The following is a 55,938-nucleotide window of genomic DNA, read 5'->3' on the forward strand; positions in this document are numbered from 1 at the left end:
AGAGGGTCCCAGGAGGGGAGCAGGGGGCTGGAACGTGAGGAGGACCCTGGCATGGCTCATCCCCTCACCCCCCCTTCCCGCTGCCTCCCTCCAACACAGCCCTGGGCTCCTGGGGGGTCACCTACCCCGAGGCCCTGCAGGGCGTCAGGGGCTCCTGCGTGGTGGTTCCCTGCACCCTGAGCTACCCCAGCAACGTGGCGGCCGGCGACGGCATCGTGGCCATCTGGTACAAGGATTACGACACCCAGAAGGTGCTGGTGTACCACTCGGCGGCCCAGGAGGTGGATGCTCGCTTCAGGGGCCGTGCCCAGCTCCTGGGGGACCCCGCCACCCACAACTGCACCCTGCTGCTGCGGGGGGTGACGCCGGAGGACAGCGGGCCCTACAGGTTCCGCTTCGAGATCGTCAACGGCGACCGGTGGTCGGCGGCGCGGGATGTGATGCTGAGCGTTTCGGGTGGGTATGGCGGTGAGGCGCCCCGGTCCTGCCAGCCCCCTGCCTGCTCGCCCCACGCTGACATCCCACCCTCTGCTCTCCATCCCCAGATGCCCTCGAGCACCCGAGCACTGCCACCAGCGAGGAGCAAACCGAGGGGCAAACGTCCACCTTGGAGTGCTCCACACCCTACGTCTGCCCGCCGGGCGACGTCGCCCTGCGCTGGGAGGGCTACAACCCCCAGGTCTCCACTCTGTCTGGACGGGTCCAGCTGGATACAAGCGGGGTCGGCCAGCACCTGACCCTCACCACCTCCTTCTCCTGGAAGGACCACTCCAAAAAGCTGCTCTGCGAAGTTTCTTATGGCTCCAGGAAGGCGACCGGGGAGGTCGTCCTGCGGGTGAGACGTACGTGGGACGGTTCTGCACAGGGGGTGGCTCAGCAGGGCAGGGGGACGGGCTTCTGTCACAGCCATGCCACTCAGGTCCCCCTCCTGCCACCCCTCCTGCCACCTGTCGTGCCTCCCTCCTGCTGTCCTTTGCAAAAAGCCAGAGCAGATTTTCCTTCTGCTTCTCCCTCCCTCTGCTCTTCCCCCATGGCTCTCCGCGGCCAGGGCCAGCGCTGGTCCCATAAACGCTGCTGAGTTGCCAGCTCCAGCTCCGTGGCACGTCCTGGCACCCACCGCTGCGCCCACCCCTCTCTGCTGCTGGTGTGGCAGCTTTGTCCCCTTTCCCAGCTCTCCTCTGAGAAAAGTCGCCGTCCCTGTGCCAGGGCCAGCTCCTGTGCTTGGGGGAGACATTTGCTCCTTCCTCCACGCCAAACCCTCACGAATAAACAGCAGGACGGGTTGCGGCAGCATCCCGCGGGTCCTGCCCAGCCTCACCGCTGTCTGTCTGTCCTCCCCACAGACGCCCCTAAGGACACCCAGGTGTCGGTCAACCCCTCCACGCAGAACATCCGCATGGGTGACACGGTGTCCCTCACCTGCGAGGTGAGCAGCAGCTACCCCCCCGTCTCAGCGTACCACTGGTACAAGGACGGGGTGGTCATGGGCAGCGAGCAGATCCTGACCCTCCGGGGTGTTCGCCGGGAGGACTACGGGCAGTACCACTGCAAAGCCGAGAACGCTGTCGGGGCTGGTGTGGCACCTGCCGTGACACTCTACGTCTTCTGTAAGTTCCAGGGGAGCTTGCCTGAGGCTGGGGTGTCGCTGGAGGAGGAGTGGGGCCGTGGGAGCAGGATGGAGTTTATCCAGTGAGTCTGGACCAGGGTAGGCAGGGGCTGGCACTCAGGTGGCCGGTACCAGCTGGAGGTCCAGGAGCTGGAGAATCCATGATGGAGGACTGTGATGCCTCCATCGCGACACGCCTGCATCCTTCATCCTTCACGGTGCAGGGCTGTGGTGAGCCCCAAAGACAGGACAGGGAGGGATTTCCAGCCAAGCCGGGGGAGTGGAACAGGCTGCAAGGCTTCGCTGTCTCTGCTGGGAAGGAGCTTGCCAGAGCTCATGGGGATTCGGAGCCAGGGTGGTCTGTGGGGAAGGGCAGCCATGGTCCCCCATCAGATCCTGCGGTAGGGACAAGCCCCAGACGGCCGCATCACCCAGGAGCCTGGCCATATTGCAGCCCCACAGGGAGCATCTCCCCCCAGCTTGGAGCAGGTGGGGCCAGTCTGCCCCCCCCAGAGCCCCCCGTGCAGACCGTGAGGGGCGAAGGACACTGCTGCAGCCGCCATGAGTTTTGCCCCTGGGGCTTTGCATTAAAGCCAGAACTTGGACCCCAGCTGGCAAGGTGTTGGTGGCAGGGAACAAACCCAAACGCTTCCCACCTCCATCATCATCCCCGGGGGGCAAAGGGGGTCCTGCCTGTCCCCAGACTCTGTCCTGTGCCGCGGGGGCAGGGGGTTGGTGGAGGAGGTCGGCTCTCCAGCCTCTGAGGCCATCCTGAATGTGCTCCCGTCTCCGTCAGCTGCAGAGATCTCGGTGAGCCCCGCAGCTGAGGTGCAGGAGGGGACGGCCACCACCTTGTCCTGCGACGTCCCTGGCAGGGAGGGCCAGGACCTCAACTACACCTGGTACAAGAACAATGCCTGGCTCAAGGAGGGCACGGTGCACACCCTGCTTTTCCACCGCGTAGCCGCCAGCGACGCCGGCTACTACTCCTGCAAGGTGATGAACGACCGGGGCAGCGACACGTCCCAGGCCATCAGCCTGAGCGTCACATGTGAGTGCCCACGGCTCCTGTCAGGGGGTGGGGGTTCCCCCCACCAGATGAGGGTCCCTTTGTGCCAGGGGCTGCGCAAACCTCCCTGAGTCGTAACAAAGTCTCTGCCCAAACACCTTGGGTCCAGTTAAAAGTGGGGTTTTTCAGCCCTCCTGGGTAGAAATTGCTGTAAATGCAATCATTTCTGGTCATGAGCCATGTTTGAAGGTACCATTAATTGGTATTTACTGCTGCAGGGACCTGTCCCTTCACTGCAGCATCTCCCGCTCCTCCACTAATCACTTGCACACCATAAACTGCGGGGAGGTTACTAACCGAGGAGCCAGCTATGATAATAACAGCCCAGGAGCTTTTGCAAGTCAGGGGAAAAATAAAACAGCCCTGGGTTTGGCTTTGACATTTCTGCGAGTAAATATAACCCGCTTACGTAAAGGGGAAAGCCGCTCAGAGGAGCAGCTGGGGGGAGGCTGGGGGTGGACGTGCCCCACGTGCCCCATGTTCAGGTGGTGGCCACACTGCTGGGACCTCCCGAGCTGCAGCATCCTCTCCTCTCTTGCAGACCCCCCCCGGAATCCCACCGTCACCCTCTTTCAGGAGACACAGGGGGGCAGGCTGGCCATCATCCGCTGCGCTGTGGACAGCCACCCCCCGGCCACCATCGCCCTTTACCGTGACGGCACCTTGGTGGCGGCCAGCGGGTCGCAGGCAGCCCCCCACCAGCGGCTGGGTGTCACCACCTCCCGCAATGCCCTGCGGCTGGAGATCCGCGACGTGGGGCCACAGGACAGCGGGTCGTACCGCTGCGTGGCCACCAATGCCTACGGCAACGCCAGTGCCACCAAGCCCTTCGTTGCCCGCGGTGAGTCCTGGTGCGAGGGGGCTGCCAGGCTCCTGGCCATGGGTTTGGGTACCGATGAACCCCCCCAGGGCTGTTTCTGCAGGGCTGGGGAGGGGTGTGTACAGCCCTGAGAACTGGCGGGACTTGTGTGGCATCAGGGGACATCGGTGTCTTGGGGACCATGTGGTGGCGGTGCCCTCCCAGCAGCCCTTCCCCACCTCGGGGAGGTCAAAGCTGCTTCAGAGCTGGAGGCGCTTCTGAGTATTGCTTTTCAAAATGCTGCAAAATCTGTAGTAAAGTTTGTCCAAACTCTTCCCTGTCCCCGCAAGCCCCCAGTGGTGCACGGCATCTGAGCACGCAGTGAGGACCAGCTCGTCCTGCTCCATCCCCTAACCCTCTGTACCCAGCCTCGATGGTCTGGGGTGACAGAGGTGGCAGCCATGGGAAAGGAGGGGAGAAAAGCTCCCCAAAACCATGTCCAGGACGAGCCTCCCTTAGGATGTCAAAAGAAACCAAAATGGACCTCAGGGTGCCGTTCCAGAGAAAATAAACCTGAGTTTGGGTGCCACAGTGGTTAGCTGGGGTCCATTTCAAGTTGGCCAAGATGCCTCCAGCCCAGCCGGTCACCCACCAGTGGGCAGAGGGGACCGAGCCTGTCCTGGGAGCAGTTCACTGGGCTGAATGCAGATGCTCGGAGAGAGCAGGTGAAGGCTCAGGAAAGGTCTTGCTTGTCTCTGTTGGTGGCAGAGAGCCAGGGCGAACGGCTTGAGTGGACACATCCAGTGTCCCCAGGGAACATGACCCACCAAAGATGCAGCAAGCGATGCCACGGGCTCCTTCGAGGGAGGGGGCTGCTCAGGTCCTGCCTTAGAGGGAGCTTTAGCCGGACGGAGCCAGGGGAAGGGCGAAGGTTTGCGGCAGGGGTTTCCCTTCCCTCCCTGACAGGGCTCCCATCCCTCCTCCAGCTACGGAGATCCTGATCCAGCCCTCGGCGGAGGTGTGGGAAGGGGCAGCCGTCACCCTGACCTGCCTGGGGGCTCGGGGCGCGGCGGCGGAGGAGACCCTCTACACCTGGTACAGGAACAGCAGGTGGCTGCGGGAGAGCTCGGCCCCGACGCTGCGCTTCCCCTCCATCCGCGGCGAGGACGCGGGCGCTTTCCAGTGCAGGGTCCGGAGCAGCAACGGCAGCGACAAGTCAGCAGCCGTCCCGCTCCGTGTGCTCTGTAAGTGCTGCCGGGGGGTCACCTTCCCCCCGTAATGGCCGGGCTAGACAATGGGGTCCCGGGTCTGGGGTGGGTGGCCCTGCTGGGAAGCCCCTCTGCTGTTCCCACTCCGAGATTTCCCCCATTACCCCTGAACACAGCCAAGGAGCTCTTCGGCAGAAACGTGGAGAGGGAGGAAAATTCCCTTTTGCAGGTAAGTCTGTGAGTTTGGGGAGGAGAAATTCAGAGAATCCCAAAATGCCCAAGGATCAAAGAGTTTTAAAATGTCCCGTGAAATGAAATTCAATTTCTCAGAACAATAAATGATCCCTGTGGAAAAAAACATAAAAAATCACCTGTTAGGATTTTGCCTTCCAAATATTTTCTGTGCTGTAAAATAAAAATCTTCTGTGATACCAAACCAGGAAAAATACCATTAGGAATTTTCGGTCAAAATGCTATTTTTCCATAGTTGTGGTAGGAAATGTGCACCACAACCGGACCCCAGGTGCCTGAACCACTGGGGTCTCTGTGGATCTGCTCCAGGGTTTGGGATAGGGCTGGGCACCTGCACTCGGAACCTAAGCTCAATCCAGGTGACAACAGAGGTGCTATCAGAGGTGCCTGGGGCATGCAGAGAGCCAGCAGATGTGGGACCCTGGGGTATGGCAGCTGGAGGGTTGTGGGATGCTCAGGTGGCTCTGGAAAGCAGCAATCCCTCAGGTTCTTGGGGTTCTCCCAACCTCAGGAATCCATAGTATTCTCATGAGAGGTGTTTTAACTCCGCAGTCCCACCGAGGCGACCGGTGATGAGCTCCTTCCTGGAGACCCACAGCGGGCACCTGGGCATCATCCAGTGCACCGTTGAGAGTGACCCAGAGGCCAACCTGACCCTATGGAGAGGAGGAGAAGTGATAGCCTGCACACGGGGCTGCCCCACAGCCCCCAACCCCAGGGTCCGCGCCACCTTGTCCTACAACAGCCTGAAGGTGGAGATCCAGGATGTGGTGCTGGAGGACGAGGGGACCTACGTGTGCTGGGCTGGGAACCCGCAGGGCAATGCCAGCGCGGCCATGGACTTCAGGGCTGAGAGTGAGTGTGGTGGAAGGTTGGTGGGCGGCATACAGCCAGATGCTACACAAGTCCGCAGCGTCTGGGAAAATCCTGGGAGAGGGGAGGCTGGGAAGGGAATGCCAGGGAAGGGGACAGGCTCAGGAGATCAAGGGCGATGGTGGCAGAAGGGCAGAACGAGCAGAAGTAGGCCACGTGCCCATGAAAACCAGGCTATCAAACAGCATCTGTCTCAAAAGAGCTGCCAAGCACAAGTTGCCTGGTGCTAGGGTGGAGTGTGAGTGGGGTTGAAGTGGGGGCTGCTACAGGAAGGGGGGGTGCTGGCCCCTCCAGCCCCTCCTGGTGGGTTTGGAGGGTCCCCCGATGGCTAGAGTGAGGGCTCCAGCTCCTGGTGGGGATTCGCTGCTGACCCCTGCCCATACAGGACAAGGGATGCTGAGCAAAACGCTGCTGAGGGGGTTCCCTTGGGCCCACTCCTTGCCGGCACATCATCCCTTGGCTGGTGGAGCCCTGGGTGGCCAGTACCCCATTGCTGGGCTCCCATGGGTGCTGCTCCAGCTCGGAGATGTCCCCGTTGCAGTGTTGCAGGGTTAGCCAGCATTTGCCTTTTCCTGGAATAGCCACAAAGTCACTTGCCAGCTGGCCGGCCCTGGGAGGCGTTGTTCACCCTAACGCTGCCGAGGCGGTGCTGGTCATCCTGGCTGAGCTCGTGATGGACCATGTTTGTCCCCTGCCTCTGCCCCTGCCCGCAGCTGCCAGCATCGCAGTCTCTCCATCCTCCCACGTGCTGGAAGGTCATGCCGCCAACCTGACCTGCCGGCTGAGCAGCGACTCCCTGGCTCTGCCCAACTTCACCTGGTACCGGAACGGCCGGTGGCTCGCCGAGGGCTCGGCCGCCTCCCTGGTGTTTCGGCAAGTGGCCAGCACGGATGCGGGTCTCTACCACTGCAGAGCCACCACCGACGGCAGCAGCCGGAGCTCCCCCGCCGTCTCCCTAGATGTGCTGTGTACGTACGGGCTGCAGGGGGACGCTGGGTTTGTTATTATATCAGGGTTTGTGGCTTATGCCCGTGCAAGCGTGCCCAGCCCTGCTCACATTGCAGCTGTGCCCGGGGTCTGGGCAGAGCTGATGTGGGTGGGTGCACGTGTGGCATCTTTGAGTATGTTATATATGTCCCGGGGCTTCCTCCTGTGGGCGTCCGTCCTTCTGTGCCACCACCTGCAGCCCCTTTACTTTCCTACCGAGCAAGCACGCCCTTAACAGCTGCACGGGCACGTGTGCGTGTGGCCCCGCAGGGGTAAAGCCTGTCTATGTTTGAGGGACGCTGCGTGGTGTAGCACGCCCCGGAGAGCCCATGGGGGTGGCTGCTGCGGGTGGGGACACTGTGGTCACCCTGGGGATGGTGTGGTTCCCCCGGGTCTGGCAGAGATCTTCCCTTCCCCTTTCCCTTCCCCTTCCCAGTCCCCCCCAGGTCCAGCAGAGATCTCCCTTTCCCTTTCCCTTTCCCTTTCCCTTTCCCTTTCCCTTTCCCTTTCCCTTTCCCTTTCCCTTTCCCTTTCCCTTTCCCTTTCCCTTTCCCTTTCCCTTTCCCTTTCCCTTTCCCTTTCCCTTTCCCTTTCCCTTTCCCTTCCCCTTCCCCTTCCCCTTCCCCTTCCCCTTCCCCTTCCCCCTTCCCTTCCCTTCCCTTCCCTTCCCTTCCCTTCCCTTCCCTTCCCTTCCCTTCCCTTCCCTTCCCTTCCCTTCCCTTCCCTTCCCTTCCCTTCCCTTCCCTTCCCCTCCCTTCCCTTCCCCTTCCCCTTCCCAAAGGTGATGCAGCTTTTCCCTGTCTTTCTGGGATGCTGGGAGGAGGCTGCAGCTTTCCAGGAGGTCTCATGCTGGGGAGCGGTGGCTGCTCCACCGCCGTTCTCTGCCCTGCACAGATCCCCCAAGGGATCCCGACCTGACGGCATTCCTGGAGACGGAGAGAGGCCGCCTGGCCATCTTCCAGTGCTCGGTGGTGAGCAACCCTCCCGCCCGGCTGGCCCTGCACCTGGGCGAGGAGCTGGTGGCCGCCAGCGATGCGGGGAGCAGCCCCAGCCCGCGGGTCGCTGCCTCGGCCACCCCCAACACCCTCCGGGTGGAGATCCGGGAGGTGACGCCGGCGGACGAGGGCAGCTACCGCTGCACTGCCACCAACGCGCACGGCACCGCGTCCCGCCACCTGTACTTCCGCGTGCAGAGTGAGTACCGCGTGCCAGATGGCTTGTGCCCCGTTGGTGGGGTGGTGACGCTGGGGGGGACTCAGACTGAGAGATCCGAATGGGTCTCCATGGAGGTGTCCACATGGGAGCCCATGTCTGCGCTTCCACCCAGTGCTGCTGGATCCCACAAGGGCCCTGGCTGCTGCTCCGGAGGTGTCAGCTCCCATCATCCCCCCCCCGCACCAGGCACCTGTATTCACACACCTCAGCCTCAGCCCTGGGCACCACAAGTGACAGAGTTGGGGGGGCTGTCAGCTGATGGGGACAAGGACCAACACGTTTTCTGAAAAATCGAAGTCTAGTGCCAACCCCAGGGCTGCGAGGGTCTGCGACCCCCCCCCCACTCAGAACAAGACCTGTGGTGCACGCTATGGAAGTGATGAGCGTTTTGTTTCTGTCCCATGTTGTGTCGGGGCTCCTCAGGGACCGGCAGTGCCGAGCTCTGCTGCGGTGCCCTCTGAGCTGGCGGCATCCTATCTCCAGCTGCCCGAGTCCTCGTCTCACCGTCCACGGAGGTGCGGGAGGGAGACAATGTCTCCCTGACATGCCAAGTGGTGGGAGAGCCGCAGGACGACACCGTCTACTCCTGGTACAAGAACAGCGAACGGCTCCAGGAGAGCCCCGACGACTTCCTCGCGTTGCCCCACATCGCCAGCGCCGCCGCCGGCTCCTACCACTGCCGAGCCCACGGCCCCTCGGGGACCAGCGTCTCCCCGGCCGTCGCCCTGCGCATCTCCTGTGAGTGGGATCCTCCTGGGAACTGAGGTGGAGGGGGAGCGGGTTGCTGGGGGTGGGATGGTGCCGGGAGCAGGATGGTGCCAGGGATGGGATGGTGCTGGGGGCGGGATGGGGATGGTGCTGGGGGTGGATTGGGGATGGGATGGTGCTGGGGCTGGAATGGTGCCAAGAGCGGAGTGGTGCTGCGTGTGGGACGGTGCCAGGGACGGGATGCTGAGCAAGGCCATTTGGCCACGCAGGGCTATGGCTGGCACATAGCGGGCGCCTTGCACAGCCCTCGCTGCTGGCACTGTCCCCAAACGCTGCATGTCCCACGCACAGGACTTGAACTAGAGCTCTGCACACTTTGTAATAAACCGTCCTCCGCCCTTAGAAAATGCCGAAGTGTTAAAAGTAGAAAGTTTATGGGAGCATATCTCCTTGATAAACTCCTAGTCTGAATAAAACCCTTTCAAGCAGAACTTTCCGATGAGAAGTGGTGGGGCCACTGCATGTCTCAGCTGCCTGCCATGTTGCCTAAAAATGGGGAAAAAAAATGGAATAACAAATATTTTGGTTCAGTTAAAACAACGTGTTTCAATCAACCTGAAATTACCCAAATTTTTCAAGACTTCAGTGTTGTCTGTCTGTGACAGAGGGGAAAATTCTGGGGAGAGAAAGTCTGGCTTACGCTTTTGCTGCAAGCGTGGGCTGCTGCTGCCCCGGTGCTGGCTGAGAGGTGCCAGGACCCACCGCAAACACCTCAGGGGGTACGAGGAGCTTGGGGAGGGCGATGCCACCCAGGGCCAGGGGAAGACAGGAGACCTCCTGGGCCAGAGCTGGGGCCCGGCAGCCCACCATCGGGGGGGTCTGGGTGCAGACTCAGGGTTTGCTCACCCTCCGTGTAACGTCTGGGCAGATCCTCCGCGGGCGCCGGTGCTGACCTCCTTCCTGGAGACCCCCGAGGGGCAGCGGGGCGTCCTGCAGTGCGTGGTTGACAGCAACCCACGGGCAGAGCTGTCACTTTTCAAGGACCAGGCGTTGGTGGCCTCCACGGCGCTGCCCCAGCCCACCGCCCCACCGCGGCTCAGCGTCGCCTTGGCCTTCAACACGCTGCGGGTCAGCATCCACCCCGTGCTGCTGGAGGACGAGGGGGAGTACCTGTGCTCCGCCAGCAACGCCTATGGCAACGCCAGCGCCACGGTGAACTTCACTGCTGGCAGTGAGTGTGTCCAGGGACGGGCAGGGTGCAGGCAGGGGATGGAGGTGGGATGGAGCTGTGTGGGCAGCGGGGGGACGGATGGAGGCAGGGGGTTATGGTGAGGAGGTGATGGTAAGCGCTACTGGAGGATGCTCATGGGGAAGGGAGGGGAGAGAAGCTGAAGCAGGATGGACGGCACAGAAACAGAGAAGAAACGGAGGAAGGTGCGTGTTTACGGGGACGGAGGGCTACGCCAGAAGCATTCCCAGAGAGCTGCATGTATCCCCCCGCACAGGGTGAAGGAACTGCAACTCCTCTCAGAGGTGATGCAAAGGGCTGGCTTTGCCTTATCTATCCATGACACCATCCTGGCTGTGCCTGTAGAGCTGGCATCACCCTGGGCTGTCCTGCCAGAGGGGTTGGCAGGGAGGGGGCTGTGGCATCTTCATCACTTCTTATCTGGAATGATGGGAAAAGAGCCCCAAGCTGAAGTCCTGGATGGGACCAGCTCTCCCACCAAGCGTCCCACCACCCTCCTGCTCGGGCGCCCTTCCGTCCCCTCCTGCCCACCTCACTCTCCCCGACCATCACCGCCCTCCCCTTCCACCGCAGCTGCCAGGGTCTGGATCTCCCCCTCCCCGGACATCCGGGAGGGCAACGCCGTCAACCTGACGTGTGCGGTGGAGACTGGCAGCCGGGAAGTGCTGAGCTACACCTGGTACAAGAACAAGGTCTGGTTCCGCAGCGGCTCGTCCCCGGCCCTCATCTTCCCCAGCGTCGCTGCCGCCGACGCCGCCTCCTACCACTGCACGGTGCAGACCCCGGCACGGACCCGCAGCTCTGCCCCCACCACACTCAATGTCCTCTGTGAGTCCCTGCGGGCAGGGGGCTTCACGCCGCAGGGGGGAGGTCCCCAGCGCCCACCCAAGGCAGGGACCCAGCCACGCTGTAGGGAGGTCCCTGGGGTGTCACTTGTCCCTTGGCCTCAGGTGGGAACCCTCTTGGGGGCACGGTCTGTGGGGTGTTAGGGGTAGCGGGGCCCTGCCTTAGTTTTGGGGAGCTTGTTAAAAATTAGCCTTTGTCCAAGGTGACAAATAAGCTGAGCTTTATACCCCACAATCCTGTGTCAGACCCCCGGCGAGCAGACCTGGCCAAACAGCCCCTACGTCGTCCGCAGAAGATTTCAGGGAAGCTTCTCCAAGCGCCCCAAGTTTGTCCTTGTGCTTTGCACCAAAACTGAAACAGAAAAATCTTCGGCTTTCAGGAAACATTGCGGGATTATTTTTTTTATTTTTTTTCCTGATTTGGAAAATGAAAACCAGACGTTGTTTAAAAAAAGACATGCAAAAAAAAATGTAGTCGCAAGTCAGAATGTAAGGGGTTTTTTTTCCTTTTTATTAGAAAAAGACGGCTTTAACTCATAAATCTGCTGTGAGGAGTGAGTGTAGAGGAGCACTCCTGGAAACGTCCTCCAGAGAGCCTGAGACCCTGGCAACAAATCTGTTGCTTCTCTCCCTCCTCCTGATTTCGGATGGGGAATGCTGGATGGATGCTGCTAAAAATATCTTGGCATTATGGGCCTTAGTTGCACCCACAGTTGTGCTGCCTTTGCCCAGGCCGCGCTGCTGAGGTTTTAGGCTCGCTGATGTGCAAAGGGTGTTTTTTGTCAAGGTTGGGTCCGAGCGGAGCACTGAGCTGGGACGGGCCGCGTGCCGTGCCATGCTCCCACACCTGGCCGGCATGGCTGGAGCTGCAGGTTAGAAATGAGCTCAGCAAATGACCCTGTGTCATGTTTTGGGTGTCGGTTTGGTTCGAGCGGATGGCGGATGCTGAGGGACGAGGCAGCGCTGCCTGAGCAGGTCCTGTGTTTCAGGCAGTGGAGCCTGGCAGCAGAGCGTGGCTGCCCCAGCTCACAGCCCAGTGGAGACCGTAGGAGCAGCCATCCCAACCTGAGCATCGCGGGCTGGGGATGCTCCGACTCTCCGAGATGCTTCTGATCCTACAGTCTACCTCTTCCCCCCTCCCTGCTTTCCTTCCCGCAGATCCCCCCAGGAACCTGCAGATGAAGGCCTTTGTGGAGAGTGGCGAGGGGATGGCGGTCATCCTCCTCTGCACCGTGGAGAGCAACCCCCCGTCCGAGATCACCCTGCTCAAGGAGGGGCAGCCGGTGGCCTCCAGCCTCCCGGTGGGAGGTGACCACCCCAGGCAGAGCAGCCGCATCTCCCCGGCTCCCAACACGCTGAGGCTGGAGCTCCGGGAGGCCTCCGAGGAGGACGAGGGCGAGTACGAGTGCTGGGCACACAGCCTCCTCGGCAGCACCCAAGCGTCCCTGCCCCTCCGTGTGCAGTGTGAGTCCGGCTTCCCCGCAGGATGGGGGGATGAAGGGCTTCTGGCTGGGGACCCCCAGAAGGGTTGGTGTGGGCATGGAGGGGTACGGCCCAAATAATTTGGGAAGCAGAGCATTGCGGGGGGGGTCAGGAACAGTGTGGGGCTGGTGGAAGGGCAGGGAGGTGCTGCTGCCCGCTTGGGTGGGCACCCACCCCACGCACGCGCGCACCCCGCTAAAGCGGGACGGGGGCTTCGGAGCTGGGAAAAGCTTTTCCCAGCCTCAGCCGAGGAGGGCAAACTTTGGGCCGGTGAGGGCCATCTTGGCTTCCCTCTCCCCAGCCGTCCGGGTGGTGGTGCGACCCTCTGCCGAGGTGGCCGAGGGGACCGAGGTGACGCTGACCTGCCGGGACGCGGGTGCCCGCCCGGGCACCCTCTACACCTGGTACAAGAACGGGCGGTGGCTGGCGGAGGGGCCGGACGCCTCCCTCGCCCTCCCCGCTGCCCGCCGCACGGATGCGGGAGCCTACGCCTGCCGGGCGGGGAGGGGGCTGCGCGGCCGCCGGGCCCCCCCCGCCGCCCTGCGGGTGCTCTGTGAGTGAGGGGCGGCTGCGTTTTGGGGGGGGGGTGGGGTTGGGTGGGCGTAGGGGGTGTGAAGAGGGGGCGGACACCGTGTCCTGCCGGCAAAGGGGGCCCGGGGGAGCCCGGGTGGGATGTCGTTGTCGCGACGCTGCTGTTGGGAGGACGGTCTATGTCGCCACCTGGCGATATCCCGCGACAGCCCGTGGCCTGTTCCCAGGTGGGGTCTGGGTGGGGGTGGGGGGTCCCAGATGTTCCTCGGCCTCGCATCGCGCCCCTTCCCCCCCCGCTTCAGCCAGCAGCAAACTTGTCACCCCCCAAAAACCCACCGGCTGGTTCCCTGCCACCAGAGCTGTTTTAGGAGGCAGGCTGGCGGGGAAACCCTGTCCTTACTGTTGCAGATGCACCCCAGGAGCCTTCCTTCATCTCCCTGGTGGAGCCCCGGGGGGGGCGGCAGGCCGTCCTGCTCTGCACCGTCGACAGCTTCCCACCCTCCGACATCGCCCTGCACCGGGGTCCCGGCCGCGCACCCCTGGCCTCCACATGGGGCCCGTCCGACCCACGCTTCACCGTCCAGGTGGCCCCCAACTCCCTGCGGGTGGAGATAGGGGGGCTGGAGCTGCGGGACGCGGGGCTCTACGTCTGCTCGGCCAACAACAGCTACGGCACCGCGTCCTCGTCCCTGCACCTGGACGTGGGAGGTGAGGGCAGCCCCGAGCCATGGCCAGGGTGAGCCCCGTGTCGGGGTTCCGGGGGGCCCTCCCGTGGGAGCATGGGTTTCGGGAGACTTTCAGGGGGTTTGGAGCTGGTGTTGTCCTGTGCAAACCCAAGCCCTGCACCCCCCTGACTCTTCGGCCTCCCTCCTCCTCCTCAGGGGTTGCAATCATGGTTGAGCCCTCTCCAGAAGTCCCCGAAGGCACCACAGCCACCATGACCTGCTCGGCCATCCCTTGGGTGGGGGAAGAGGCCAACTACACATGGTACAAGAACAACCGGTGGCTGCAGGAGGGACCGGACGGCTCCATCATCCTTGCCCGTGTCTCCAGCGCTGACACCGGCTCCTACCGCTGCCGGGCGAGCGGGACGAGGGGCAGCACCGCCTCGGCCACCCTCAGCTTCAACGTGCTCTGTGAGTGTCCCCCAGCCCCGCGGGGACAGGATGGGGCACAGAGCCCCCCAACATGCTGGGTGCATCCAGCCCAGCATCACACACATCCTGTCCTCATGGTCCTGCTGCAGCGAGGGGGCCTTCCTCCTCCTCTTCCTCCTCTCCCTGCCCTGCTCCTCTCCCTTTGGACCCAGGGAAGAGGATGTTGGGGTTTTGTCTAGCAGTGGCTGCAGGTACCCCTTGAAAGTCAGATTTGGAGCCAATATGCTCCGAGACAGAGGGGGGGGCTCCAGCTGGTGGGGGGAAGGGAAGGGCTGGAGAGGCTGGGAAACCTCCAGCTGCAGGCTGGGTGGGCTGGAGCTGATCCAGACTGGAGGAGGGATGCATTAAGCAGCCCTTGGTGAGCATTTGGGCCAGTGTGGGAGGGGGTCCCACGCCATGGCCCACCGCCAGCCCCATCTCCCCCACGCAGACCCCCCCCGGGACGTGTCCGTCAGCACCTTCCTGGAGAACCGCAGCGGGCGAGTGGGCATCGTGCTGTGCACGGCCGACAGCCACCCGGCTTCCACCATCGCCCTGTACCGCCGTGGCCAGCTCCTGGCCTCCAGCCTGGCCCCAGCCGCCACACCGGGAGTCCGCGTCTCCCCCTCCTACAACACCCTCCGGTTGGAGCTGGGGGCTGTGGGGCCGGAGGACTCGGGGGAGTACACCTGTGTGGCCGGCAACCCCCTGGGCAACGCCACAGCCGGTGCCTACTTTGACGCGCACAGTGAGTGGGGCTGCCCCCATCCTGCCCCCCCCCCACCCCGGGGTGCTGTGCTGGGGACACTGGGGGCTCTGCAGGGAAGGGGGAATTGTGCCAGAAAGGTGATTTCAGAGCAGTGGGGATGACCGGCAGAAGTGGGTTGAATCAGCCACGAACCTTTAGGTGGATGGGAAAAGAGAGAGGGTTTTACTGTGAGAATGGGGCATTTCCTTTCAAGGGGATTTTCTCCCGAAGCATCCCAGGTCGGGTTTTATGAAAGGGCTGAAAAAGCCCACAGAAACGGAAAATAGAGTTGAGTGCTGCAGAACGATCAAAAAAGTGAGGAGGAATTGGCTTGGGTTCAGCGAACGGCAAAACACGATGCTGCTGCTTGTCGCTGTGCTGGGTGACACCCCCTGCCCTGCCCGTCCCTGGGTGCCGGCAGGGCACAGGACACCATCCAGCCTGGGGTGACACACAGAAATGTGTCAGCCTGCCCCCCCGGCTTTGCTGGCACCGGCAGGGATCTGCCCTGTCTCCCCTCTTCCCATAGCTCTCACCCACCTCCTGGCCTTCACCATCCTGGCCGGGCTGCTCATGGCCGTGGTCTGCGTGGCCGCCCTGGCCCTCCTGGCTGTGAAGCTGTGGCCCAGGTAATGTCCCCAGCTGGGACGGGGAAGGGAGGGACAGGGACCCCGGGCTGAGCCGGCATGGGTGGCAGCTCCCTATCCTCCTGTTCAGGATGAGAAAATTTTGGGACTGGTCCAGTGCTGAGGACACCTTCGAGCTGAGGAGCAAACAGGAGCAGGCGCAGGTAGGGAGCTTTGAGGACCCCCTCGCCCAGACCTCCTGGGGGATCGCCATGGGGGGGGCCGTGGGGTGTGCTGTGCTGCAGAGCATCTCAGTGCTGCCCTGGCGTGGGGCTGTGGGATGTGGGTCTGGGCTCACACGCTGGCCAGGACCTGGCCCAGGCAGGCTGCTACATGCTGCCACCGCAGCCTTGGCTTGTCATTGCTGGAGGCGGCGAAAGGGCAGGAGGGGCAGAGCCTCATGAGGACCAGAGTTACCCCTTGCAGGCTTGTCCCAGGGGGAGCTTTACAGAGCACGTGGGTGCTGACCCCTCTGGGAGATGCTCTGGGTGCTTCCCTGGCCCTGCGGGCTCCACCATGGGTGGGGTTTCCTCAACTAGCCCCCAACCTTTTCCAGGTGGATGGAGCTTCTTAAGCCGATGGCTCTTTGGCCCAAGAGCAACTGTAGGAGCTGGTGCTGGAAGTGCACAGCCCCATCCTGGCTGGATCCAGGCAGCCCACTCCGTCACTCCCCATCCCCAGGGAGGCAGAGCCATGGCCGAGCTGGCAGCCACCACCCTGGGGACAACCCAGCCCTGTCTCCATCCCCTCCCAGTCCCCTCTGCCCCTCTCCTGCCCTCCTCACCGTGGATGGTGTTCTCACGCCAGGCACGGTCTGTGCTCGCCACCGTGCGTGGTGTGCCGCATGTGCCAGGCACCAGCAAGCTGTGACGACTCAGAGCTGCTCCCCAGCAGCAAAATCCCAGGAAAAAAAAATAATCTCCCGGTGGCGGTGCAAGCCTGGGGGCAGCCTCTCCATCGCCACTGTCCTCCTGTCCCCCCACCAAAGCCACCACCTCAGGGTGCCGCCCGCTGTGCTGGGTGTCCCTGTGTGCTATTCCTCTGTCTGGAAATAAAAGCCGGAGCAACATGCAGCCGGTGTCTGTTGGGATGAGCTGGGAAGGGTTTTGTTGCCCTGGTTTGGGAAGTATGGAGAGCTGGGAAGAAGCAGGGCTGGGCAGGGCTTGTTTGCCTGGAGACTCCCCCATGTTGGCATGTGATTCCTTCCCTGCTCTCTTCTCTGTGTCATCCCCTGAAGCCGGTCTGTGACTGCCAAGCAACGGCTTGGTCTGCGGACAAGGGCTGTGGGGCAGGTGGGAGATCAGGGACGTGAAGCTCAGAGACAGCCCATGGTCACAGCGCCCCGTTTTCCTGGCATCTGTCTCGTCAGCCTGTTGGACGGAAGGCAGAGATGTCCCCAGGCCAAACGTGTCCCCTCGGTGCCTGGGAAGAGGTGGGGGAGGAGGAGGACCCCTGTCCTGTCAGCTCCGTGCCGCCGGAGGGGAGCTGGGGCCGAGGGCCACGGGGGGGGGGTTCGTTTGCAGAAGTCGCAGCCCCCAAGGAGGAAGGCAGCTGCTGGGCCGTGTCCCCTCCCGGCCCGCTGCCGTTAGATGTCACTCTGGGGCCACCTCGCCTCTGGACGCCGCCAGACAGGGTCTCGGCCAGGGACGTGCAGCCAGCCGGCGCTTCGAGGATGGAGCTGGAGTTTCCAGAGCTCGGCTTTGGGGGCTCGGGGGTGATGCTCCTCTCACATGGCACCTTAATCCCCCCTTATCCGCCTGTTCTGCTGCTCCTGTTCATCCACAGAAGCAGCGTGCTGCCATTCCCATGGGCCGTGGGAGAGACAGCCAGCCCCCGCGCCAGCCAGCCACCCCCCCAAGCCTCTCCAGCTCCCCGCAATCCAATTTACTGAGCTATCAGCCATATTTCTACCTGATCTCCCTCTTCCTCAGCTCTTAGAATCGCACAGACCCTCATCCTCCTCAGGTGCTCCCAGTGCCGTGGCTCCCAGTGCCATGTCTCAGCGGTGCAGCCCCTTCCCCTGAGTGACTGAGGCCAGCGGGGCAGGACGGTCCCACGGGTGCAGGGCTGGTGGGACAGCAGAACTCCAGTTTCACCAGCAGATGTGCAATATTCCCCTGTGCCTGTGCCCAGAGTGAGACCAGGACTCCAATTAGCTAGCAGGAGGGATGTGCGTGGAGAGGCTGTCCCTGTCCCCATCCCCATCCCTGTTCCTCCTGCAGTCCCCAGGGCAGGCAGCAGAACCAGGGCTGGTGGCAGCCAGATGTGGCTCATTGGGGAGGGTGTCAGGGAGCCCCCTCCAGCAGCCCACCGCCATGGGTGCTCGCTGGGGCCTTTCAAGGAGGAAGGATAAGGCTGGGACGCTGGGCTGGGTGCCCCATGTGAGCGCAGGGCAGCGATGCCTCCTTCTGCCCAGCACTGGGTCTGGGTCCATGGGTCCCTGTCCCACCAGGGGCTCCCAGCACCAAAAAAAATGCCTACAGGGCAAGGCAGTGGAAAGGCTGGGAAAGGGGGGACCTCTCTGCCAGCTGCATCTGGGAGAAGGTGGGTTAAGGAGGAGACGGAGGCAAACACTTCCCTGGGGAGAACAGTGACAGGACCAGGGGGCAAAGGACACACGCTGCAGAAATCAAAAGGCTGATTTGATGTCAGGAAAAATAATCCTTCACTGCGAGTGCTGCTGACACAGGAAGAGGGATGTGGAAAGGCTGTGCTACCTCCATCCCTGGGGTATCCGAAAGCTGGCAGGACAAGGACCCGAGAGAGTTGATCTGGGCGGTTTGCCCTCGGAGCAGAGGGTGGGGGATAATATCTCAGGAGATCCCCCAACCCCCAGTGAGGGGCAATGCCAGGAGTGGCGGGAGCAGAACTGGGGGCGTGGAGCTTGGACCTAGCACTGGGCAGGAATAACCGCAACAGAGCTGCTCCTGCTCACAGCGCTAGGATGGGGAGCTGAGGGACTGGCGCTGGCTGGGGACTCAGTCATGGCTGTGGGGGACAATGCTGGGGACCCAGTCGGTGACCAGGTCCCATGGCTTTGGAGCAGCCATTTGGAAGCATTTGGCACAAGCTTTCCAAAAGCAATTCCCGCCAGCATGTACCTGCTCCACCACAGACACGTAACACCAATTTACACCAGCCAGGGGCTCATGCAACCTATTTTCTGCACTGGGAGATGGGCACACCATTTTGGGGGGGGGGGGAGTTGCCCCATACAGTGACCCCTGTCTGCACTCCCCTGGGTGCTCCAGAAGGCCCTGGGCTCTCGGAGCGGGGGGCTGGCTTTGCTTGCCTTTTGCTGGCCTCAGCTTGTGTCTGTGCGTGCTCTGGGGACAGGGATGGGATGGGATGGGATGGGGTGGGATGGGATGGGGTGGGATGAGCTGAGCTGAGCCCACCGGTGGCAGGCAGGATGGGGGCAGGCATCCCCCTCCCCAGCCCATTGCAGCAGCCGCTGCCTCCTCGCTGAGATCCCTCCAAGCATCTGGTGGCAGCGAGGTTAAACCTCAGTCATCTGCTAAACTGCAAGTCCAGACAGATGAGTTCAGATGGAGTTGGGGTGACCTGGGCAGGTCCATCCCTCCGGCTGGAAATCACCTTTTCAAGGTACCTCCATGGCAGAGCCCTCCAACTCCACTGCCGACGAACCCGCGTCCTCCTCCACCACCTGCGCCCACGCTGCTCGCCGCCTCCTGACTGAGCCCCCAGGCTTTGCGAAGGCTCCTGGTGCGTATCTATTCCCTCCCTCCCTCCCACATCTCCCCAGCCTGAAGTTATTTACTTCTTGCCCAAACACATCCCCCCCTGCCCAGGGTGGCTGGGCTGCTCCAGCTGTCCCCTCCTGCCCACCGTGCCCAGATGCTTGCAGGGGGGGGCCAGGGCAGATGTTGCCGGCTGGCACGCATAATTCGGCCCCGTGACCTGCTGCTGGACGGCCATGCCAGATGCTGGCTCTTCCCTGCAGTGCAACTGGTGCAGCCTGGTCCTGAGGGCACAGAGAAGAGGATACTGGGAGGGTCCCACCAGTGACAGGACCTACATCCAACCGGGAGCAAGGGCAGCACGGAGACAGGCCGTAGGCAGGATAGGGAAGGCACCTGGCAGCACCGAGGGAGAGCTGAGGGATTGGTCCCGTACTGCTAAATCTCTGCAAACCACCTGCCCTGACCCGCACGGAGGGGCTCAGAGATGTGGGGGGAGCCTGGGAGAGGACCAGGGTGTGCACCCGCCTTAATCCAGCCCCACGGCTGCAGGAACGCCCCTGTGCCGCGGGCAGGGAGCCAGCGATTACCTCCGGGCCTTCTGAGCTCCTTCTCCTCCTTTCCTTCTGGAGCGACACACGTTAAGCCAAATCCTCCCGTCACATGGTTTAAAAGCAGAGCAAGGGAATAAGGGCAGGTCAGAAGGTGAACTGGAGGCCACGGATTTGCCATCGGGCAGAGGACCTTGCAGAAATGTGCTAGGCATTTCTCCTTGGATAAATTAGTGTGCGCTTTGATTTGCTGTTTGCAGTAATCCTGGGGACGGCTGAAATGCACCCGGTGGTGAGGGTGATCTTGGGGCATGCAGAGGGCTGGGCTCGTTGCCCTCTCTTTGTGCTGGCAGAGCTGTCCACAAGCGTGAGCCCGGCCGGCCTCAGTGCGACAGCGATGCTGATGGGTCTTGCGATGATTATTGCTGGCCTGCCGGGCTCAGAGGCGGGGAAGGAGCCCACCTGCTCTGTGTGAGCAGTGGCGTGATGTCCCCGCGCAGAGGTGGCCCTCACCCCTGTCCTGGACCCCGGTGCTTGCCAGCTCTGTGGTGGGATCATCTCTGAACAATGCCAGCCCAGTGGGTCGGTCCTGGTGGCGTGGGATAAGGAGGTGCCACTGCTATGTCAGGACAACAGGTGTGGGGCAACACCGTGCCACCCAGCTTGTGATGCCTCTGCTCTTCCTAGGATTTACCCCTAAACCCAAACCGTTGGCAGCCAAAGCCCCCCACTCAGAGCAGACCTCCTCCCCAGCCCTCCCCAAGGGTGTCCCCGGCCAGGGCCATCTCTCCTCCATCCCAGTTCTAGCGCTTCTCACGTCCTCCCTCCCCAAGGTTTAGCGCTCTCTGTAACATCTGCTAAGTCCGTCCCACTTCTTCCTCGCCATCATCATCGATTATCTGAAGGTCACTGCTACCTGTGGGCTGGGTGGCGGCAAGGCTTGGTGGCTGCAGTGGGAAACCACGTGGGGCCACCCCTGCCTGATACTCCCGTTTGGGCCCGAGTCAGCAGCAATGGATGCAGGCCGGGGTGCCTGGGTGGCCAGACACCTCCCTCCTCCCCCTGTCCTACTGTCACACACACTGCCTGGTTCCTGGCATGTGGCTGCACCTCGTGGCTGCGGTCATGCAGGGGGCCTGGGCTGGGACTGGTGGGGTGGAGGGGACAGAGCTCAGCGGCCCCAGCCTCACTGAGCCCTACGGACCCTCTGCAAGTCCCCTTAACCCACACCAAACACCCATGTGCCGTGGTCCAGGTCCTGCCCAGCCCCCAGGGACCCCCTCCCTTCTTCTCTGCCTGGGGTCTCATCACCCCATTAAACCCATGGGAGACTGGGACTGTCTGTCCCATGGAGGCTGCTGGAGCACCCCCAGTCCCAGTGCCAAGCCCCAGCACTTCCTGCACGCCGTCGAGACCCCACTGCTCCTCCTGACAGCAGCGGAGGTTTATTGGGGTCCCTCGGGAGCACCCTGGGGTTCCATGGACAAGGTGTGACAAGGCTCCCAGCTATGTTAATTTTATGCTCATTAACTGGAATTGCCTGTGTGCAGCGATGATGGGTGCCCGGGGGATGAAACGTGGTTTGGAGATGATTCCCCCTTCCTTGGAAGCAGCTGGCCCAGGGTGGGTAACAGTGGCTGCAGGGCCCCAAAGTAAGTGTCCTGGAGGACCCACAGTGAGTGTCCTGGGGGGGCCTGGGTGTTTGGGGTCAGGGAGGTTTCCCACGTAGCAGGGGCTGGAGAAACTGGAAAGGTCAAGATTATAAAAACGTGGTAGCAGCTCCCCAGGGGTGTGATCACACCCTCCTCCACACACCTGGTGGCACATGGTGTGCCAACAGCGCCGACACCTTGTCACCTGCGTGTCCCTGCAGCCCCGCTCGCCCTCGCTGTGTGCCTGCCTGGGCCGGGCAGGAAAGACCCCAGGGCTGGGAGCAGCCGAAGGGCAGGGAGTGATGAGCAGGGTTGCACGTGAACCAGAAACTACCGCCTGCAAATGCTGAGCAGCATCTCATGGTGCAGAATAACCTGTGACTGCACTTTGGAGAAGCTGAGCCTCGAGGTCTGTTTGTCCTCCTTCTCCTTGCCTCCCCTTTTGGGTGCCATCCCAGTGCCTGGTTGGTTTTTCACAGCTTGTGACTCCACGTCCCTTGTTGGTCTGGGCTCTGCCATGGGTGTTTCCAGTGAAGACACCAGCCTGTGGACACCTGTGTGCCTCCAGCCTTCACGGCGGGGATGGCACCGGCTGTGCCAGGGTGCCCAACAGCAGGACACAGCCTGGGGCAGAGATCCTAGGAGCAGGAATCCCTGAAGTGGGGACCCCAGCAGCCGGGATTGCAGAGAGGGATCTGCTTGGAAGCAGGGATCCAAGAAACCAGGATGCTGGGGGAGAGGATGCCAGGAGCCGCGTCCCAGGAACAGGGATGCCACAGGAGGAGATCTCAGGCGCAGGGTCCCAGGAGTGGGGAAGGTTCTGCGGTCCCCGGACCCCGCCACTCCCCGTGTCGAGGTGGCTCCGCCGCCCTGGAATCCCTTGGAATGGGGAGCCCCAGGGGATGAGGCGCTGCTCGCAGGGCCGGGGCGCAGGACGGGGATCCCCGGTGCTGGCGGGCTCGGTCATTGGCGGGGTGTCGGAACAGCCGTGTCGGGGGGGTCTGCAGTGCCGGCCTGCCCAGATTTCGTTTTATTTCGTTTTATTTCGTTTTATCCGAGCGGGCGCGGCGGGGCCGGGCAGGCCGGGACAAAGGGAGAGCACCCACCCGCGGGGGACCGTTCCGGGGCGTGGGGGCTGCCGCGGCGCGGGGAGGGGTGTTCCCCACCCTGGAGGGGTGTCCTCTGCCCGGGGAAGGGCGTCCACCGCCCGCCCTCTCCCGAGGCCGCCCCGGGCTCCCCGGGACAGCCGGCTCCGCTAACGAAATCAGCGCTGCGGAGGGCTCGGGGTGGGGGGGCACATCACAGCTGGGCACCCCCGGGAGGGCTCCGGGACGACGGGGTGCCCCCGGGACCCCCAGCGCTTCCCCCGCCGTCCTCTGCCTTCGTCCGTGTCCCCGGAGCAGCCGCCGGAGCCCGGGACGGGAGAAGACGCCGAGGCCGCCCGGTCCGGGCTTGTTCCGGCGAGCAACCCCGGGGCCCAGCCCGGCCCGGCAGAGGTGGCCCCGGGGGTGTCCCCGGGGCAGGGACCCACCCCTGTCCGTGGCAAAATTCGCCCTCAGCTGCAGGTGCGCCCTGACAGGGCACCCTGCACACGGACACCACTGTCTGCCGGCACTTACACCGTGTCCGTGCACACCCACCCGTGTCCGTGCACGGCTACACCGTGTCCGTGCACACCCACCCGTGTCTGTGCTCGGCTACACCGTGTCCGTGCACACCCGCCCGTGTCCGTGCGCGGCTACATCGTGTCCGTGTACACGCGCCCGTGTCTGTGCTCGGCTACACCGTGTCCGTGCACACCCACCCGTGTCCGTGCACGGTTACGTTGCAGCCCCGATCCCGGCTGTGCACGGCTGCACCGTCCCCGTGCACACACGCACCGGCAATGAATAAGTAAATCCGTGCAGGGCTACGGTGTAGCCCTGCGCACCCACACTGTGACATGTGCACGGCTACGAGCCCGTCCACGCTCACTCGTGTCTGTGTACCGTTGCGGCGTGTCCACGCACACTCACCCGTGTCTCTGCACCGTCACGGTGTGTCCACCCACACTCACCCGTGTCTGTGCACGGCTATATCGGATAATTGGATACGCTGTATAGGGTGCAGCTTCCCTGATGGCTTTAAAAACAAACAAACAAACAAACAAAAACCAACCAACCAACCAACCCCCAAACGAATCACCCCGCGAGAAGGCAGCGGTGCAAGGTCACACTGTGCCCACGGGCGGCTGCCCCGTGTCCCTGTGTCCGTGCACGGCCACACAGTGCTCCTGCAGTCCCCCGAGCCCGTTTTGTCCCCCCGAGTCTGTGTAAAGCCGGGCACACTCACGCCGTGTCCGTGCACACTCACGCCGTGTCCGTGGACACTTACACTGTCTCTGCACGGTCGCACCGTGTCCGTGCGCATTCACGGTGTGTCCGTGCACACTCACACGGTATCCACGCACTTTTACAGTGTTCGTGCACGAATCCGCGCACATTTTCCCCGTGTCCACGCCCGTGTTTCCCGTGTCCGCACGTTTACCCCGTGTCCGTGCAGATGTTCCCCGTGTCCGGACACGGTTTCCCCGTGTCCGCGCACGTTTACCCGTATCCGTGCACATCTCCCCCGTGTCCGCCCACGTTTAGCCGTGCCCGTGTACATCTCTCCGTGTCCATGCATGTTTACCCCGTGTCCGTGCACGTTCGCCCATGTCCGTGCACAGTCCCCTCGTGTTTTCACACAGCTCCCCGTGCCCATCCACGTTTACCCGTGTCCGTGCACTTCTCCCTCGTGTCTGTAAACGCTTACCCGTGACCGTGAACACTACCTCTGTGTCCGTAGACTTTTACGCGTGTCAGCGCACATTTCTCCCGTGTCCGTACACCCTTACCCGTGTCCGTGCACGTTTACCCCCTGTCCGTGCACATTTCCTCCGTGTCCGGACACGCTCACCCGTGTTCATGCACATTTCTCCGGTGTGCGTACACGCTTACCCGTGTCCGTGCACATTTCCCCCGTGTCCGTACACGCTCACCCCTGTCCGTGCGCAGTCCCCCCGTGTCCATGCGCGGCTCCCCCGTGTCCGTGAACATCTCCCGCGTGTCCATGCATGTTTACCCCGTGTCCGCCCACATTCGCCCCGTGTTTTCGCACTGCACCCCCGTGCCCACGGATGCCCCGCAACAGTTACCGTGCTCCGCCGCGCTCTCCCGGCCTGGGCCCGGCTCCGCGGCCGCCACCGGCCGCCGCCTCGCTGCTCCGGCACCGGGGGACCCTCGGCGGTGCCCGCGGGGCTCTGCAGCCTCCGGCCGGGAGCACCGGGATGGGGACGGGGTTCTTCCCGGGAAAGACCGTTCGTTTGCGGGGAGGGGAAGGAAGAGGGTACCCCGTCCCCGGGCGGCCGCGTTGGCCCCCGGGCCGGTAAAGCCGTGCTTGGCGTAAGCCCGGCGGGCCGGGAGTCCCCAGGGTCGGAGGGTTTAGCGTCCGGGGAAGTCCCGGCTCCGCTCCCGGTGGACATCCCCCGGCCGCAGCCCAGGACCGGGGCCCGCAGGCCGCCGGCGTGGGCCGTGGGCCCGGGGAAACGCGCTCGCACCGAGCGCAGCGCAGCAGAGCCGGGCTGAACGGCGCCGAACCGTGCGGGCCCTGCGTTACCTTCATTTCCAGCGAGCCGGGGGTGCCGGGCCCGGGGAGCTCTGGGCGGCAGATGGGGCCCCTTCGCCAGGGTGTCAAACGGGAAAATAAAGGAATATTTGGACTTTTTTCACCTTTTCGCCGCCCCCGGAGCGGCGGGGGGGAGAGCGGGGCGGCGGCTCGGGAGGGCCCCGGGGGGCTCGGCGGGGATGGCAGCGGGCGAGCGTCGGTGTCCGGAGCCAGCGAGGGGCCGCTGAAAACGGGTCTGCTTCGGGCGAGGGAGCCCCCCCCCGGGCCGGGCTTCCCCGGGCCGGGTCCGGCTCCATACGGCCCGAGCGAGCCAGAAAAAGTAGCAATAATGGTAATAATAACAATAGCAATAATGGTAATAATAGCAACAACAATAACAACTGTAATAACAACGATAAAACAAAACCAGCATCAATAATAACGTAACGAGCAGCATTAATTTTTATTTTTACTATTAGTGTTATTATTATTTATGAGGATAAGGCAGGTCAGGCCGAGGCTGCCGTGGCTCCGCTCCACCCTGCGCACCCCCGCGGAGGAGCGCGGATCCCCTCGCAGCCGCTTCTCGGGAGCGGCGGAGCGGCGGCGCCGGCTCGCACCCGGGTATTTCCCTTCCTCTGCTCCCTTCCCCGCAAGCTCAGACCCACCCGGAGCAAATCTCTTACCGTTATTATTAATGATAGCGATAACGAGAAAAATAGCAGTAAGAGAGCAGGAGCCGGGAGGGAAGGGGGGGACGCGGGGAGCGGCGGGAACTGGGTGCTGAGCGGGCTCCTGAGCCGGTTCTCGCCCGGTTGTACCGCGGCCCGAGCCGCCGCCCGGTGCCGGGGCTCGGCGGAGGGAGGATATTTCGTTACAGCAGCTCCCGGGCGGAGGCTGCCCTCCGCCTTCCCCACCGGAGAACGGCCCGGAGCCCTTCCCCACCCGTGGCCGCCGGGCATCGCCTCTGCAGGGCGGAGGGTGGTTTTGGGTCGTGATTATTTTTCTTGGGTTTCGTTATGAAGCTTTTGACAATGTCACGACATGAACCACCCTCCAGCCGCGCCCGGCGGCGGGGGAGCGCGGAGTCCGGCCGCCCGGCCCCGGCCCGGCCCGGCCTTGCCGCAGCTCCGGGAGCCTGGAGCGGGGAAGGGGGAGAGGGGAACCGCTTGCCGCCGCCAGCACCTACCCCGAACCGACGGCTCCATCCCGACGCCGCGTCCCGCTGAAGCCTCCCGGCGCCGCAGAACCGAGGGTGCGGGCCGAGGGCACCAGCCCTCCGCTGAGCCGGCTCGGCCCTTGCTCCGCGCCCGCCCGGCCGCATCCCTGCTCCCCGCTCTCCCCCACCTCCGGGTTATTCGTTTGCCTTATTTTCTTTTCTTTTTTTTTTTTTTTTTTCAATTTCCTTTTATTTTATTTTTCTCTTTTTACTTTATTTTTTTCCTTAATCGATTTTTATTTGCTCCGCGCCGTTTGGGTTATTTCAGGCGTGGGCGCAGGCTGCCGCGGACACGGAGACTCGGGGCCCACCCTCGCCCAAGAGCAAATTTGAAGGCCTTGAACTCCCCGTCCGTGCCAAAACCCCGAGCCGGGCGCCTTCTGCTTCGGCTGGGGTCTCCCTCCGGGGAACCGGGCGGACCGAGACCGGTCCGGGATACCTCGGCTACGGCCGAGCCCGCCGCAGCCCCGGGCGATGCTCGGTATCGGGCTGCGGGAGCGGCGGAGCCCGGGTAGGTGTCGGGGGGTTTGGAGACCCGGTGTGTCCTTCTCCAGGTCCCGGTCGCTGGGGATCGAGTTCTCGGGGATGCTAGGCTCTCGGCAATTGGATTAACAGCTAATTTATTTATTTTCAATCCAGCGTCATTATAACCGCTTCGATTTGAGGGGATTCAGGGAGAGACGAAGAGGGGTGCCGCCGGCCCCCGCCCTCTCCCCCCAGGTGAAGCATCGCCGCCGCCGCCGCTTTTCCACCGGGTTTTGCCCCGTTTGCAGAGAGCGGCGGAACGGAGCTCTCCTGGGGAGGGAAGAGAGCTGCCCGGAACCCCCGGCCTGTGAGGCCGCCCGGTAGCCCGGCCTCCCCGGCTGGACACGGGGACCCGTTCGCATCGGTGATGGAGCCGGTGCCGGTACCGCAGCCGGCCCGGTGCCCGGAGCCAGTCCGGGGGGGATGCGACTGCCGGGAGCGACTGTGCCGGAGCAGGGGGGTTTCGGGGCTCCCCCGCTGCCCTATCCCGGGGAGGCGGTGGGCTAACTCCGGTAGCAGCGGAGGCCCTCGGACTAGCGGGCTGCAGGGGCTGCGGGGCACCGTGGGGAAGAAGGGCCGGAGCCCCCCCGACCCCCACCCGGCCCGGAAGGGCGCGGGCAGTCCTGGGGGAGCCCAGGACTCCAGGGGGAGTCCTGGCAGAGCCGGGCCGGGGCCGGGTTATTTCTTTATTCGTTTCCATCTCGACTGGCCCTTCTCCGCCGCGGCGGGGGTCCCTGCGGGTGAGCCCCCCGAGAGGAGGGCACCCCCTCCGCGGGAGCAGGAGCAGCAGCCGGAGCCGCCGCCCCCGGCCCTGCCGCCGCGCTGCCCGCACTCCCGGGGCCGGGCAGCGGCCGCCGAGGGACTCTTTGTTTACCAATCGGTATCACGGACCGGGAGAGCAGGAAATTGCGTCTGTGCCGGGCCGTTAATTTAAAAAAGCTCCTTTCCTCCCACCGCCTCTCCCCGAGCCGCTCCCCGCCGCCCCGGGGGCTCGGCCGCCCGCTCCCGGCTGCGGCTCCGGCGGCGGCCGGGGGATGCGCAGAGGAGCGCGGCGGAGCGGGGGAGGGCCGGGCCGGGCCGGAGGAATAAGGGCTCCGTCTTCTTCCCCCGGTCCCACCCCCGCCCGCTTCCTCCGCATCTCCCTCCCCTCGGCCTCCCCTTCTCCTCCGCCCCCCCCTAAAATCACTCCCCTCTTTCTCCTCCCCATCTCCCGGTATTGATTTCCCCGCACGCGAATCCCAGCGCAGCGCGGCGAGCCCGGGCACCGGCGGCTCCCTCGCTCGCTCCCGCCGTCTCCCCGCCGCCTTCTCGCCGAGACCGGCGCTCCATGGAAGGGCAGCGGCGGCGGCCGGAGCGCCCGAAGTTTGCCCGGAGCGAGGTGCCGCGGGAAGCGGAGGTGGGGAGGGCTCGGCGGGGGGGATGGGGGGCTCAGCCACCTGTCAAAGTTTTTAACTCCTTTTTACCCCCGTCTCAGCCTCTCGGGACGCCCCGACGGGTCCCGCCAGCCCCCCCACCCCCCACCTCCGCGCCCGGCACCACCCCCGGCCGATGGAGCGGGGAGGGGGGTGCGCTTTAAATGCCAGCCCCCCGGGTGGGAGAGGGCTGGCTCCGCCGCGAAGAGGCGGGAGGGCGACGGCCCCCGGCGGTCTCCGGCCATGGGGGTGAGCTGGGGCTCGGTGCCCCCGGCTCTGCCAGGGCGCTGAGCCCCCGGGGGAAGGGGGGGCCGGGGATGGGCGGGGAGGGGAAGGGGTCTGGGGAAGGTGGGGGGGGCTCCCCTCCCCCCCCGCCTAGTCTTGCCTCCTCTCTCCCTCTCTCTCTCTCTGTCTCTCTCCCTCCTGATGTTTGATCCCGCCGCGGCGCCCGCAGGGATGAGCGATGGAGGGGCCGAGCCTGGCAGGAGCCCCGTGCTGCTGGCCGAGCCCGCAGCCACCGGGCGGGCCCGGGAGAAGGCGCCGACCCGGGCGGAGCTGGAGAGCGCTCTGCGCGGCGGAGGAGGCCGCGGCGGCTTCAAGGACATCCCGGGAACGTCGGCGATCAGCCCCGGCTCCTCCAAGGAGTGCGCCCCGGACAGCGAGAGCCCGTCGGGAGCCGGCGAAGCGGACTACTGCCGCCGCATCCTGGTGCGAGGTACGGGCAAGGGTCCCCGGCTCCCGTTCTCCGCTTCCCCCAACCGGCCGCTTCGCGGCTGCGCTCGCCCCCGCCGACCGGGTCTCCGCTCCTCGCCCTGGGGCCGGGTGGCAGCGGGATGGGGCACTCTCGCCCCGCTCCTCCCCACCACCGCTTCCAGCGCATCCCCGGCCGCTCCCGGGCGCTGGCCGGCTGCAAGCTCCGGCCTCCCAGCGCCACCGCCGCGGCGGCGGCGGTGGCTTCCCCCAGCTCCGCTCCGTGCGGCAGGAACCGGGCCCGGTCCCCAAGCCCTCTCCGCCGTGCGGCTCCCGGGAGCGGGGCCGGGAGCGCAGCCGGGTTAGCCGTGCGTGCCCGCCTCGGTTTGCGGCCGAGGGGCCGGGCTCGGCCGGGCTCAGCGGGCCGAGCCGGGGTGCGGGGGACCAGCCGCGGGGCCGCGGACCCCCCGGGCCGGCTGAGCCCCGGCGGGGGGACGCGCAGGCAGCGGGAGAGGGGCGAAAGCATCGGCTTTGCTTTTTAAAGCGTTGTCGCAGGAGAAAAGCGTCACGGAGCGGCGGCGAGTTAGGGGCTATTTTTTTTTTTTTTTTCCCCTCTTTATAATAGCACTCGGTCGGTCGGGGATGGGGGGGACGCGGCGGGCTCGGCCGGGGCTCGGGGCACGGCGGGAGCCGGAGCGGCGCATCCCTGCCCACCGCCGGCGCTCAGCCCACCGCCGGCCCGGGGCTCGCCGGGACCAGCCTGGGTTATGGCGAACCCCGAAAGTTTGGGGCGCCTCGGCGGGGCTGCGGCAGGCAGGCAGGTGCCGAGCGCTCCCCGGATCCCGGGGCGGCAGCGCGGCTCCGTTCCGGGCCCTCCCCGGGGATGCTGAGCGTCCCCCCGCTCCGCCGCCCCGCAAGCCGGAGCCCGGAGAAGCTCCGTGGCCGCTCGGTAGAGCAGGGCCGAGGCCGCCCGGCAGAGCAGAGCCGAGGCCGCCCGGCCTTTGCCCCGGCCCCAAGCCCAGCGCTCGGGCAGGGTGGCGGGAACCGGAGCCGCGTCCCCGGCTCGGCCGTGTCCTCCCTCCCTCCTTCCCTCTTTGCTGCCCCGGGGGTGGCGAGGCCTGAGCCGGGTCCTTGCTCGTTCGCCATGAGCGGGGCCTGGCACGGCACGGCTCGGCTCGGCTCGGGCATCGCGGCCCACCCGGCGGCTGCAGAGCGGTTGGCGGCCGGGTCGCGAACAGCCCCGCCGCCCACCGAACCCCCTTTCCCAACTGTCGCGATAGGCGCCTGTCGCCGACAGTCCGGCTGTCGCAGCCCAAGCCCTCCCTGGCCGCCCCGGGCACCTCGGCGGGGGAGCGGGCAGCGCTCGGGTGCCGGTCCCGGGGTCTCCCCCGGGGTGTCTCCGGGTCCTCGGTGCTCGCCGAGGACGAACCCAGCCGCCGCAGTCCCCGCCGGGGTCAGGCCGGGGTCAGGCCTCTCCCGGGCCCGGCCTCGGCCCTAGCAGGGCCGCCCCGACGGGCCCGGGGCTGGGAGCGGGACGGGGGTCGGTCCTCAACCCCGGGGCAGGGGCCTCGCTTCTCCCGGTCCCGGGGACCGTCGCCCGGGAGAGACCGGTCTCACCATCTTGCTGCAGCCGCCACGGCGCGGACAAAATGGTGGCGGGGAGAAAACGGCGCAAATAAACGGGAACGGAGCCGAAATAAAGCGGGGAAATGCGGCGGGGAAACACGGTCTGCGGGGCCACGGTCCCGCCGGCTCCCAGCCCTCCCCCGGCCGGGGACCCGCTCCCGGGAAAGGGGTCGGTGCCAAGCACCGGCCGGCGCCAGGGAAGCTCCTCCAGGTTGGTTTTTGCACAAGGTGGGGGTTTTACAATTTATTATTTTTTTTTAATATATTTTAAAATATTTTTAATTTCCCCCCAGGCGCGGGGTGAGCCGGCAGCGGGTGCCGCAGGGACGGCTCCCCCGCGCACCTCGCTGCCTGCCCCGGGGGAAGGAGCCGCATCTCCCCCTCGTCTTCCCTCTGCAGCCACGGCCCCGGCGCGGAGCGGCTGCCCCGGGGCTGCCTCCCGCTCCGGGCCATCCCCGGTGCTCGCCCGCCGTGGCTTTGGTGGCGAAGGGGCTCTGGGGGGAGCCTCCCCCGTCGGCGGGAGCCGTTTGGGAAGCGGCGGGTTTCCCCGGGCCCTGGGACGGCCGGGAGCGGAGGGGGGTTCCCTGGCCCGGCGCTCTCCCGGGGCTCGGCCGGGCTCGGTCCGCTCACTGGTACGGCACGGTACCGGGGACCGGCCGTGCGGGACGGAGCCTCCAGCCGCCGCGACAGGGTGGCTTTGGCCACGGAGGCGGCCCTGGCCGCCCGGCCAGCCCCGTCCCGTAGAGGCGACAGGGCTGGTGGGTGCCGTTGGACGCGGGCACGGCCGGGGACTGCAGGCCGGCAGCGGGCCTGTCCTCAGTGGGGATTAACGGGACAAAGACTCGCCGGCGGTGGCCGGAGGAGCCGGGCAGCTCCGGGACCGGTCCCGCTGACAGCGTGGGGGCTACATCCAGAGGGACGGCTGGAAGCGGGGGGAGCAGATCTCGGGGTGTTCACCCCCGTCCTCCCGGTCACCTCCTTAGTGCTGCACCCCGGGGGGTGAAGGCAGAAGGTGGGGAGCTCTGGGGGGAGCCCAGTGCCGTTTGGGGTGCACTGAGAAGGGCTGTGGGCTCCTGTGCACCCCAAGTGTGCCCTGAGGTGTGTGTGCCAGCATGGCTACCCCAGCCCCAGGCGTGGGGAGGGACGGGTGTACGTGTTCGGGGCTGGCAGAGCGGGCGTGCGCCCCAGAAATGTCCTGGCAGCCATGTTGGTGCAGAACCCCCCCCCGTATACACGGGTGTGTGCGGTGTGTCCCTGTGTGGGGGAGAAGTGTCCCTCATGCACACGGGTGTGCACGGTGTGTCCTTGGGCGTATGGGGGCATCTGTGTGTGCCTGGCTCTGCTGTGTGTGTCGGTGTGCAGGATGCGTCCCTCCTGCGCCTGCTGTGCTGCGCTGCAGAGGCTGTGCGGGCTGTAAAATCCCTGTTCACCAGCTCGGGGGTCGGTTCCCCAAAGCTAATGCCCACCTGCCTTCCCTCCTGCTCCCCAGCCATGCCTGCCTGTCCTCCCTTGTCGTATTTAGCTGCTAAGGCAGAGAAGAGATTGATCCCCTTGGCACCAGACCTATTTTGGGGAATTTCAGTCCCAGACCTTGTCTTGGTTGTGCTGCCATCAGGTGTAGCCTGGTCCCCAAGAGCAGAACCTGCCACCATGGCCCTGCTGGGGAAGCCAAGGGCTGCCGGAAAACCCCAGGCAGCCACAGCAGGACCTGTGGGAGCCACACAGTTGGGAATCTAGGATCCAGTGGCTGATGGGGGTGGGCTCTCAGGAGGGGGTTCCTCAGGCAGGATGGTGTTGTGCCCTTCCTGGCATGGGGGGGTGGCTTGTGGGCCCCCCAGAACCTGCACGGGCGGGCAGCGGGGAAGGTCTGTGGCTTGCAATAGGGCTGTGACCCGCCTGTGCTGCAGGAGTGGCAAGGGGCTCGGGCGAGAGGCTGGGGCGAGCGGTTTTTCCTCTCCCCTGGCGAGCTGGCACCATGGGCTGTGCCCCCCTTGCCTCTGGTGCTGTGCCCAGCCTGCTCCCCCCGCCCTGCACCCCAGCTGCTGGGGGGAAATAACAACAAATAATACCCATAATAATGCCGGCAGCGCCGTACAGAGCGACGAGGGCAGAGGGGCAGATATTTGCAGCTGTGGCTGGAAAGCATGAGCGTCTCTGTTAAGCTGCTCCTTGCTGGCAGCCCCAGCTGTTGTTGTGTCGGGGGACCGCGGCATGGCCATGGGAGTGCGGACGTGGTCTGGGCATCATCCCTGCAAACGCCCTTCTCCTTGCAAAATGGTTCCCAGGCTGGCGTCCAAATCCCACCAGATACCCCACCAGAGATACTTCCAATCCACCTACAGCCCCTTTCCTTTCCAACAGCCCCATGCCCACCGGCGAGACTTGGGGGGTGCGGATCACAGCCCACGCTCCTGGTCCCACCAGACCCTCTCCCACCCTGGCCCTCCCCAAGCCCTCTGCAGCCCCGGTGTCCCCTGCAGTGTCATTCTCCAGCCTGGAATAGGCTCGCCGTGTTGGGATGGTGCCTCTGACATTTATCACAGTGTGGCAGTGGGAGACCGGCTTCAGAGTTGGGATCCCTCTCCCAGGTCTGTGCTTGCTCCCTGCTCCCGCCGCCCCATGCCAGCTCCACCGTCCCCATGCCGGTTCCCAGGCTGTTGCTCACTATTTCCCCCCTTCCTGCCCCAACAATTTTATAATCCTTCCAAGCCTGAGTCAGCCACAAAGAGAAAAAGCAATTTATCTCTGGCCAGGGCTGCTGGGGACCTTGGGTCCCTCCAGGCTTGGTGCTGCTTGCCCAGTGTGGCTTCTGTGGCTGGTTTTTAACTTGTGGGAAAGCCACTGGGCAGAAATGGGGAACTCAGCAGCCGGGGCTCACCCGAACTGGGTTCTCCACTGGCATTGCTGGTGCTTAAGGAAAGGCAGCGCAAGGGACAAGGAGAACGAGGGGTTTGGGGCCTGGCAGGAGCCCAGTGGGCAATTTCCAAGGCTGATTTTTAATGCCTGGTGCCGCATCTGGCACACAGAGCCCATTGGTGTCTGACAGGGGGGTGACTGGGCACATCCCAGCCCATAGAGCTGGGACACGTGTCCTGTGTTGGGACTCTGTGGGTTTTTCTGTGAGAGCTCGTCCTTTGTCAGTGTATAGTAAAGCTGTGGCTCCTTTGGAGGGGTCGCAAGCGGCATCCCACGGCGTGGAAGGGGCTGTCCGGGGCTAATGTGGGAGGTAAACCCTCCGGCTTTTGTTTCCTCACGTCCAGCCATGGGCAGCAATAGTCCTGGTCTCATAAAATCTGCTGCCGTGAGCATCTTGGAACATGCGGCACTCCCAAAAGTTGTGCTTTAATAAAGAACTGCCTCAAAGTAGGAGGTGCTGCTTTTCAAGAAAATATTCCTTCAGTGAGACTAATTCTGGAAAGGAGGGAGTTGTAATATAGGTAATTTTTTTCCAGTATTCCCAAGGAAGGACAGAAATAAAAAATATTTTTTATTAAAAAATCTTTAATTTGAACTCTTTCTTGGTACAGCACTGTTTTCTGCTTCTGGCTTTCAGAAGCTATTATTTCTGTGATTAGATGGTCTGTTTTTTGGTTTCCATTCATCTCTTGGGAAAAAAAAAATCCCTATTCGTATGAAGACTTGTTACTGTTCCCTGGAGGTTTGTAAACTTGCAGCATTTGGGGCCAGAGGGGACAACCGAACTGTGGGATGCCTCCTGTTTTAGCCACGGCTTGGGGGATTTCTTACAGTTATTCCTGCAGCGAGCCCAGACACTCAAACCAGCCCTGATGGCGCAGCCGGTGTTTAATTCAGCTTTCCCCCCCGCTAGTAATGTCTATTTTGAACCAGTTCTCCCAGTCCCTTTCCTCCCCAGCCCAGCTTTTTTCCTCCCTGGAGACTTTATCCTGACGGCCCTTTTCCCCGCTTCCCTCCCAGATGCCAAAGGGACGATCCGGGAGATCGTGCTCCCCAAGGGCCTGGACCTGGACCGGCCCAAGCGGACGCGGACGTCCTTCACGGCGGAGCAGCTCTACCGCCTGGAGCTGGAATTCCAGCGCTGCCAGTACGTGGTGGGCAGGGAGAGGACGGAGCTAGCGCGGCAGCTCAACCTCTCCGAGACCCAGGTAAGGGTCGTGGCGGCTCCTCCACGGTGGGGACATCCCCGTGATGTGGCCACCCCCCTGGGGACAGGGATGCTGGCCCACCAGCGCGGTGGTGGCAGTGCGGGGAGGCAGGGGGAGGCAGAGTGGGCAGAAAGCGGGGCTGGGGTGGGCGAGGGCTGTCCTGGGGGGACGTCGGGGCTGAGCCGAGCCTGTGTCCGCAGGCGGGGGGCGGGACTCGGTGCTTACTGGGGTGGAGGGGCACTGGCCGGTGTTTTGTTTGGGAGCCGGGGCTGAGTGTGTCCGGGGGGAAGCGTGCGCGGTGCTGCGGGCAATGGCTTTCCTCCACCCCTTTCTCTTGAGCCGAAGGAGCAGTTGGGTTAGGTGGGAAAAGGGGGAGTGGGGTCCGCAGGGACACCCCCAGCCACTGACCTTCTTCTTCACGGGCAGCGTCCCCCGGCTTCCCCGTGAGGGCCCGGCAAAGCGGGAAAGAGAAAAGAGCAGGGGGGGCATCAGTGGGGACCTGAGGTCCTTATGCAGCACCCACAGCGCAGGGGGGGCGAGTGGGGTCGTTGGGCATCATCGTGGGTGCTGCCGGGATCGGGTGTTTGGCTGTGTAAGAGCTGGACGGATCCTGCACGGATCCTGCACCCCGCCGCTACCCCATCCCTGCAGCCTGTGTGGCTTCACTCTCCCGCTCCCAGCAGGGTGGGGATGGCACTGGGGACTGCCCCTGCAGACCAGGGGACCCCCGAGCTGCGGTGTGGCCTGGGCATCTCTTCTCCATCCCTCTCCAACCCCCCGCACACATGTCCCCAGCTGGAGCTTCCCTGCAGGTGGGGAGGGATTTTTCTGTCTCTCCTCCGCCGAGGTTTGCCGGGTGCGGAGGGAGCTGGGCTGAGCGGCGCAGCCTGGGCGAGCGGAGGTGGGAGAGGCTGCGCGTTGCTTGGAAGTTGGTGTTGATGTCTGCTAAGCAAAAAAAGTGCATCTGCTGGGGTTGCAATGGTTTTGGCTTGAAAATTTATACAGAAATAGTAATAGTAATAAAATTAATGAAGTCTGCAGTGCAAAACAGCACAGCTGGGAACCACAGAAAAATGCCGTCAGGCCAGTCTGCCCCTTCTCCGGCCAGTAAGGCATGTTTGGAGACAGCCACATGTTTTCATTGATTCACATAGGAAATAATTTCAATTTTTCCAAACCTCCTGTGGGACAAATCTGCCCCGGTTGTCAGCAACCAGGCCCCTGCCTCCAAGGTCTGATTTTGGGGAGAGCCTGTTGCTCTGTGGGGCTTTGGCACTTGCTGTGCAGCTGCTGCACGGTCCTGCAAGGGGGAGCAGAGCCTCAGTGCACCAACAAAAATAGTCGCTCTCGTCTCTTTTGGTGGGGGAGCAGGATTTTTTCGGTAAGGAGCAGGTTTCTGTCTGTGAGATACATGCAAGGAAGTGCTGGCAGGTCCCTCTCCCGGGGTCCCAGCCAAAGCCCCAGTCCCAGCATCACCTCCACAAAGCCGGGAGGGACAGTGGTGGGCTCAGTGATGCCATGCCATGGGAAGAGCTTCGGCTCCCCGGAAGGGATGGGCAGCTGGTGTGGCTGTTGGGAGCGCAGGGCTGGGTGGGCAGCCGGGGGCCGGGAGGGCGCAGCCTCTCTGTAGGGACTAATGTCTGCTTATTTACTGCTTGCTTGGTGCCTCACTGCTGCCTTCATCACTCAGTGAGAAAATTCACACCCTGTAGGCCACGGCTGTCTCTTCTCCTCTTTTCTCCTCCTTCCCGCATCCTCCTTTTCCCATCTGTCTCCTTCATCTCTGTCTTTTTTAATCCCTTTCTATGCTTTTCACAGCATTTCCTTCCCTGCAGCAAACACCCAGTTGTACCTTCCTGGCTCCCCTCTGCTGCCCATCTCTCCCCAGCCACCACCGTGCCCAGGGACAGCAGTGCCAGGCTCGGTGCCTGGCTTCCTCCTCTCATTAGCAGGGTGCAGGTCCCCTTGGTATATCATTCCAGGCTCTCTGCACACTCAGGCGTCACTCCCTGCCCCAGTTCCCTGACGTTCGTGGCTGGGAGGTTTCCTCAGTCGTTACAAGAGCTGGGCAACCGCGGGGCCTTACAAGACCCCTTAGATCTGGAGGGTGTTGCACGGCTTCATGCAGCATGCTGGTGCGATTTGGATGTGGCCTGGGGACTGGGTAGTGACCACCAGCCACTCCTGTCCCATAGGGCTCCTTGATGTCCATCAGCTCAGCCAGGGACAAATCCAACATTTACAACAATCAGAGTATTTTGGATACTTTTGGTGATTTTTCTCCCAGTGTTATCCAGGAGCAGCTCCCAGGACTTAGGGCGGTTCGTAGTATAATTGCTCCATCTAATGTTTTGTTGGCGGATTCCCAACTAGCAGCATCTTGTGGCTCTTTCTTGGTTGACGTATTTATTGTGCTGGTTGGGACGGTGGGATGGATCCTTTCTGTCCCCTCATTGAGCAATACACTGGTTTCAGGGTTAGGAAGCCTCCCCCCACCAACTGCTCCCAACTTTGCTCTCTGCAGGGACCCCTGGGTGCAATGGCACCCCATGGTGTCCCACCATGGGATGGAAGAACAAAGCGGGGGGCATGGAGGAAGGGGCCACTGAGGAGGGTTTTTTGTGCCTGTGAATGTTCGGGGGGGAGAAGAATGATTCATCTCCGCTCCTCTGCAAAGAGAGAGTGGTGCAAACAGCGTGATGAGATAGGAAGAGACACGATGTCATCACAGCTGGAGAGCTGCAGCCAAGCGTCCCCATAAGTGGGTCCGCCGATCAGGCTGCGCCCCTGAGAAATCCTACCGGAGAAAAAAAAAAGGCCTCTTTTAAGCCCTTATTTTACTTTCCTGGCATCTGATCCTGCTTTTTGGCAGACTTCGGGGCAGGAGGCTATCGCTGCTTCTTGCAGGGAAGCCAGAATGCCCCACCTCCATGTTGGGGAGTAGGGATCGGCTTGCTTTCTTGTCTCTGGCCCCTGCTCCGAGGGAGAGGGGAGGTCACTCAGCGGAGAAGGGAGGTGACCCAGCACAGAGGGGTCTCACCCAGGCTAAGGCAGGGAGCAGCAGCACAGCCCCTCGGTGCCGGGGGAAGGCTCAGAGCCGTGCGTGCCACTTCCCGGCCCGGAGCAGCAGCAGCTGCAGAAGCTGGTGTCACTGCCGATGAGCCTGTCCTCCCCGTGCTGCTCGCAGAGCCGTCCACCAGCATCCCGCTGTGCCCCGGGTCACCTTGCTGTCCCTCTGGAGCCAGCCCCGCACCTTGTACCTGTGCCCGTCTGCGGGGCTCAGCCACTCAAGGGACACAGGGGGAGTTTTGGAGCCATCCACACTCAGGCGAGGATGAGGAGGGTGCTTCCATCTACCCCAGCTCTCTCCAGCCCAGGGAATTTGCCTCCTCCCTCCAGGGAGCCGTGTACCTGTTCTGTCTCGCCAGGAGCGGCTCGGGTTCCAGCCCAATGCCATTTGTGCTTTTTCTAATTAACCCGTGGACGTAGACAGTGTTAAGCGAGTTTAATTAGCCAGTAGAATATTTTCATTAACTTGTCAAGCAGCAGCCTGGAGATGCGGATGTGCCGGCTGCTGCATCCCAGGTGAGCTCCCACGTCCCGGGTGCGGAGGGCTGCGGAGGGGCTGCCCAAGCCCACCCTGGCACAACCCATCCAGAATCCATCCCCATGCTCCGAGCAGAGAGTAGCCTGTATCCGTGCATCGGGCTTTCTCCAGGCAACGCATCCCAAGGCATTAGGGGAAAAGTGCCCCTTCTTAGTGTCATTAAAGGATAGAAAATGCAAGGCAGAGAGGAGGCTGCGAGGCAGAAGGACCACGGGGGGACGGCAGAGGGAGGATAATTCCCATAAATCCCCTGGCAGGAGGAGAGGCGGGATGGGCTGGCCGAGGTGGATTTGCCTGGGCCAGGAGGCTTTGCTTTCTGGGTCAGAAGTTCAATGCCAGGCTCAGGTTCAAGTGACCAGGTGTATTTGCCAGCTCCTCCTGCCCTCATTAGAGTGAGGACAGAAAAGTGACACATCGAACAAGGGCCCCTTTGGAGGGCTGGGCACCCAGGAGGTCAGGACCAGGGTTGGTTTATTAGATGTTCTCCACTTAGCACCCAGTTCCGAGCCTTGTCCCTCTGCCGAGAGGTAGCTCACCCCATCCCAAAGGCAAGAGCTTTGTGGGACAGGGATGTCCTCAGTCGAGGAGGCCATGCCCAGGAGCACTGCTGGCGGCTTGTGGACAACCAATGCACCTCCTGGAAGATACTGGTGAGCTTTTGGACTCCTTGGCTCCTGTGCAGCATCTGGAGACCCTTTGTAGAGGGATGGTGGGGCACAGAGTGGAGAGAGGTCTTAGCATCGCGATTCTTGCCTGCCTGGCTGCCAGAAAGTCCGTGGGACCCCCATGGATCCCCTGGTGTTCCCTTTGCTGTGATGGGCTCCATCACAGCTGGTCTGTCAGACCTTTCTTGGACAAAAACCTGGGCCATCCTTGACAGAGGCTGGGCTCCTACTGCTCTGTCATTGCCAGTGGCCCGCTACCCCCAAGCATCCTGCGCAGCATGGGGAGGGTACTTGCGGCACAGAGCCTTCAGGACTGCGATCCCCCCGCCGTGGAGCAAAACATATGCGAGAAAGCAGCTGAGCCAGAGAAGGGGCGGGAATGTTTATTTATAGCCTGGCAATTAAGATGATGCCGTTAAAAATTAATTACACCTCGAGTCATTAACAACTATCAGTCCCTGCAGCGAGAGAACAATGAAACAATGGTTGGTGCCAGCACAAATTGTCCTCTCGCAGGGAGAACCGCAGGAAAGCTGTGGTCTGGAGGAGGTGAGAGTCATCCAGAGCTTGGTGATGGGACCTGTGGGTTGGGGCTTCCTCAAGGGACAAGAGGCAGGTAGGACCGTAACGCTGCTCTGCTTGCTGCAAAGTAGTGCACTCCTCATCCTTGTAGTCTCTGCAGTCCTCAGGGTACAGGAAAGTTGAATTTCCAAAGCTTTGTTGGAAATCCCTTTTCTAGACCATACAGAAAATACAGGTGTAGTAGCCCAGTATGTTCTTTTCTGAGGAGGCCTCCATCCCTCCATCCTTCCATCCCTCCATCCACCCACCCACCCACCCACCCATCCATCATGCTCTGCTGTGCATAGGAAAATAGTCTCTAAGGTCTTCTGTGGTTCGTGTTGCCTCCCCCCAGCTGCTTTTGTAGCGTTGGTGTTTCATGCCATGGGTGCTTGTGCTGACCGTTCTCCTGTGGGTAATTGCCCAGCGGGGAATGTTTTCTCCCCTCTGCTCAGGGAAGCTGCAGCCCCACACGCACTGTGCTGCGGGTTGGGGTGTCCCATCCTCATCCAGCCCCGTTTTGGGGGTGCTGCTCCCACCCCCCCATGCTGTTCCCAGCTGGGTGCTCCTGTCCATCCCCCTGGGCCACTTCTGGTGGAGCTTTTTCTGGATGGTCTGAAGTAACCAAGCCAGCAGAAGGGTGCCTTGTTCTGCTGGAGCAATTCTCCACCAGACTGGGTTTAACCCACCTTCTTAAGGGAGCCGGGGTCCTCCGGGGCTGGTTCAGGGAACATGGGGACAGCAGGATGGAGAGGCAGATAGCTGGGGAAAGGCATCATGTCCAACCGCAGCAGCCTGCAGCCAGCTCCTGCTGCTAAAACCTTGGGTACTGAGAGTGTTCTGAAGTGAGTGGGTGTCAATGGAGGATGTCAGCCTGAGTGAGCCCATATTTAATGACTTCCAGGTTGGATCCAGATGCTCAAGGCATCTGGCTCCCACTGGCTTGTAAGGGAGGTGGATCCTGGTTCCCATGGCATGTGGTGGCCACCGGAGATGCCCAGGGTCACCCTGGGAGAAGCTGGGCACCTCCAGTAGCTTCTGGGTCCCCTTCCCACATGCCAGCCTGTGCCAGAGCACGCTTGTGGAGTAAACCTGCTCACGTGGAGAAGCTAATCCCGTCCCCTCCTTGCGGCGGGGGCACGTGGTGGGGTTTACCCTGCAGCCACGGGGCCCTGGGCTGGTGGCAATAAATCTGTGTTATGAGCAGGTACCACGTAGCGGCAGGACCAGGCTGGCACAGCCCGGCCGCTGCCTCTGCCTGCCTGGCCCCAGCCCCCTTGACTCTTTGGGTTCCTCAAACTCAAAAATTCACCTTTTTTGGCATTTCGTTTCCCAAAACACGCCAGGGAGCTGGGGAAGCGGGTTCGGGCGATGAGCACCAGCGTGTTGGTGGGGGAATGGAAAACATTTCCAAAGAGAGGAGAGGAGCAGCTCTCCTCAGGGGGGAGCAAGGGGGCCTTCTGGAAATAGCGCTCTTCTACAGGACAGCTGCTCCTGTGGTGAATCAGATAACCCAAAATATCTGGGAAACCTCTACAGTTCCCTGAGCTCAACTGGCACTGGGCAAAATGGCTCGTGTAAGTAAACGTGAAATAGTTAATTGAGATTTTTATCATTACGCGTTTTCAATCGAAAATGCCTGCGCAGTAAAAAAAACAATTTCAGAATTTGTGATAGAAAATTTCATTTCTAAATGTTGCGAGAGGGCTGAGTGTTTCCAGAGTGATCTCCAAGGCTTTCTCGGCATACTCCAAGTGGGTATAACCTAAGAGAAATTGTTTCCTACAGATGACAGTTTCTGATGGAAATTGGTTGTGGTGACAGTTTTGGAGCCAGCTCCGGTGCTGGGGCAGGAACCCCAGAGGTGAGGGTCTGAATCCTGGCCACTGTCCAGTGTCCCACCACCCGCCCTCACCCTCCAGCCAGGTGCTCCCACCACCCCAGCTATATTTTATTTTACACTGGAAGGAAACCATACCAGTTTGCCCTGTGCATGGAAAATGGGAGGAAACAGCACGTCCGCGTGGATACTTTCCGCTGGATCCTGGTGTTGCGGGAGGGGACGTGACCATGGGGACGGCCCTGCTGTCCCACCTGACTCCCTCGCCACCCAAACTGGGTGCTAATGGCTGAAAGGCTAAGGGGGGCTCTGTGGTGGGTGACACCACCGGGCACACTTGCGTTGCAGCCAGTCCTGAGCAAATCCCGCTGGGTATCGTATCCCCAGAGCTGGGGCTGTGTGGAGAATGTCCCTGCCAGGGAGGGATTACCATCTGACCGACCATCCATCCATCCATCCATCCATCCATCCATCCATCCCAGGCTGCACTTTCTGAAACCCCAATGAAAGGGGGAAATCATCCGTCAGCCTTCGCCGGCACCTCTGAGGAGACAAGGGGTTGTCTCTGCCTGTTCTTTGTGTGTTGGAGGATGCTCCCTTGGGACACCTCGGTCTGAAGCCACCAGGCTGGATAGTGAAGGACACTCCACCCGTGCCAGACCTGCCTGCAGGGCCCATCACTGTCTCTCCCTGCTCCTTCATCTCATTTCCACTTGCAAAGGGCGTGGAATCACCCGGGAGGTTCCCCTGCTGTGAAGCAGAAAACATCCTGAATTTTGCAGCAAAACCAGGCCGTGGGCATGCTTCTGGCTGGAGTTTGGGATCAGCAGTGGGGCAGCCAGCGCTCTGGGGACGGGCTCCTGGCCAAGGGCTCAGCTGGGTCCCACCTTGACTGTCCCCAGCACGCTGCCCGGCCGTGGGCTGGGGCTCAGTGCAGCTGGAAGCACGGCCCCAAGCATGTCCGTCCTGGGCTGTGGCAGAGGGTTTGGGGTGGGTGGTGCAGCCGGGGTGGCCCCAGGCGCTGCCGGGCCGCAGAGGGGCTGGAGGAGAAGCCGAGAGATGAGTCCATCCCTGCTCAGGGCCATGCTCCCTGTTCCCGCCGTGGTCAGGGAGAGGCAGACGGGTTGTGCAGCCGCCGTGCCGTTATGAAACCTCTGGCTGTTTTGGGCAGCGAGCCCGCCGGCTTATGCAACGCGGGGAGCCCGAGCCTGCACCGAGCCTCCTCCTGCCCCGGCCTCGATGGCTCCGCAAGCCCACAGCCCCGCTTGGGGTGAAGGGAGGAGAAGGAAGAGGAGGAGGAAGGGTGGTCGGGGAGATGGCGGTGCAGCAGGCTGGGTCCCACCTTCCCCCGTGCCGTGGCAGGCATCAGCTGATGGCGGCGGGGAACTAATCCCAGCGAGGAAAATGGCCTCGGCCAGCAGCTATGAATAGTCTCGGATGGCTGGCATGCCGGAGGTGTGCACGGCATGGGATGTGTGTGCCGGGATTAGCCTCCGGGGCAGGGCTGCCAAATAATAAACACCATTAAAAACCAATGACGTATCCCCCAGCCCTGCCTGCGTGGGTGCCGGTGTCCGGGGCGATGCTCATGGGTGTCCCGGGGGAGGATGAGGACCATCCCGTTGGCCACCGAGCAGGGGGAGGCCGAGGGGCTCGGGCGTTTTGGGGGGCGGTGGGGGACGTGGGCGTGTGGGAGTGTGTGCGCCGGCGCGAGGAGGGTTTAATGAGCAGGCGTGACGTGCCCGCTGCTTGGGACCGGGGTGGGCAGGGACATGGATTTCAGGCTCCCACCGGCAAACTGTGAATTGTTCGGGAGCGGCGTCCCACTGCTGCTCAGCCACGAGCTGGCAAAATGCATCAGTTAAGCGCCAGATGATATTAAAAATTAGCCGAAGAGAGGAGGAGTGCACTGCCCAGTCCCCGGCTGGCCAGCACGGCCGCATCCTGCTCTGCAGGGACGGGAGCTCTGGGCAGCGTGCTGGGATGGGCGAGCGGAGCAGGGGCTGAGCGAGGCAGCCACTGGACTGAAACCCTCAGCAGATCCCAGGATCACCGAGCGCCGTGGGGGTGATGGGCTCCCACCCTGCACCTTTCCATCCCCGGAGCGTGCGGGGAGCTTGGCCTGCCGGCGGGGGGTCTCCATTGGGATTAACCGCTCGGAAATAATTTGTTTTGTAGCTCGGAGGTGTTAGATGGAGGGCAGGGATTGGAGCAGCATCCGAGCTCCCAGCATCTGCAGGGCAGGCTCAGCCACCAGAGAAGGGGCTGGCGGAGGCGAAGACCGTACTCAGGCACTCCTTAGGGTCCCTAGGAGGGACCAAAACCCTCATGTGCTCAATCCTGGTGCCACCATGGTGACGATAGCCATGGAAAAGCCATGCTCACAGCACACTCTGCCCCATGGCTGCTCCTGACACTGCCGGGAGCGGGATCAGAGCTGCCCGCTCCTGCCGTGCCATGGCACGGGTGCCGCATGCCACCGGCCACACTGTGCCCGGAGCTGGGAGCCTGCCCAGAGCTGATGCCGTGGGCTGCGGCCGCTGCTCCAGCGAGTGGGGAGATGCCATGTCCCTGGTTTATTCCCTTCCCCGGAGCTCTGCCGGTGCTGCTGCCCTCACCCTGCCCCTGCCTGACCAGGGAACCGGGGTGCTCGGCAAGTCCCTCTCCAGCAGCTCGGGAACTGCAGGGAGACGTGACACCCCTGCAGATGCTCCGCTGTGGGGGTCTGTGCGCGCGCGTGGGGCGTGTGCGAGCACACACGTGTGTGCAGGAGCGTGGGTGCAGCCGGGGCTGTGTGGCATTTGCAATCCGGGAAAGGGTTGACAAACGGCTCGGCGCAGGAGCAGGGCGCGCTGGCAGGGGTCTGGAGCGAAGGGAGAGGGTGGCTCAGCTGTCTGCGTGCCCATCCTGCTGCTTGGCGGGCAGACGGACAGACGGACGGTGCCTTTGCAGAACACCCCCCCAGCGGCGCCCCGAGAAGTTCAGATGCTCGGTGACATTTTGAATCGGTTTCCCTTTGCGAGGGGGGCAGGTGACACCGAAGACACGGCTCTCCTGCTTTCCTCCCAGGCGGGGAGCGCCCATGGCTCCATGGGAGGGATGGGGCGGTGCAGGGTGGAGGTTCCAGGGAGCTCCTGGAGCCGGTTCCTGGAGGATGAATCAATCCTCAGGGAAGGGAAACCACAGGCAGAGAAAACCCCAGCAGACGGAGAAGTCTGTGGCTACATCTCTGTGACCTTCAGCAGCTCATTCAGTCACGTAACAGGCACTAGGGGGGTGTGTGCATTTAAAATAAAATAAAACAATATAAAATTTTAAAAATATAATAAAAAATAAAACAAAACAAAACAAAATAAATCAAACTAAAATAGAATAATTTAAAAAAAAACAACCAAACAAACAGAAAAACGTAAAATAAACGCCTAGCTGCCCGAGTCAGACAGACGTGGGACCTGGAGGCGGCATGGCCAGGGGGGATGCGGTATGGCCAGGGGGGATGCAGTGATCTCCTGCTGGGCTTTCAGGAGGCTCCACTTCCTGCTCCCAGGCACACGTTTGCCAAGTCAGCCGGTGGCCCTGTGGACACTCTCACTGCCGTAAAAGCCGGTTGGGAGCAGAGGGAATTTGCAATACTGCTTCCCCGGCGGTGGTCAGCGGTGTTTCTGCACTTCCCTTGCCCTTCTCCTTGGAGGGCTCGCTCGGTGTTTGGGCAGCGTTAGCTTTTGTGTGAGCAGAGGGGAGCAGGCCAGGGGAAAGGTTTTCTTGGGAAGAAGGGAAAACAATAAATTCAGCCTTTACATCCCTGCTCCAGAGCTGCTGCTCCACGCTGACAGCTCCCCTGAGACCCTTCTCCCTGCAGTTTGGGATTTGTTTGTTGTGATTTCTTTTTGCCTTACTCCCTGTAAATGCGAACGTGATGGGAGTCACGTAGCCTGTGATGGATGAATTTGCAACCCGAGGTCCTCGGGGGGTCGAGCCCTTTCCTGCACTGCTGGGTGACAGCAGGACTCGCAAGGAGAGGGGGACGGGGTGAGAAGCTCCGTGGTACCGCGGGGAGGGCTACCAGCTGGCTTACGCACCATGCACTAGGAAGCATCTCCTGAAATGATCAGGCAGCAGATTTCAACCTTCCAAACTGCTTTTCTACCCAACGTGCATTTGAGGCTTCATACTCTTGGTCATTGCTAGTTGGACACCACGTCCAGCCTCTCCACCAGCAAGAAAAGGATTGACCTTGCTCCAAGGAGTAGGTACCTTCAACTTCTGCTGTAGTGAAAAGAGTGTGTGGAAAGAAAATCTTGCACAGGGGACAGGAAAAGGGTGTCTGGGACCTGCAGTTATGGGTGGGTCAGTGAGATGTTGGTGATTTATTGTATGCTGAGGACTGTTGTACTGAGTCCTGAAGGCTTTGGGTGACTCTACTAGTCTGGGACAGACTGGACAGACCTGTTACGGCTCTGGGGTTATTGCCTTCCTTTTCTGCTGGTCGTTATTGCAGTTCATGCTCTGGTAGCACCTACAGGCCCTAGGGGAGGTGGGGACCCTCCACGCTCAATACTCAGACACTGAAGCAGAAACGCTGCTGTCCCTAAGCAGCACGTTTCCATGCCGGGTTGGGCAGAAAACAGACGGGTGAGAGGTCCCAGCATCCTATCTGGTTGGTGCCAGAGGTGGGAACTGCATGCCTCTGTCCCAGCTCGGTACCTTTGGACCTCGTCTTGTATCTTCAACATGACAGGCTTCTCCTCCAGAACCACCATGTTGCTGTGTTTAGCATCAAGCCATCTCATGCCGGCCAAGCACCGGCACTTGCAGGGCTCAGTACATTCATAGGGTTATCAGAGGGGGGAATGCATGATGACGTGACCACATCTGTCATGTGTGACCCAAGACCTGCAAGTCAAGGTGGATGGTTGTGGTGAAAGAGCTACAGCTCCCTTGTCCCTCCCTGGTGGGTGCACATGTGGCTGGTGGCTATTCTGGTGAATAGACTGAGATCTCTGCCCTGAATTTTTTATGGAAACATCCAGCCCAGGACAGAGCAGATTTTCTTACTTGATTTTCATGCTGCAGGACCTAGAAAAGTCTTGTGCTTCCAAGCTCAAATGGACTCGAAAGGCAGATGGACCTTTCTGATCAGCTCATAGGACTTTCTTCCTCACTGTAGTTGGTCCAGGGCATCTCTCCTAGGAAAACCGCCCGCTCTAGCGAAATGTCTCAGTGTCATGGCGAGCACGCTCCTGCCCCAGGAACGGTGCTCCACAGGCAGTTCTCTGCATGATCCACCCATAGTGTCTCTGCCATTTGAGTCTGCCTTGCTTCGGGCCAGGGATCATGTCCTACCTCTGCCCACTTTGACAAGAAGTCCCTTGCTCTTACCAGTCTCTCTCCTGCTGCAGAGACTGAGCAAAGCAGAATTTCTAGATCCATAAACATGAGGGGTTTTATCCTGTGATCCCTCCAGCCCGTCACTTACCTTATGGAAAAGTAGACACTAGACCTGGTCACAGTAATTGGTTGAATAGCCAGCACCAGGACTCCTTCTCCAAACATTTACATGGACTTATAAATCTGCAGATTGTGCGTATCCTCATATCTTCAGCGTCATGCTGTGTCTTGCATGCCATGTCTCCTAGGGTTTTCAGAGTCATCTCTGTACAGCTTGCCTCCTCCCCGTCCTCTGAGAGTCACCTTCCTTTTCTGGTGAACGCATGACCTCTCATGTCCTGCTCTTCAGTCACCTCCAAATACGTGCTGTTGTCTATTTGTCTGCATCCAGGCTTGACCTGACCGGCCTGTCATGCATGGTTCTGGATCCCACAGCCCCAGGCAGGGGACTTGCAGTCACCAGGAGCCGTGGGCTCTTTCTGGGACACCTCCGCAGCAGGGGCAGGCTTCTCCCTCCCTCCCTCCCCTTGCCCTCCTCAGCTGCCTTGGCTGTCCCCCAGAGGGACACATCTGTGGACTGGCCTTTTTCTCCATTCCTATGGAAAGGGTGCCCTTTGTCTCACTTTCTTCTTCCCATCCCCAGTCTGGCAGGAGAGCTGGAGGTGATTATTTCCCTCCTGCAGACCTTCAGTTATGACCATAGTTCACCGGGTCGGTAACTGAGAAACAAAACATCACGCTCTGGGCTACCTTACCTCCTCCATAGATGCTGGAGGTGTGGTGCCCACCAGGGGTGTGCTAGCATGGTCCTCCCTGCCCTTCCTCCAGGCCAGACTGGAGGCCCTTCCTCCAGGCTGACATTGCCACGTCACAGGCATGCACCAGTTCACCCAGTAACTTGGACAAGCAAGAGCGCTGCTTTTTTAGAGAAGGAAATTAAGGCAATATCACCAAAGCAGACTTTGGCAAAGCACTCACTATGGTGGCTGGTGGTTAGTTGTGAATGAAACCAGAGCAAAAGATGACTAGAGAACTTACAGTGTGGAGTATAAACTGTAATCGAGGGAAGATGGAGGATATTGCTGAAAAGACGAAGGATGAAGGCTAGAGGGAAATTACTCACGGACTTGTCAAGGACTGCGTCTGGCTGAGCTTATTTACATCTCTAGTGATAGGAACTCAGGGTTTGATCATAATGGAGGATGAAAAGGACATAGATCTACTAATTAATGACAAGCTGTATATGAACTTTAGCCATGAAGGCAAATGTGATCCTACTCATCTGATATGTCACCAGTGCAGATGGGGAAGAGCTCATGTCCGTCTACGAGGCTTGAGGAAACCGTATTTAGCATAGCACGTTCAGCTTGGGTCATGGTGTTCAAGAGTGATGGGCGCAGAGAGGAACCACAGAGGTGGGTTGAGGATGGGAGAACCTTCTGTGAGAGGATCAGTTGTAGAACAAAGGCAGGGAGGGCTACAGAAAGTTTCTGTCTATACCTATAAATGGAGATGCAACCATTGTCGATGGCATCAGCCAGCCCTAGTGAACGAGGAGCGAGAGCAGAGGATATCCAGGCTGGGAAGGGGCTCGGTGCTGGGACGATCTCCCAGCAGCAGCACTGGGAAGGAGGAACCCAATTTGTCCTCTTTCCCCAAGGACCCTTCCCCAGCTGAACCCCGTGTTGGGACATTTGGGACGGATGTCACTTCAACCCTTTCTCCCTCCTGTCCTTTAGCATTTCCCCTCATGTCCCCAGTGGTGTGGAACTGGGTTTCAGCACCAGAAATCCATGCACATCAATATCCACTTCAATTTATGTCCATCTATTTCTTTGACTTGCCCATCTGTATTGCTATTAATTGTTGGTATTCAGCGTCATACCCGAACAGATGACTTGCTGCCCTTGGAAAGTTACTCCCCAGCTGACCAAGAGCTCCCAGGAGAGGCGGCAGCACAGACCCAGCACAGAACAAAAGCCAAAACAGCCAGGAAAAATGAACTCCCACAGGAAGCCAGAGGTGGAGGGGGAATCGAACAGACCTCTGGAGACCCTGACAAGGGCCCTTTGCTTTTATGGAGCTGTGTTTGTTTTTCACGACCAGTAGAAGACAACCAGAACGTAAGAGCTGACCTTAGGGGACACCAAGGCTGAGGACCCTTTCCCTAGTGGTGGTCAGTGGTGGAGGAGTAGAGAAAATAGCATGTGGGGTGTAAAGTGGTCCTGTCCTTGCCATATCTTTCCAGCCGCTGGCATCTTGGAGAGCGCTCACCATGAGGAGGTACCCAGATCATTGTGTTAAATCTTGATGGATCTGTTCTCCTGCAATTTTTCCGAGTCCTTTCTTCAGCCCACTTGCATTTTGACTTCCAGGGCACCCTGCAGCAGGGACTAACACCACCTGTGCTGCCCAAAGAGGCTCTGCCTCCTGCCTCACTCAGGTTTCCAGCAGCTGCCTGGTGACCACACCTGATGCCTCCTAGTCCTCGTGTTATGAAAACCCCGGTCTCCTCATGGCTGTTGCCCTTGGCTGCACCAGCTGTGATGCTGCAGAGCGGGAGTGCGCTGCACCTGCCTCATCCCTTGGGGCTTGGTCCTTCCTTCTGCAGGATGCCCTGATGTCTCTGCTTGCCCTTCTCTGATGTGCAGTGACGGGGCGGTGCCTCTGCTCAGGTAGCTTGCTCCAGAGTCGGTAAGAGTGTTAACCGACCAACTGGCACCCTGCCCTGGCTGGTGCTGCTCAGCATGATGTCAGACTAGAGATAAGGATGAATTTTTTTACGATGAGGGCAGTGAAACACTGGCACAGGTTGCCCAGAGAGGTGGTAGATGCCCCATCCCTGGAAACATTCAAGGTCAGGTTGGACGGGGCTCTGAGCAACCTGATCTAGTTGAAAATGTCCCTGCTCATTGTAGGGGGGTTGGACAAGATGACCTTTAAAGGTCCCTTCCAATCCAAGCCATTCTATGATTCTGTGGTTGTGTGTCCTGCAGCCTCCTCCTGCCGTGTTAGGAGCTGTGTTTCAGAGTGCTTTGCAATGCGGAGAGCTCTGCAGGCGCTGTCTCTGCCTCAGTTTCCCTTTGCACTGTCCATGTGCAGCTGGGGAGGGTCTCTGAGACCCATCAGCATCTCAGAGTACCTGGAGGTGATGCACTCAAACCAGGAGGGTCCAGACACCAGGGAGGGAGGGAGGAAAGGTGGTGGTGTATTCCCAGCCCTGGAGCCTCTGCAGTGGGCTCAGAGGTATGCTGGGCTGAAGAAAGCAGGGTTTGGGTCGGGCTTACAGCAGCGGGGCTCTGGAGCACCCTCTGGTTTGGGGCACAGGGATGGAGGTGGTCCTCACCTGAGAGGGTGGGCTCCAACACGTCCCTCAGCGTCTGTGCTCCTCAGCACGGCTAGGTGAGGCTGGGACTGGGATGCTGCACCCAGGAAAGGCCAGGAGATGCTGAGTCCGATCCCTGGGCGGTGGTGTTGGGTGGGGGAAGGGTGGGTGCTGGTGCACCCTCCCTGCCAAGAAGATGAGGAGCCCACTGCCGCCTCCTGCTGTGCATCTGGCTGGGCCTGGAAAATGCAGCTTGTGGGCAGCTCCTAGGGCCTTCATGCCCATCCTCAAGGACATAATCGTGCTGGCAGGGTTTTTTTGAGCTCTTGTTCTTCCAGAGTTGGCTGGCTGGGGGATGCTTTGAGCAGAGCATGCTGGGGCTGTGCATTTCTGTGTGGGCTTACACCAGACCTTCGTTAAGATGTCAATAATGGCATGGGATTGCGGGGCTGTGGGAGTCTCATTCAGCCCCAACGGTTGTGTTTCGGGGCTGCGTTCCCCAGAATTCGGCAGCTGGAGGAGGTCCCCACCTTAAAAGCTCGTCGGCTGCTAATTCTGCATCAGGTCACCGTGCCTTAGGCTGTGGCAGCACACAGCCCCACACAAACCCATCCCGCTGGCATGGAGGGACTGATGGGGACGGTGGGCAGGGGACGTCAGTCCTGGAGACCCGGCTGGGCTGTGACGTGGGCGCAGCAGTCCCGGTGGCAATGAGGCATCCAGGGTCCCTGTGCAGGGAACATCCTCAAGAGTTTCCACCTGGGACCCTGTGGGTAAGAGGGGGTAGGATGCGGGCTGGCAGTGGCCAGTGGTCCCAGGAGGTTTTGGCTGTGGGATATTAGCTCAGCCCCACGGTCCTAGTGTCCCCGCGTCACTCTGGAGGACCTCCCGCCGCTCCTCCCCGAGCATCCCCAGCCTCTGGCCAGCTTCGCCCAGATGTCAGTTCCACTATTATGTCCCCAGAAAGGGGCCGGGGGGCTGAGACCTCCTCCACCCCCACGCTCCATTAGCTCTGTACTGTGGGTCTATTGTGCCAGGGGACGCGCGAGGGCCGTGTCAGTGAGCGACTCTCCTGCCCCAATGAGTTTCCGATGACTTGGATGAGTTTGAGACCTGCTGGCCCCGGAGCAGATGGGGACAAAGCCTGTGCCGATGCACTGGGGTTGACTCCTGGGGTCCTGGCCAGCGCCTGACTCATCCACTCCCGTCCGCCACGCTCTAATCTGAGTGTCTTCCCATTCATCTCCTTCCCTCACCTCCATCTCCATCCATCTGTCTGTCCCTCACGCCTCTCTCTGTCTCTCTCTCTGCCTCTCCTACCCCTCTGCTCTGTCAGGGAGGGACAGAAGTGGGGGGCTGCCCTCCCAGGGGAGAGGTTAGGGGGCGTGGGGGCAGCCACAGGGGGATGGGAGCCGTGGGCTTGGGACTAGAGACCACGTCCCACTGGGCAAATCAGGGGCAGGATGGTCCCACAGGGCCTCAGCCCGGGCTCGTTCCTTACTTTGGCCAGAGGCAGATTGGGGTGGGGATGTCCCTAGCTGGATTCGGGCACAGAAGCGCTTCTGTGCCCAGAGATCCAGGGCCACCAGAAGCCATCCTGTCCCCTAATGTGTTCCCCTGCACCGTAGCAAGGCCAGGGACCCTCCACCCTGCCCCGTGTCCTGGCCCAGCGATGGAAGGGTGGGCACACAAACTTGGGTTTGAAGACCATCATAGTGGAGAACCCAGCACATCCCATAGCTCAGCTGCCCCGGGAGAGCCAGCACAGGGCAGAGCTGGGGCAGTGGTGGGGTGGCTCTGCCCCGGCCTCCTGGCTCCAGACTCCTACACTGGACTCTTATTCCCGGGCTCCTGTCCTGCACCCTCCTGGCACCTGCGGGATTTTGCCATTTCCCTGGAAGCGTCAGGTGGGAGCCACTTCTCTGCAGTCCCTGTGTTGGGGGATGGATCTTGCTTGGGCGTTTATTTTAATACGTCTCTCTCTCTCTCATATCTCTCACTCTCTCCTGGTTCTCGCCTCTCTTTCCCTGGCCCCCCCTGTGCTCTCTTTCCGTCCGTGCCTTTCTGTCCCCCTGCCCCGTCCCCCTGCTCCCCCGCCCCCTCCCCAGGTCAAGGTCTGGTTCCAGAACCGTCGCACCAAGCAGAAGAAAGACCAGAGCAGGGACTCTGAGAAACGCTCCACCGCCACCTCCGAGTCCTTCGCCACCTGCAACATCCTCCGGCTGCTGGAGCAAGGCCGGCTTCTCTCCGTCCCGGCCCCCCCCAGCCTCCTCTCTCCCACCTCCAACCCCATCGTCAGTCCTACGGGCAACGGATCCAGCGTGGCCACCCCAGGAACCACCTCCCCTGGGCTCAGCGGTGGGAGCAGCCCCCCGGGGCCGGGAGTCTTCAGCCTGCAGGTCCCTTCTCTCGCCTCCTCCTCCTCTTCCTCCTCCTCGCCCAGGCTGCCAGCCGCCCCGCTGTGTTTTGGGGGGCCGCTCCTGGGCAGCCTGCACGACCTCCCGGGCGCTTACGGACTGGGCACTTCTGCTTTTGAGCCTTACACGCGGCTGGAAAGGAAAGACAATTCTATACCCAGCAAGAAGCCAAGTCCTTAAATCAAAACGAGTGTGAAAAGATCTCCCCCTCCCGCCCCCGTCCCCGCGGCCCCCACGCACTCCGTGCCCTACACCGGGGTTTGATTTGGCAACTGGGATGTGGAAGAGGGTTTGCTGCCCGCTGGGGTGCGTGTGTGCGAGTGTGCGCACAGGGGTGTGAGTGTGCTCCCCCTGGCCCCCACCCCATGCACCGATGCAGCTGTGGATGGCACCCTGCAACTCCTCGCCCCAGGGCTGACACTGAACCCGGTTGTGCCTGGTGACAGGGTGTCCTGTGTCACCAGCACCGTCCCGTCCCTCGCTGACACCGCTGGATCTGCCAAGGCCACGTTCCCCCCTCCAGGTATCGCCCGTTCAGGGTTTGGAAGACGATGCTGTGGTCTTGCTGTGCGGGCTGGGAGAGGAGCAGCTCTGAGGGGGGGAAGTTGGGGGGTTGCTGGACTGTCACCGTGGGGACGGCGGTGTTGGGGTCATCACCAAAGCCCTGAGGACAAGGAGGACACCCCGAAAGAGAGAGCACAGGGGTCTCTGCCCGGCCCTGGTGTCCTTGGGCAAGCATTGGCCCTCAGTTTCCCCACTTGCAAAGGGCTTTGTGTTGTGGCTGAGGTTGTCTTGGAGCATCCTGGTGACTGTGGCATCCAGGTCCCCTCTGCTGGTGGGAAGCAATGCTCCCATGGGACGCTTGTCCTTTGAGGGCAAGGGAGATGTGGGTGGTGATCTCTCCAGCCCCCTGCACCAGTGGTCCCTGTGCTCAGGAGCCAGGGGCCGCCCTGACTCATAAGGCATCCTCAAGCTCCTCCGTGCCTGCCCGTGCAGAGCCAAACCACCATCCCAGACCCTGTTTGGTGCTGTCCCACCCTGTCAAACCCTTGGGGACACTGAAGTAGCCTTTGACCTCCTTGGGATGCTGTCATGAGCTTGAGGATGCTCTGAGATGGCATCACCTTGGCCGAGTACTCTGTGGTGGCATCGCTTGGCAGGATGCTCTGCGGTGGCACCACCACGGCAGGGTACTCTCTGGTGGCATCACCTTGGCAGGATGCTCTGGTGGCAAAGCCCTGGCAGGACGCCCTGCAGGGACATTGCTGTGGCAGGAGCCGGGTGATGCCCTGAGCCCCCTCCCAGTGCTCAGGAGCTGCCATGGGGCTCTTCCCCCCACCCTGTACACCCCCAAACCAAGGGGCTCCTGCATCCTCCCGCTGTGGTTTAATGTATAATAAGGACAATTACCACTGAGCAACCCCCCAGCCTGGCCTGGGCTGAGCATCGCTGCATGGGCTGCAGACCCCTGCCCTGGCTGCTGCTTTGTGGGGACTGGTCCCTAAGGGGGGACACAGCCGCTAGCCCACGTGTTCACAGGGTTTTGCAGGGAAATATTTAAAATAAACGATTTTATGAAAAGGTTTCGGTGATTTTTTTATTTTTCCTGTAAATCAAGCGTTTCTATGAAATAGTATTTATTGATCACCTCACATCTGGAGCACTTTATAGGAGCGAGTCCTCAGGTCTCGCGCTGCTCTGCGGAGCTCAGGAGGGGTCGGGACCCCCTGCTGCAGGTGGGGAAACTGAGGCAGGGTTTGCCTGGGAAAGCAGGGACAGAGTTTGGTTCACGGTGACGAGCTCCTCTCTCCCGGCCCAGCTCAGACCACAGCTTGCTGCCAACACCTCCGTACCTCTCCCTAAGTGTGGTATTTGTCGGATCCTCCAGGTGCCCTGGGGTGCTCAAACCCCAACACCCCAATGACGTGTTTGACTGAGGTTTTGGATTTTTGACAGGACAACGACTTTCTCCCTTCCCCTCGTCACTTAATTTATATTTATATTGCCGTTCTTTATCCTTTCCCGGTCTGCAAATGTGGTATTTAAAGCCAGCGAGCCGAGGCGGGCAGAGCGGGCAGTGGGGAAGCCGTGCCCACCCGGCTGTGCCGAGACAGGGGGATCCTGCCTGCAAACCTCCCCCGGGACTGGTTTTGCTTTGCTTTTCCCTCTTTTCCCTGGGAGTGGCTGAACTGCGGGAATTTCCCGAGGCTTCGGACCCCGGTTCCTCCCACCCTGGGCTCACTGGGAGGAACCTTGGTCTGGTTTGATGGAGAAGTGACCCCTTTGCACCTTCACGGGTGAAGGAGGTTTTGGGGCATTTCAGAGAAAGCAAGGTCCAACTGTATTTTCAAAAGAGCCCCCAAAGCCTGGGAGTTTCGTGGGGTCCGTGGGGTGTTTGCCCAGCTCCGGGCATCCTCATGGGTCTCCTGCATCCTCCTCTCACTGCTCAGCAGCCAGAAGGAGATGTGGAAAGTGAGGCAGGGAGGCCACGGGCTGCCCTGCAACGAAACAGCAAGCCCTTTCCACAAATTTAAACACAAATTCTGCTTTCACAAAAGCCCCAAAGCTGCTGCTTCTCCAAAGTCTCTTCTCCCAAAGCAAATGTCCGCAGTGAAGCTGTCCCGGTGGGGGGGTTTAGGAAGGTCCTGTGGGGGAGCCGGCTTGCCCCCAGCCCACCCAGCTCTGCTCGCCTTCAGCAGCTCCTCCTGACTTGTACAATTGGAAAAAAGAAGTAAAAAAAGAAAAAAGTACTGGATGTAAATCTTTAATGAATAATGTGGTTTCTTATGGTTTCTAATAGTTAATAAAAGTTATGTCCTGCCTCCTGCCTGCCTCCTCCTCCTCCATCGCTTTCGGGAGCCACGGCTGAGCCACTCTTGATCACAGCTCTCCCAGTGCCAGCAACCTTTAGTGGGTGGCTTCGGAGGGAGGTGTTTTGAAGCCCATCATTGCTTGCTCTTCCTGACCTCTGTGCATCATCAGAGCCCCCTCCGTGCGTGCACAGTCGGAGTTACCTCCGCTACACACTCCCACTCCCCGCAGCAGCACCCCCGCGCCCTCCCCCGTACAACATTCACCCCCCTCTTCCCCAGCAGACACAGGGCTGCTCTGTGCACAGACCCCCATCCCAGATCCTGGTCTAGTGGGAGGTGTCCCTGCCCACGGCAGGGGGGGTTGGAACTAGATGATCTTTAAGGTCCCTTCCAACCTAAAACATTCTTTGACTCTATGCCGTACAACACCCATCGCACCTGACATGAGCCTCCCCTGCCCCCGGGCCCGATCCCAGCCCTGCTCTGCCTCTGCACCGGCACCCGGGGCCTGCGGTGCGGGGGGGGGGTGGGGGGGGGGAGGGTGGAAACCCCTCACCCCTACCCACAACACCGCCCTTACCCCAGCCCTCCTCCCAACATATCCCTATCCTTCCCCCTGCCCCTAACGCTGCTCCAGACTCTACCTTTACCCCAACTTTGTCCCCACTCCAATCCCACACCACCCCAATCCCACCCCACCCCATCCCTATCCCTGCCCCCAACTCTATCCCCATCCTTCCCCCTATCCCTCCCCCTATCCTTATCCCCATCCCTCCCCCTATCCCTGTCCCCATCTCTACCCCTACCCCTATCCCCGTCCGTATCCCTATCCCCACCCCTACATCTACCCCTATTCCCATCCCT

The 55,938-nt window shown here is 61.6% G+C and overlaps 2 protein-coding genes across 3 annotated transcripts in view; both read left to right on the plus strand.

Moving 5' to 3' along the window:
• The window catches only part of SIGLEC1 (sialic acid binding Ig like lectin 1), a 20,024-nt gene extending 3,714 nt beyond the window's left edge, over window positions 1-16,310 (plus strand). The window contains exons 3-22 of the mRNA XM_063337066.1: window positions 100-456; window positions 546-842; window positions 1,344-1,607; window positions 2,403-2,657; window positions 3,217-3,516; window positions 4,461-4,718; window positions 5,487-5,789; window positions 6,521-6,775; window positions 7,689-7,988; window positions 8,493-8,747; window positions 9,646-9,948; window positions 10,540-10,794; window positions 11,970-12,275; window positions 12,595-12,846; window positions 13,233-13,532; window positions 13,706-13,960; window positions 14,412-14,708; window positions 15,238-15,337; window positions 15,426-15,498; window positions 15,891-16,310. Coding sequence (XP_063193136.1) covers window positions 100-456; window positions 546-842; window positions 1,344-1,607; window positions 2,403-2,657; window positions 3,217-3,516; window positions 4,461-4,718; window positions 5,487-5,789; window positions 6,521-6,775; window positions 7,689-7,988; window positions 8,493-8,747; window positions 9,646-9,948; window positions 10,540-10,794; window positions 11,970-12,275; window positions 12,595-12,846; window positions 13,233-13,532; window positions 13,706-13,960; window positions 14,412-14,708; window positions 15,238-15,337; window positions 15,426-15,498; window positions 15,891-15,908 — 5,003 coding nt within the window. The 3' untranslated portion in view covers window positions 15,909-16,310. The remainder of the gene's footprint in view (window positions 1-99; window positions 457-545; window positions 843-1,343; window positions 1,608-2,402; window positions 2,658-3,216; window positions 3,517-4,460; window positions 4,719-5,486; window positions 5,790-6,520; window positions 6,776-7,688; window positions 7,989-8,492; window positions 8,748-9,645; window positions 9,949-10,539; window positions 10,795-11,969; window positions 12,276-12,594; window positions 12,847-13,232; window positions 13,533-13,705; window positions 13,961-14,411; window positions 14,709-15,237; window positions 15,338-15,425; window positions 15,499-15,890) is intronic.
• An 11,214-nt stretch (window positions 16,311-27,524) lies between these two features.
• VAX2 (ventral anterior homeobox 2) lies at window positions 27,525-55,076 on the plus strand. 2 transcript variants are annotated; one of them, XM_063336709.1, is made up of 5 exons: window positions 27,525-28,002; window positions 28,473-28,733; window positions 34,271-34,458; window positions 51,181-51,219; window positions 51,953-55,076. In XM_063336709.1, exons 2-5 carry the CDS (start codon window positions 28,475-28,477, stop codon window positions 52,439-52,441), a joined length of 975 nt encoding a protein of 324 aa, XP_063192779.1. In that variant the 5' UTR covers window positions 27,525-28,002; window positions 28,473-28,474; the 3' UTR covers window positions 52,442-55,076. The 2 variants fall into 2 exon arrangements, with proteins under 2 accessions (XP_063192779.1, XP_063192778.1); XM_063336708.1 differs by lacking the exon at window positions 51,181-51,219 and having other exon boundaries at window positions 27,532-28,267.
• Window positions 55,077-55,938: the final 862 nt, after the last annotated feature.

The sequence above is a fragment of the Chroicocephalus ridibundus genome, chromosome 5 (assembly GCF_963924245.1).
Source record: "Chroicocephalus ridibundus chromosome 5, bChrRid1.1, whole genome shotgun sequence".
NCBI lineage: Eukaryota > Metazoa > Chordata > Aves > Charadriiformes > Laridae > Chroicocephalus > Chroicocephalus ridibundus.

What these genes read in the sequence shown, in the direction of transcription:
- VAX2 (XM_063336708.1), top strand. Translation starts at nt 28,183, where the DNA reads ATGCCAGCCCCCCGGGTGGGAGAGGGCTGGCTCCGCCGCGAAGAGGCG. An exon ending in GGCGGTCTCCGGCCATGGGG is followed by an intron (nt 28,268 to 28,472) that starts GTGAGCTGGGGC and finishes CGGCGCCCGCAG; the next exon opens with GGATGAGCGATGGAGGGGCC. An exon ending in TCAACCTCTCCGAGACCCAG is followed by an intron (nt 34,459 to 51,952) that starts GTAAGGGTCGTG and finishes CCCCCTCCCCAG; the next exon opens with GTCAAGGTCTGGTTCCAGAA.